General features: G+C 33.1%; 3 protein-coding genes across 3 annotated transcripts; 2 read left to right on the top strand and 1 right to left on the bottom strand.

Moving 5' to 3' along the window:
* The first annotated feature begins 22,340 nt into the window (after positions 1 to 22,340).
* Positions 22,341 to 27,884, top strand: LOC141684802 (uncharacterized protein At1g32220, chloroplastic). Its single transcript, XM_074489930.1, has 10 exons — positions 22,341 to 22,499; positions 23,741 to 23,858; positions 23,941 to 24,029; positions 24,444 to 24,499; positions 24,589 to 24,644; positions 25,837 to 25,930; positions 26,399 to 26,478; positions 27,068 to 27,110; positions 27,268 to 27,359; positions 27,522 to 27,884. Exons 1-10 carry the CDS (start codon positions 22,456 to 22,458, stop codon positions 27,699 to 27,701), a joined length of 852 nt encoding a protein of 283 aa, XP_074346031.1. The 5' UTR covers positions 22,341 to 22,455; the 3' UTR covers positions 27,702 to 27,884.
* A 2,193-nt stretch (positions 27,885 to 30,077) lies between these two features.
* LOC141683393 (ubiquitin carboxyl-terminal hydrolase 19) lies at positions 30,078 to 40,898 on the top strand. The gene is made up of 11 exons (XM_074488101.1): positions 30,078 to 30,451; positions 34,492 to 34,660; positions 34,766 to 34,854; positions 35,005 to 35,090; positions 35,215 to 35,377; positions 35,528 to 35,651; positions 36,634 to 36,791; positions 37,042 to 37,126; positions 37,439 to 37,651; positions 38,399 to 38,460; positions 39,144 to 40,898. Exons 1-11 carry the CDS (start codon positions 30,192 to 30,194, stop codon positions 40,444 to 40,446), a joined length of 2,712 nt encoding a protein of 903 aa, XP_074344202.1. The 5' UTR covers positions 30,078 to 30,191; the 3' UTR covers positions 40,447 to 40,898.
* Positions 40,899 to 41,638: 740 nt separating this feature from the next.
* LOC141686590 (squalene synthase 8-like) lies at positions 41,639 to 51,321 on the bottom strand. Its single transcript, XM_074491615.1, has 13 exons — positions 50,989 to 51,321; positions 49,969 to 50,011; positions 48,917 to 49,006; positions 48,736 to 48,814; positions 47,482 to 47,551; positions 47,047 to 47,190; positions 45,948 to 46,052; positions 45,690 to 45,839; positions 43,790 to 43,865; positions 43,310 to 43,398; positions 42,863 to 42,954; positions 42,492 to 42,539; positions 41,639 to 41,889 (listed from the first exon to the last, which is right to left on the bottom strand). The coding sequence occupies exons 1-12, from the start codon at positions 51,211 to 51,213 to the stop codon at positions 42,503 to 42,505; spliced, it is 1,200 nt and encodes a 399-aa protein (XP_074347716.1). The 5' UTR covers positions 51,214 to 51,321; the 3' UTR covers positions 41,639 to 41,889; positions 42,492 to 42,502.
* Positions 51,322 to 72,089: the final 20,768 nt, after the last annotated feature.

Genomic DNA, 72,089 nt, shown 5'->3' with positions numbered 1-72,089 from the left:
CTGTTTAAGATCGTTGGGATGATTTCCAACATTCATGTATACGTTAGATAGAAGAGAAACAAAGAAGTTTAACGTTCAGAAAACATCTCTTCTCTTTTGTAGAGTATAAAACGTTTTAACAGATAGAAGAAGATAGAGTTTGATAGAAAAACAAACTCCTATAAATTAGGAAATCAATTTGAATAACTTAAAACGATTTATACTTGAGCTTTATATATATATAATGCACGTATATTATATTAGATAAGTCCTTACAACTGATATAAAAAAAATTCCTATAATATCTCCATGAAATTCGACTTCCTTGTTGAATCTGGATTGTGCATCTTGGCTTACTGTTATTCTGAAAATTGTGATCATAGCTTGCTGAAATAGATCACTGTCTAATGACAGCTTGCTGTCATGATACTTATACAGAAATGGCATTAAGCTGTTATATCCTGCAAACATTCTCAAATAACAACATGATGGCTTGCTGTGTTGTAATCATCAAAACTAAGGAGTTACATATACTCCCTCCGGGTTCTTATATTGAGGGGCGGGGGATCGCCACGCAATTTAAAGCTCTCGTAAAGTATGATTTCCTAAATAATTTTAAATATTTTTTTCTTTTAAATAAAAATATCATGTATAAATTTTTATACATAAAAAGAAAATTAAAAAAAAATTATAAAATTATATCTTATAATATAAAGAAATGAGTAGGACGTAGGGTATATATGGTTATTTTTTTGCTGCAAACCGTATTTTTACAGAAATAATAAAACCGCATACAAAACTTAAAAATTAGCATTTTTTGGTAATTTATAAAAGTTGATTAAGTAAAGATAATCAGAGAAACTAGTGATCATATTCTTAGCTTTCTCGCAACTAAAGATGTCAATAATAGGGGTGGATTAGAAGTTAAATTAATAATAAGTAACAATAATTAAAATGTCATAATCTTAAGCCTCATCAGTTAGGTTAATTTGGGACAATATACGTACATATATGTTGACTATTAGTATTCCAGAAACGACAATACAGCCTCGTAACATAACAGGCCGGTCCTCTCGAAAAAATATTAAAATTTTATTTTAAAAAAATATATAATTTAAAAATGAGTTATATTTAAAAATATAACAGGCCGGTCCTCTCAAAAAACATTAAATTATATTAGAATTTTTTAAGAATAAAATTTCAAATATTAAATTTTTAATCTGAAGAAAAAAATTGAAAAAAAGTTATAATCATATTAAATGAGATTCTTAAAATGGGTGTTGATCACTTTATTTCAAATATTAATAACTTAATGAGACGAAGGAGTATAATTTTAATAATAATCAGATTACGAAAACAACCCCGTAAAACAAAAAGGTAAGAATATATTCGCTCATTGTTGACTTTTTTTTTAGATGATACTATAAGACATGAAAAGTATCGGTGACGTCCATGGATAAATAATTTATTTATGTCACGGAGGGACTGAGACTCGTGTTTCAATTTTTAACTGCATTTTGCAATAATTTGCTCAGTAAAACATAAATAATTTTTTTGTATATTTTGCTCGTGTTGTAATAGGTAATACGTTTATTTAATCGTTTACGTGTTCGCTCAGTTACTTAAACGTTCTCCGTAATACTTATTCATAATTGGTTTGCGAAGTAATTCATTTCGTATTTATTCCTTATATTTTTATTTATCCTACTTGAATATAAATCCGTAGGATTTTAATCTCGTAATTATATTGTGATTCCCGTAATCCTTGATAAGTCGTAAATATTGTCGTTTTTCAAAGTTCGTTTTCTTCGAAAACTAATAGCGTTTACACACACTCATTTGGTACGTATAGTCGTAATATCAACTCCGAAACTCATTTTCTCATGCACTATATAGTGTGGGGTCAAAAGTTTTTTCCGTCTGTCAGGGTTACTATTCATTAAACGTTTTGCAAGGTCTCAAAAATTCGAGTTATTACAGTCTTCACCTCTAACAAGGATTCCGTCCCGGAATCAATTAGAAAATAAGTGGGGATATCTATTCCTCGTTGCGTCTTCAAGTTCCCAAGTTGATTCCTCGTAATCATACTCATTTTTGCATATTATTCCCGCATTAGTGACACGGGGGAAAATGATGAATTACGCGCCGAATAACACGTAATATAGTTAAATTTCGATTAAGTAATATTCGATAAAATAATAACTTTATTTAATTAATAAATTTTGTCGTTACAGGCTTGAGCCAATCTTGTAAAGTAATATTTTCGCTAAAAGTATAAGATAATAAAAAATTAAAAAGTTATAAAGGACCCAAATAATATTTAAAGTAATAATAGCATATATATATATATGCATGTGTAATATATAATGTATATATAAGTTACAAAAATAATTTTTCTTTTAAATATGAATTTACAGTAGCTTGATTCTTATTTTCACCGATGTCAAAATTAACTTCATCCTTCACTTTACATAAAACATAAATAATTTTTTTGTAAATTTTGCTCGTGTTGTAATAGGTAATTATTCAATTTGTTGATTGCTTAAAATGATTCTTTAATTACACGGTTGGAATCACATTGCTATAGTCTAATTAATGACCAGTCGCTTCGTCAGTGTTCACCACTGACTCAATGATTTCTTAATTCGTATATGATGTCATAACCACATAATTCTCGCTTGAATAATTTAAGAGATTATCAACATGTCACATTCTTATATCTCTAAATTAGAGATAACCTTATTTAATCATTTCATATATTTAATTATTTTACCAAGTTGTTATTATAAGTAAACACAAAAATTTGTTAAAGTAAAAAAATATTATTTTTATTGATAAAATAATAAAATATTATTATATCGATAAAGTATAAATTCACTAAATTAATATTTTTTCCAGTTCCAAGGGTATTATTTTAATGAAGTTTAACTGTATCGTGCATTCATTAAAAAATGTACCCTCTCTGTTTCATTTTAATTATCTTTTGATTTTTCTGCACAAATCTCAAAATGCATTAAATCGGTTTTTCTAGTGTGTGCGAAAAGACACAAGTTAAAAATTCGTGTTTAATAAACTTTCCACCAATAAAATTTTGACAACTTATCAATCACGAATTCTTACCTTGTATCTTGAACACACATTAAAAAAATTGTATTAAATTTATTCACAAAAAATTAAAACAGACTTGTTATTGCGGGTAACGGACCCTGCTAACAAATCAAACTCGATGATCAACCTGAACTTAACATTAACAAGAGCAAATGAAAAAGGTAATTAGGTTTAGTGGGGGTATTGAAGATAGAAATGTAATATCACCCACATGTTGTCTCCCATTATATGCATCGATTTAACCCCTTGCTCCTGAGTTTTAGAAAGGAAGGAAAGTAAGTGAATAGTAAGTAAATTAGTTTCACTTCCCTTCGTAATCATGCTCCCAAGTTTTTAAAAGGAGTGAAAACAAGTGTTAATGAATGTAAATTTCACAATCTTTCACTCTAAAACTTTCACTCCAAAAATGGGATGAAAGTACTCTATCTTCTAAACACTTCCCTTCTTTCCATTAAAAAACTCGGGAGTAAGCCCTAAGCTTCTTTCGTTTTGTTCTCTTTGATTTTTCTGGCTCTTTTCGTAGTTTTAATTTGGTTATAAATAACGGTAAAAGCAAAACTAGCCTAGTAGCTAGACACGGGGTGGCCCATAGTTGGAAGTACATTTTGGATTATCAATCAAATTTGGATGCCAAATTTCAAAGAAAAGTCAAACTCCCTCCGTCCCTAAAAACGTTTCCTATTTGTCTTGAACACGTTTGTCAATACATACTTTTAATTGTTAATATATTTAAATTCGTATTAGTATTAAATATAAAAATTTCACTGTATTAAAGAAAGTTCGTTAAGAAAGGACCAGACAAGATAATTACCTAATCGGCTAATCATCGTGATTTGTTAAGCAAGTTTGATACACCACCTGCCCCACTTTTCAGGTTTCTTGTTTTCGAGATAAATGTTAAATAAAAGTTGATAGTAATACTTCTTTATTTCATTTAATTTTATACTACCTCCGTACCGTTAACTAATATACGTTCACTATTTGCACGCATTTCGAGCCTTCTATAAAGTATAGTTTCATAATGTTTTTTTAATCTTTTTTTCAATAAAAGTTTAAACATAAAACTTTTATTCAGGAAAAAAAAAATTAAAAAAATATTGTGGAGTTATGTTTTAAATGAGTATTAAAAAATATAGAATTCAATGGGACAGAGGGAATATATGTTTTTTTTTTATTTTTGATATTCATTTTAAGGTGAATAAATATTAAATTTTTATTTAGTAGAAAAAATTATAAAATAATTAATGTAACGATACTATAAAGTAGTATTAAAATGCGTGCCGAGTTTTTGTTCATATTGATGTTGTTAAACCCAGTGCGCACCCGAAGGGTAGCGGCCGCGGTTACCTACGATTAAAAAAAAAAAAAAAAAAGAAAGATAAGAGTAAGATGTTGTTAGTGGAGGACAATGGTGGTGGCATGAGTCCAGATATGTTGCGACAATGTATGTCGCTTGGATATTCTTTGAAGAGGACTAATCAGGACGAGATTTTGATGCAGATAAGCATGATATTCACATTCTCTGAGGAGCTATGCAGCTATTCTGTATTTGAGAGTTCCTCCTTGTTTTCGGATCATTCTTCGTGGGAGAGATGTTGATCATCATAACATAGTTAATGATATGATGTACAAGCAGGAACATATTTACAGACCGGCTCGAGTTACTGATTTGGTAAACGGACAATCTCAACCGGATTTGTAAAAGATGCTGAATCTCATATTGATGTTCAAGGGTTTTGTTTATATCACAAGAATCGCCTTATTAAACCCCTTTTTGAGGGTCTGGAATGCTGCTGGAAGTGGTGGTCGTGGCATCATAGGTGTTATCGAAGCTGATTTCGTAAAACCAGCTCATGATAAGCAGGGATTTGAGCACACTGATGCGTTCAATAAACGGATTTCTGTAATTCAGAAGAAATACTGGGCAGAAAAACGCGATCAATAGTGAATAAAGTGAAGAGAAGGCGGGTAAAGGACAAATTTAGCCTATTTTTACACAAAATTAACAAAAATAACCGGTTTTTGAAAAATTGACCAACTTTAGCCGATAGGATACCCAACTGTCAGTGGAGTATCCACTTTATACAAGATAACCAACTGGCAGTGGAGTATCCCATATATCAAATACCCAACTACCAGTGGGGTATCCTATATAAATCGGGATACCCAACTCACAGTGGAGTATTCAATCGGACACTTTTTTCAGAACGGCTATTTTTGTTAAATTTTTTAAAAAATCGGCTATTTTTGTTATTTTTTCTTCCAAGAGCTAGATGCAGGAGACAATAGGCAAAAAGCACCTGAGCCATTACCAAAAAGACGCGATTATAAGCAAGCACCGGTGTCTCAAGCAGCCAGCAGCAATGTTAACAATACGCAAGATCACTCCAATGCAGCAGAAGAAATAGAAAAGTTGAAAAAAGAGAATCTCGAACTTAAAGAGAAGCTAAAGGAGATTGAAGGACTGAAAGTGGCTGATCTTACGAGAGAGTTGCAGTACGTAAAGGACAGGAACAATGCAATGGAAACAAATTTAAAGCAAGCACAAGACAAGATAAGAGAGTCTGACAGAGAACAAGAGACTTTGATTGATCTTTTTGCAGAAGAAAGATGTCGTCCAGATCAAGAGGAGGAAGCTAAATGAAGCTTCTCAGACAGTTAAAGATTTAGTGAACAAGTTGAAACAGCATGAGAAGTTTACAGTTTAGAGTTTCATTATTTGGTTCATAAGCTGTAGGGGTGTGCACGATTCGGTTCGGTTCGGTTTTTACCATAAACCGTCACCAAACCGTGTATATCGGTTCGGTTCGATTTTTACTTATTAACCGTAACCGAACCATACTTAACGGTTTTTTTCGGTTCGGTTAACCGTTGTCGGTTTCGGTTTTTTTTCCGGTTTTTACCTAATAATGTATGTTTGTTTCTCTCATCAGTACTTTGCATCTTGCTAAAATTCCATATTAATCTAATTTTTTTTCAATAATTCTATTATTGTATGGATTTATATTTCGCATCAAAATCGCCCAGAATATCAATCATCATCAATATATCATCAATATATCAATATATAAAGGAGGATACACTCGAAGATTAGGTGACACTCTAATATCGTCTCAATGGATATTTCTAATTTTTCTAGAGTTTTAGAATTTTTAATAATAAAAAAAATATTATTTAACGTATTAGAATTAGAATAGGTGTTCGAGTTTATAGAGAAAAAGAATTTGAATTTATATGAAATGTTTATATTAGAAATAGAATATGAGTTTGAGTTTATAAAGAAAAAGAATTCGATATTGATTTTTTCTATTAAGAATTGGGTCCGTATTTAAACAAACTAATTAATCTCTCCATATGTTTAAGATTAAGATATATTGATTTTGTACTTCTATATACTGCACCTACTGCAACTCTGCAAGTTACCTGAGCTTAATTTTGTAGTATTAATTTTTTCTGTTCACGCTTTTCAGGCCACGCCAAAAGATCAGAGGATTTGAAAATATATCTTGATAATTTCTGCAACCTTTTAATCGAAATTAAACGAGATTTTAGCACGTTTGAGAAACAATTTGTTAAATTTTTGATGAATTTTACTAATACCGAATGTTTAATATTTCGTCTATAATAATATATTAGTTTAAAACCCGTGCGATGCACGGGCTGTGCATATTTTTTTTAATATTACATAAATTTAAAAAAATATTTGAATTCAATTCTTAATTTTATTCATTTAAAACTTTAAATAATATGATTTCATGATAATTATATAAGTAAACGTATATTTTCATAATTTTTTAGAACATTTAAACTTATTTAAAGTGATAACATTGGTAAGGGAGGAAATATTATTATAATAAAATTATTATTTATTGAAGGTAAAAATATAATGTCTCCATTATGTTGGTACTTTAAAAACTTTTATTTTAGCATGGTGATTACTTAATCGATTAACCATAAATCTATAAAAGATATTTGAAAAAGGCAATATTACTAATCGAACGATATAGTTTTATTGATAATTCTAAGTGTATTTAAAAAAAATTATGTTTTAAATAAAATTTAATTTTTTATTTCACGTGAATAGGATTCGAATTATACTTAGTCTAATATAAATTTGATTTATCTCGGATCACTGATTTAAATTAGGGATGAGGGCGGTGCGGTTTTTTTCTCAAACCGCAAACCAAACCGCACATGTGGTTTGCTCAAATTTTCAAACCGCAACCGCACCGCGTACCCTCGAAAACAACATAAACCACACCACGAAAATGTGGTGCGGTTCACTGCGGTTTATATTTTATAAGTTCAAAAAATTAAATAAATACAAAACTTAAATTTAATCAAATTTCCGAAAATAGTTTTAGTCAATCATTGTTAATATCTTTAATTTCGTATTTGTGTTAAATATAAAAAATTTCATTATTTTAAAGTACTCATAAATACGAATCCAATAAAATTACTCATGAATATGTTTAATCTTATAGATTATACATAAATTAATAATTAATCACTTATCATTAATAGTACAAAAAGTCAAAATGGACAAAACAATCAGGGACAGAGAGAGTAGTAATATAGAGTTATCAACCATCATATTGCAAATGTGAGTGCAATATTAATATATAATGGAAGCTGATACGTGCATATTCTAAATTTATATATGAGTTATATATGTATATTATTTATTATATTTTTAACATTCAACATCTCATTATTTATAGAGTGACGCCGAAAATGACAAAAACGCTACGATATTTAAACTCTCGGTCTCTTCTTACGTGGAGAGTGATACCGAAAATGATAGCAACAGTCATGTTATAATGAAAGTGGATATAACAATACTTATGTTATTCTAAAAAAAAACAACACTTATGTTACAATTTTACATCAAAAATAATTTTCATGTTACCGAATTCCATACTCTCAACCTCTTTTTACTTTGAAACTGATACCGTAATATATAAAACCCTTATACTCCCTCTGTTTTCTTTTATATGATATTTGACTTTTGTGCACACAGTTCTAAGTGTTTTGACCACATAGTTAAAATAATAATTTTTAAATTTTTTTTTGTAAATAAAAATATATAACTAAAATTTTAATTTAAAAAAAAAATTTAAATTATTATTTTAACTATGTGGTCAATGAACTTAGAAATGTGTGCACAAAAATCAAACGGCATATTAAAAAAACAAAGATAGTATGACATAACGTTCGAACTCTTAATCTCTTATTATGTCGAGAGTGATACCGAAAATGATAATAATGCCCGTATTACAATGTTAACGGATGTTGGGAATGCGTGTGAATTGTTGCGAAAGAAATACATAGAACAGAGTAGCTTACAAGAACAGAAACAATACAAAAGTTAATTAGTTGAGATATTCGGTAGATTAGAAGTTGGTATGTCATGCACATTTGAACTCACTAACCAAAAAATCAGTCACTTATACAGAACTAGAAGGATTTTAATTAACAAAGCTTAATGATGTTCATCCTTTTTAATCCTTTTAATCAGGATATTTGTAAAGGAGGCGTCTTAATCACATATTTCACTCAGTTTGGCATCCGGCAAGCAACTTTGCACAAGTGCTTGCTTACTCACTTTACATTATTTGGTACGAATTTACTAGTAATTGTTGTCCAAATCATAGTATATATCATGTCCATGTTACTTTATGGTAAGAGCGAGCATTTCCCGGTTCGGAACCGGGAACCGGGCCGATCAAAATTTGCGATTCCGGTTCGGTTCTTAACTAATTCGGATCCGGTTCGGTTCTTTTTTTTTTAGAAATTTCGGTTCTTGATTCGGTTCTTAACATACTACTCCCTCCGTTCCTCCCAATTTTTATCGTTTCTAAGAGAACGTCCGAAACGCATTTTAAGATGAAGAAAATGTATAGTTCTATAACTTTTTTAAAAAAAAATATTTTTTCTGAATAAAAGTTTAAACATTCTATTTTTATTCAGAAAAATAAAATTTTTAAAAAAAATTATAAAACTATACTTTTTATTCATCTTAAAATGTGTGCCGGAATCTTTCCCATAAACGATAATAATTGGGAGAGACGGAGGGAGTAGAACCGTAAGAACCGAACCGTATATAAATGAATAAATGCAAATATATATATATATTACGTATTATGTTTTCTTATTTATAATATTTTAATAAATTTTAAGAAAAATTTGATTTTTATTGTCTTACTCGTTTCTTTAAATATTTATGAAGTTTTGAATATTTTTATAAATATTTTTCTTCTTAAATATTAGAAAGTAATCGAATTCAAAATGATATTCCACTAATATAAATCTTCTTCTACTAAGTTACCGTTAATATATAATCAAAACTAGTAAAAATTTAAAAGGTTAGAATACAAAATAATATGCAAAATAAATAAATATGATATAAAAATATAAATTCGGTTCTTTCGGTTCAGAACCGAGCCGAACCGAATTTTACGGATCGGTTCCGGTTCGGTTCTTACATATAATCGGGTCCGGTTCGGTTCTTAAAATATTCATATTTCGGTTCTCGGTTCTTTCGGTTCCAGTTCGGTTCAGTTCGGTTCTGACCCGTTGCTCACCCCTAACTTCATGTAACTTTATTTTTTTTGAATTCTAATTTTTATCAATCATTTTGCCTTTAGTTGATATCAGAAATGCTTCAACAATATTCTTGAATGGCTCTTATTCAAATATTCTTGAATGCCTATTATTCAACTTTTTTATGAGAAATGTATTTAGAAACTTTTACTTTAATCTGAACGTATAAAGTTTTAAGACGTCAAGGTGTCAAGGCTTTCTAAATACCTACAATCAGTAGTATTAAATTATATATAATTTTGTTTGATTTTAAAACCGAAACCATAACTGAAAAAAGAAGGATTTGTCTAATGTGTGCTCATGAGCACATGCTAAGCACTAAAACTTATAAAGTTTGAAGTGTTTTGATTGGTTTATTTGTTGTAAATGCGGGGTATCCATCATCATTAAGAAGTATTGATCAATCAAAACAAACTAAATTTATAGTACTATAAGTTTGCGTTTAATGTATACCCATGAACACAGAGCAGAAAAACCGAAAAAAGAAATCACATCAACGGTATTCGGTTCGGATCAAAGTCCAAGACTCACGGATATACCGCTGCTACATCTCTTTCAAACATGGGATGGTAGAAATATTGAGGTTGGATCAAAGTCCAAGGCACAATATGACAACAATAATACAGGTTGCTGCATTTAAGAGCACCACATGAACAGTGCTATCCCCTGCCCCCTTCTCATCAGTTTTCCTAGTCAAGGCTGTTTACAAAAGTTCGAATTTATAATTACAATTTTACCTTAATTTTTTTCATTAATATTCAACATATGGAATAATTGCAATTTTTTTAAAAATTGTATGGATTCCGTAATTATGTTATAATTTATCGGCGAGTCCGGTTACGTGATATGTGATAGTTATAATCATTTTGTCGTAAGCGAAGATGTGAAAACTAAAAATTAATGTGAATGTAAGCTCACCTGTTCCATTTCGTATTTAAGACATTCCAAGATTATTATATATGAGCATGAGTTATAACAAGTTATAATATATGGTTACAGATTTTGAAAATGAGAACCCATGGGTTGATATACTTATTCGGGATCTATGGGAGATTTTTGAAAAACTAAATAATTTAGTAATAAATTATAGGTAATTTTGAAAAATCGTCTTTAACCATGTATACAGTTAATTACTAAAAAGTAACAACATCCGAATTTTCTATTGTTGAATACTTCTTCCATCCCTTTTTAACCGTCAAATTTTAATTTTTACGGGTCAAATAGATTATATTTTAATCGAAGATTAAAAGTTACTATTGTATTATTTAAAAAAAACTGAAAATTACATATTAAAATAGATCAAATGTTCTTCCTAGTGATATAATCTTTTAATTTTATTCAATTATAAATTATTAATAAAATTTTGTCAAACTTTAATCAGTTTAATTGTATAAAAGTCAAATGTAACAATTAAAAAAGAACGGAACTAGAAAACTTCCTTTCATGTCGATAGTATATTAATACTCAAACATAAATGTAATTATACGACAAGTAATTTAATGATTTTGATGAACTCCTGTATATCTGTGTGAACTAGGGGTGTACACGGTTCGGGTTAAATCGACCAACCAGATCCAAATCGACACTATTTCACCCGATCCAAACCAAAATTTTTTAAACCAAATATAATTGGATTGAAAACAGTGAACCCAATTTGAATGGGTTGGATTTGGGTTTCGATTTTTTTTAACCGAACCAGCCCAATCCGATTAGAAAATATATATATACATTAATATGTTACCTTAGCTGTCTATCCTAGTGATGGCGAAGCGTCGAAAGTTACACTAACACTGAGACTTTCTGCTATTATTATAGGCCCCTTTTAAGTAATGAACATGGTTAACAGGTTAAGCACAGTTAATAGTTTAAGTTTTTGTAGAATTCGCTTCAATTAAAGTCCCATCTACACAATATCTATATATATATACATTCGTGACTGTTTCTTTTATTCTAATCATTTTGCTTTTGGATTTCAAAACAAAAATAAATACAAACTGATACAAATTAAAAAGTTACTTGTTTATTATTGTTCCATAAAAATTAATTACTTGTTTTTTAACCGACAGTCCAACCCAAACCGATCTAAACCGAAGTACGTTAAATGGGTTGGATTATAAATTTATATTTTATGGATTGGTTTGAAAATTTATAAATCCGATTTAACTGATTTAAATTGTTAAAATCTCCGAATCCGACCAACCCGAACCGTGTACACCCCTCTCGTGAACCGTGAAGGACGGACATTAATGCATTTTCTTTATCGTATAGTAGTCAGGTAGTTGAATTCAAAAAGAGGAAAACAGTTGGTGTTAAACATTTAAGAGCGCAGTGCGGCCTCGTATTGCCGCAAAGCTAGGCTAATTGCTAAGATTATTAAATACGCCCATTGTCACGCACTTTGCTCAATAAAAAGCCTTTAAAGCCACTAAAATAACACCACCTGTCCATCTAGCAACCCAAGAAATAGAAAGCTGATCTCATCCCCATTTATTTTTCTTAAATCCCATCAAACCCAAATTAATGCCCATAACAGAATCTATGCTTCTTTTCACTATCTTTTTTTTTAATTAAATAATAATTATTATTATCTTTTTAATTAGGAAATAGTAGTAGAAATTATCTTCAGCACTTTATAAAGTGTCATCTAAATAGTTGCCCACTTGTGTGATTGCTAATGCTACCCTAGATAATACTTCCTCAGTCCTAGATAATATTTCGCACGTATTTTAAGGTGCATAAAAAATATAGTTATATAATTTATTTTTACAATTTTTTTCTGAATGAAAGTTAAATTTTTATTTTTATTCAGAAAAACAAAATTATAAAAAAAAAATTACAGAACTATACTTTATATGCATCTTAATATGCGTATAGGATACTCTATAAAAAATGTAAACAATTGAAATAAACGGAGGGAGTATAGAGTTATCAACCATCATATTGCAAATATGAGTGTAATACTAATATACAATAAAAGCTAGAAGCTGATACATGCATATTCTAAATTTATATATGAGTTATATATATATATATATTATTTATTATATTTTTTACGTTCAACATCTCATTATTTAAAGAGTGACGCCGAAAATGACAAAAACGCTTATGCTACGATATTTAAACTCTCAACCTCTTCTTACAGGGAGAGTGATACCGAAAATGATAACGACACTCATGTTATAATGAAAGTGGATATAACAAACACTTATGTTACAATTTTACATCAAAAATAATTTTCATGTTTTGAGACTGATTCGTAAAAAATAAAAATTTTATGACATAATATTCGAACTCTTAATCTCTGATTATGTTGAGAGTGATACCGAAAATGATAACAATGCCCGTATTACAATGTTAGCGTATGGTAGGAATGTGTGTGAATTGTTGCGAAAGAATTACATAGAACAGAGTAGCTTACAAGAACAGAAACAATACAAAAGTTAATTAGTTGAGATACTTTTATAGACTAGAAGTTGGTATGTCATGTAATGCACATTTGCACTCACTAACCAAAAAACCAGAAACATATACAGAACAAGAAGCATTCTAATTAACAAAGCTTAATGATGTTTATCCTTTTTAATCCTTTTTGGATATTTGTAAAGGAGGCGTCTTAATCACATATATCACTCAGTTTGGCATCCGGCAAGCAACTTTGCATAAGTGCTTGCTTACTCACTTTACATTATTTGTTGTCTCGTGCTCCCTCCGTTCCGGTAGATTTTTAATATTTGAAATGAAGAATTTGATGCGTATTTTAAAGTTTTTATCTAGTATGGTCCCATAACTTATTTTTAAGATTTTTTTTTTCGAATAAAAATTTAATATTTGAATTTTTATTCAGAAAAAAAAATATTTAAAACTAAGTTATGGAATTATATTAAATAATAATCTTAAAATACGTGTCGAATTTTCAATTTGAAATGTTAAGAACATACTGGGACAGAGAGAATATATAACATGAAAAAGGATTGTAAGTTGTAACACCACTTGTTAGTCATAGCTAAATCTCGATAAATGGATATGCAGTTAAATCTTGACAATCATATATTTTATAAAAACAAATACTTTTTAATTAAGATCAAAAATACATTATTCTTATAATATTAAGTCAAAATAAAAAAAATTAACGAGATTTTACCCCTTGCCGGAGTTTTAAAAAGAAGGGGAAGTGTAACGTAAATAAAGTGGTTTTAATTTCACTCCTTCATTTTTAAAAAGTAACGAAAACAATTGATAATGACGTAAGGCTTAATGTTTAAACTTATTTGAGGAGAAAAAAATATATAAGGCTAAATAGAGAAAACTCAGCTTTTATGATCTCAGCAACAATTTACATTTCCGGAACTCAAAACATGAACAAAATTGATCAAGAAGACAATACACACATGTATGTATATATTAATCTTCAAAACCCTTGTAAAAACTAGCTTTCTTGATTTCCGGTACGTTGCGTTTCTTGCTCCGGCAACTTTTCCGGCTCCGGCCCGTTTTCTTGCTCAATTTTCTCAACTTTCTCTACTAAAGAACATTTGTTGGTACAAATAGGAGTAGCCAAGAAAGTTGGTTTAACATCTCCGGCCATAATAACAACAATCTTGTCCTCAAACACCACCGGGAACTCTTTTCCCGACGAGTTCTCCGGCTTATGATCACCGGCCTCAAGATCTCTCTCATTCTCCTCTTGCATGCGGCCGGAGAGTTTCCAATAAGAGCATGCAAGAATAAGTAGGGCAAATACTATTAACCCTAGCATGGCGGCGAGGCCGCCGAATAGGTAAGGCACCGGAGAGTGCCACGGTGAACGTGTGATCACGGTGGCCGGAGGTGTGAATGTGGTTTTTGTTGTTGTTGTTGTCATTGTTGATGCTAGGTTTAAGGTTGTTTGTGTTCTTGTCATTTTTTAGTGTGTGTTGGGAAATGTGTAAGGTGAAGAGAGTTAAATGTGTGAAGATGGATTGGACTTGAGAAATGAAGTGAAGGGTGGTGTGTATTTATAGTGAAAAATGTGAAGGAGATTTTAATTTGTTTTTTAGAATGTTTGTGTATATATGGTACTACTTACTACTTGTCTTTATGTTGTTTGCATAGGTGCTATTATAGTATTATGGTTATAAAAATTGGTCATTTTGTCGATTAATCCCGATTTCCGATTTTTACAATCAAATATGTTATATTTAAATTTTTATAAACAAAAACTTCTTTTAAACAAATAAACAGATAGGAAAATTTTATTTTTAGAGCTAACTTTTTATTTTCAGAACAAAAGAATACTGAAATAATAAAATTGTCCCTCCTACATTCACAATAAAAAACCCTCAAAACTATAAATGTAAGTAGGGTTGTTATTCGGGTCGAGCGAGCCGAGTTTCGAGCCGGGCGTAATTCGAGCCGAGATTAATCGAGTCAAGTCGAGCCGAGCCGAGCCGGCTCGTTTAGTTAAACGAGCCTAAACCTCTGCCCGAACTCGACTCGTTAATTTCACGAGTCGAGTCGAGCCGGCTCGTTGAGCTAAACGAGCCGGTTTTAACGAGTCGGGCGAGCCGGCTCGTTTAATTTTACACTTAATTGAGCCTAAACCTCTATCCGGACTCGGCTCGTTTAATTTCACGAGTCGAGCTGAGCCGACTCGAGTAATTAAACGAGCCGGAACCTCTGCCCGAACTCGGTTCATTTAACTAAACAAGCCGAGTCGAGCCCCCTTAAACGAGTTCGAGCCGGGCAAGCTCGCGAGCCGCCCAACTCGAATTACAGCCCTAAATGTAAGGCTAAATTGATTTTTTTGCACATTTTTGTTTTGAAAATAAAAAACTCTGAAAATAACATTTCTCTATTTATTTTATCAAAGATTAAAGGTCTGTTAGTTTTAACTGAGCTATGTGAAATTGTGAATTGGTTGTCAAGATAAATAAGTTATTAATGAAACAATATCATTAAGTAAAAAGATTAAAATTTGATTATTTACGAATATACAAATGTTAAATTAATATGCATTGCAAGGGTTAATAGTAGCACATATATTTTAAAATTATGAAATATTTATTTATCAAGATTAAGATGTAGAAGTTAAAATATATGCATGATACATGTCTTTGTATCATTGTGTGTTTATCATTGGGTTAATTAAAGCTACAAAAAAAAGCACCTTGGGGATCCAAATGGGAGTGATTCTTGATGTTACATGGGGCCCATTCAATTAGTTGGGCTTCATGTTTAGTTTCTACCCAATGTTTTGCTCTAATTGTTTGTCAATCTCCTTTATTCTTTAGGTCTATACATACAATTTAGTTACTACTAGCGCGCCGTTGGATAACCTAAGTAGATAAAAATTTATCATCTATCGTCATCTATCGTCCGAGATCCTGGATTCGATTCTCGCGCATCTATCATCTCAGGTCCTGTATTCGATTTTCGCTTATCCCGAAAATTTACGAGAACAGATACTGATTTATAAGGTTATAAGCTACATTTGTAATAAAAAATAATTTTTAAGCCTCATTTTCGATATGATGTAACAATATTATAGTTTCACATATTAAAGATTTTGAAGTTCTTGGTTCTAAAGTATTGTACCATCCGTGACACGTACATGTTGCTAACGGTCATGATTACCCTTCGATAATAATTTTTGTGACACATACGTGTTATTTGTGTGTTATTTGTGGTCATCCTTGAATTATCAGTTTAACATGTCATGTAATTTGTAACTGCACATAGTTTGCTATATTTATACTCCCTCCGTACAACAATACGTTTCTCATTTTGACTTTTGTCACTGTTCACGTTAAGCGATTGACTATTAATTTACGATTAATCTATAAGATCAAACATAGTCATGAGTGATCTTGTTGTATTCGTGTTTACGAGGACGATAATACAATGAAGTTTTTATATTTAATACTAATACGAAATTAAAGATATTAACAATAAAAAATGTGCATTAGCAAACATGTCCGACACAAATGGGAAAAATATTTAGGGACAGACGAGTACAAGATAATTTGTAATGTTGCTAAATTTATACAAGATAACTTGTAATGTACACAGGAAAAGTACATTTAAATCATAAAACAATATACTCCTCTGTTCCTCCCATTTGTTTACACTTTCCTTTTTTGGGATGTCTCTTCCAATTATTTACGTTTCAAAACTTTCCAAAAATAGTAAGGTTTTTATAATTTTTAAAATAACTACATCCACTACTTCTCTCCACTATACCCACTTTATACATATAATATTAATCGGTCCCACTACTTTACCTACTTTTTTAACTTTCCTCAACTGTTTTATCATTTTTCTTAAACTCCGCGCTCCACCCAAATGTAAACATTTGGGAGGGACGCAGGCAGTATTCTATAACAAGGAGGAGTGGACTATTGCAAAATAGTGAAAAGAAACGGTGAAAGCTAAACATCACAAATTGCAATATTCCCCTGGATTAACTTGTCTCCACTCTCCACTAGCTATGATTAAATGAATATATGTAGGGAATGTTATAATGAATTGATGAGGTAACACAAGAATTTAATCCTCTTATTGATTCCAAAGATGGCCTATGTGTTGTAGACTCTATGTGAACTAAACACACACAGTGAAAGAGCACTAGTTTGTGTTAGTGTATGATGAGATGGGTGAACAAATCAAAGTGTACATTAATGAATACTTTGTTTTTGTAGAATATAATTTGTGGGTAAAGTGACAACAACTTAATGTGGGAAATTTCTCTATTAGCACTGAATCATTAGTCACTTTGTGATTTAACTTCATGGCAGCTTCTTGATCCAATTCCCAAATCGAATTTCACTTTACTTTCGTTTATTATTCCCGAAGGGGTATGTAATGATATTTCTCTGCTCGTTAATTCTTACTTACTCAGGTAATTTCGTTTGTTTCGCTATAACCCAACAATGTAATATCAATTTTTCGAAAGAAGGCTAATTCGGTTTTCGAATGGCTTTACTGCACTGTATGTAAGAATTTCGTCAAGGCTTCAAATGTTTATATTTTGTGATTATTTTTTTTTCTAATTGATAACACACGCAGACAATAGGGATCGAACTCCTAATCTTCCACAAGAGGGTACAAGAGCTCAACTAATGCAACAACACTTCGTTGTTGGTTGTTCCGTGATTTATATGATCCACTTATTTGCAACATACATGCTTATAGAAATGAAGTTTTTATCGATGAGATCGAAAATCTGAGGTTCTATGTATAATAGGTCATATTTTCAAATTTTTTCACTTATAATTTATACAGTTCTTGTGACTTAATTATATTAGAAAAATCGAGTTTTTGTGTAAACAAGTATATTTGTACCTCGATTAAGAAATAATCGTTAAAATAATTTTTTGTCCCGGTCCCAACATAACTGATACAGTGTATTTTTACTTCCGATAAAGTAATAAACTCGCTAAATTAATATATTTTTTCTCGATTCTAACTCTATTACTTTAAAGAGTTTTAACCGTAGTAAACCAAATTATTCAACTGGAATTTGAATCCCTTTTTCATGTATAGAAGCCATCATCATGTTCATGATTCTGGGAATTATAGCATCTTAATATTCAGGCGACTTAACTGATTTTACACCATATATTTTGTAAGATTTGAAATTGACATTACATTAATGAAATTCTTGTGTCAGATTTACAAGACTTGGGAACAGAATAGAATATTTCCAACTTACAGCTTTTTTCAAATTCTTCCACAACTATTTAACTTAGTAATAAAGTCAAAATATATATAGATGCCTTCATATTATTAATAATTTAACCGTTTTAAACAATATTTGTTGCGAAATCTACTCAACATTACATTTAACTTGAGGTTCTATTGTTACAATTATAACGTTGTAGTATAATATTGCAGTGTATTTAATCGGTGGACAGTTAAATGTACGGATTTAAGTAGGGGTCATGATGTTAATCCTTAGGATTGTTTGATTTACACGTAAATTGGATTAGACACCAAGTTATTAAAAAAAAGGTCGTGATCGGTACCACGTATATAAATCAAAAATTACAATATAAAAACCCGAATTTCATTCATAACTTATCGGATTATTTTGACATATATACTATATTATAACAATCGATTGTTCAAAGTTATTTACGTTTCACAAATTGTGTGGATATGGACATGATTTATAGCAAAAATCTTGAAATGTTGGGAGCCGATAGGCCATAAATGCTGCTTAAACTTGATTCTAGGATATAAATCCGAGAGAATTGCATTTTACACCCTTATATTTGGCCAAAAATCAATTTTTTATACCTATTTTCATAAATTGCAGTTTGCATCCCCTTACTTTGAAATTCGCTTCAATTTGCACCCTTTTATCAAATTTTGTCAAATTTTTTGCCCAAATTATTGTCTTCAACAACATATATAATCTATTATTGAAGAAAAAAGATAAAATATATTGTCGGAGACAGCAATTTGAGCTAAAAAATTAGACAAAAATGACGCATGTTTAAGCGGATTTCAAAGTAGGGGATGCAAACTGTAATTTATTAAAACATGTATATAAAATTGAGTTTTTGTCAAATATAAGGAGTGCAAAATGCAATTCTCTCTATAAATCTTGATAAAATGTGATTAACGAATCAAACTATTATATAATGGTCACTAGTTTATGTGGGTATCTTAGTACAGTAATTATGGATAATTGTCGCTCATTAACAGATCCCCATTAAAAAAATCACATGCACATAGTAGTACCATACTGCCATTATTTGTCCAAGTACATTTGCCACTACAATATTATGCACTTTTATATTTTATATATTTGGATTGCTGCTTTAATTTAATACCGTACAATTTCATAAGATGCATAATCGAATTTGAGCATAAATCAATGGTATTTGTTTTATTTAAAAAAAATTGTTCAAAAAGTAGTTCTTAAGAAAATCAATCAATATAATATAACTTTTTAGTTAAATATTATTAAATACCCCGTTTGTACCATTCAATTCTATACAGTTTCCTTTTTGGTACGTTTCTCTCAATTGTATACGTTCCAAAAATAGTAAAATTTTATAATACAAAACATAACTATATCCACTTACTACCACTAATTTCTTCTACTACACTCACTTTATACATTAAATATTAATCGGTCCCAACACTTTATTCACTTTTCTTACTTTTCTCTACTAAATTATATTTTTTAACCTATGTGCCAAACCACCCATGTATACCAATGAACGAGACGGGGGAGTATAAATATATACTCAAGGGTCTCTTTTTGGTATTGCAGTTTTTGCTGAAAAACAGGTAAATTATTATTTGGTAAAATTACACAAACAAAAAATTAAGTATTTGTGTTCAAAAACCCGTTTTTGTGAAAGTAGATTTACTCGTACTTTTGAAAAAAAAAACTTTTTATTTTTTACGGGAATGAACTGCCCTTTCACCATCAAATCTCATCAATAATATTATTTTTACATATAAACATGTTAAAAATTGTAACTAAACAATCATCTGATTTTTACGACATTTTTTTATCTACAGTTTTTCTCGACACGACAATTTTTAATTATAATCTCAAACACAACCTGAATATCACTTCAAGAAGTCGTCTACTTAACACTAAGACAAAAACACAATCCAAGTATTTTATGCTGTTGACATTTGTGATATTTGGTCACTTTATATGTGACCTTGGCTCATCAAGTACTTGAAATGTCATTAACATACAGTTAATTTGGGTGCTTAATGCGTAATCCACCAACACATTTGTTTAATCCCCCGTTTGTTAAAAAGAAGATCATATCTCATTACAAAGTGTTAAGATAATTATCATACAGCTTTAAGCTAGATTCTGTATTAAAAAAATACAAATGTATGCAAACAAAATATATCTGTGTTAGTGGATATGGCACTCTGTGTCTGTGTCGCCACATCTATCATTCAACTTGGCGTCCGACGTAATCTACTACTTCCTCCGTCACAAAATATTTTTCTCATTTTGACTTTTTCTACTGATGATGGTAAGTGATTAACTACTAATTTACGTCTAATCTATAAAATCAAATATAGTCATGAGTGATTTTGTTGGATTTGTATTTATGAATACTTTAATATAATGAAATTTTTATATTTAATACTAATACGAAACTAAATATATTAACTATCAAAAGTATGCATTGACAAACGTGTCCAACACAAATAGAAAACGTTTTTAGGGACGGAGGGAGTATCTAAATAGACCAACACCAATCTAGCTTGATGGTCCATCCGTTCCACTGAATTATTTATGTTACGGGGGATCGATACGTATTTTAAGTTTTTTATGTATAACTTGATTTTCTAAATAATTTTAAATATATATATTTTTAAAAAATATAATGTTTAAACTTTTATACAGGAGAAAAAATAATTTATAAAACTATATTTTATATTAATCTTAAAATACGTGTTAAGTATGAGAAAAAAAATACGTAAAGAATTCAATGGAGCGGGAATAATAATATATTAGGAGAAGTATGATGTTAGTTGTAACGTGAAAGGGATGCGTGAATGGAAATGAGGGGTATGAGAAGATAAATCAATTAAAAAAATAAATTAATATGACATTCATATTCTAGCACTGAAAGAGAGTGATTTTATTTACGTTTTTAAAGAGTGAAGTTTCCATTTCAAATTACGAAATTGCTAATCCAAATACATGCATAAAATTGATATTTTAGGAGTAATAGAGAGTGATTTTATTTATGTTTTTAATGAGTAAAATTTTCATTTCAAGTTACGAAATTGCTAATCCAAATACATGTACATGAAGTTAGGGTTCCGAATTTTATTTAACAAGACTCGTTAACCATGAAACCGGACAAAGAATAAGCATTATTTATTGTCAAAAGCATTTGCTTATTCTAAATTCGATTTTTGCTCATTTCGGAAAATTCTCAACCAAACTTATATTTAAAATTGATTTTATAATTTGACAAAAGAAAATAACTGATTTTAAAATAGAGTATAGAGACAAAAAGTAAGAAAAAATGTGCAAAATATAAATTTTTTAGCTCCAATTGCTATGGACGGCACGTTCCGTCCAAAATATCCAAAAAATACGTATTACATTCATGCGTGTTCAACTTTCAATTTTTTTATAAAGTATACGCATTCTACTCATGCATGTTCATATGTTCAGCTTTTGGTAAAAAGGAATACGCGTCCCTGTGATGTGTATTCAGTAAAAACCAAAATTAAACACGCATGTGTAATATGCGTGTTCTTGAGAAAAATTTAGAAAACCGAATATGCATGTCTCTAATGCATATTTCGTGGGTATTTTAAACGGAACGTACTGTTAATCAGTATTTTAGACATTTATCTAAAAATGGTGGGTATTTTAGTTTTTCACCCCAAAAAGTAACCCCTAATTAATAAATTAAACTTTAGATGTACAATGTTTTTTAAATCCAGAAATTATTCTAGCGGGTGCTGATTCACTTTTAGTCACTGGGCCGAAGCCAGGCCTTAAATTCAAGCAAACACAGTCCAGCAATAAAATATTTAATGGGCCTGATGAAGCCCACCATAACTGCAAATTCTTGACTTGCAATTGCAAAAGCGGCCCAGTTGCCAAGCTACAGCACAGCCACAAAAATAAATCAATACGTGTAATTTACACACACAAACACACACATCACTACGTGTCCTCTTCACACACTTTATATAATTTTCAATTAATTAAAAAAAACATAAACTAATAGAAAAAAATAACAATACTCTTCGTATCAATTCGTTTAGATCATCATCATGTCTCGTTTAATCACTTCTAGGGTTTCTCTCTCTAGACTCTGGTATCTTCTCACTTTCTCTCTAGATTTTGTTATTTATAATCATGTTGTGTTTGTTTTTGAATATTTGATTTGATTTGTGACTGTTTGTGATGTTTGTTGATTAGTAGAATGAATGTTATTATATGTACGATGATTTGAAATTACGAAACGTGAAATGCGCGATTAGATTCGGATTAATGCTCGTAAGTACGTACTCACGTAATTTAGGATGCAAGGGATTTTTAGTAGGGGTACATTTTTGTATTTACGGATTTTGATCGTGTATTTACAGTTATGCCATTGAAATGTATTGTGTACTTCTGGTGAGATATTTTACGTTTGTTTTTAGGAATTTTTTTAGTTGGAGAAAATAGAGATTTGGAATGGGAGATTTATTGTCGGAAATTAGTGCCGAAGGTTTAGTTAGGTGGAGTTATTTGTGGTTTAGTTTTAGAGTGAATTTATAGGAAGAACGTTGTGAGCTCTTAAACTATGAGAGGGATGAGAGAGAACATTGTGAGCTGCTAACGGTAGACTAATTTGAACTGAATTGTGTGCGGAGAGAGATATAGGCGGTTGTCTAACATTGCTCGACACAAACAACAATGATATGTTTTAGTGATATAATTAGATGGTCTTTGGGGACATATATTTTCTAGTTGCACGTTTTAGATGCTAGATTCATAGAGGCAAGGAAGTGTATTATGTGTCACGTTATTGTTTACAGCTATTAAGGACTCCGATAATGTGACGAGCCATCAACTACGTCATAAAGTCTTCATCTATCACCTATGGATATTGCTAGTAATATATAAGAAGCTTAAGCGTTGTTTACTTACAAGTGTTAGATATTGCTATTTTCTCTTAAACGTAATCAGATATAAAGGTGCAGGGGTTGAGTTATGTAGCTGATGTTGTGGACTTGATGAAACTGTGGTTTCTACAAAATTACAAATAGAACACTTTGCTGAAAAAAGACGTGCTTATCAAATTCAAAAGCTATATATTGGGGTTCTATCAAGTTAGCTTTATATAAAATGGAAGCCAATATTAGTTATTCATCAGAATTCTATTTGGATGTTTAAACTTTATTTAGCTGCATATCTCGCTGCCCTCTTCTTTTCTTAGATGCTAGATATTTAGGTATATCCTTTTCCCACTTTTTAGAGCTTGGTAGTTTTTTTCTTGTTTCTTTTCTTATTTGTTAGAAGATGTGTTTGGTGCCTTTTTGTTGACTGAGTTTTATCATTATATTGGAACAGTACAAGCTCTGTGTCCAGTAATGGTAGGTTTTTGTCCACAACAAGCAATAAGGTTGATGAACCTTTTAAGGTTGCGGAAGCAGAAACAGTAAATGTTCCGCCTCCACCATCAGAAAAGGTACTCGAGATTTCCATCTTTAATAATATTTGCTTTTGCATCCGATTGGGTCGTTTGTTATACTTTATCTTTGCCCAAGTAGTTACTCGTGCTTGGTGGGAATGGTTTTGTTGGCTCACACATTTGCAAAGAAGCTCTAGATCGTGGATTGTCCGTTCACAGCCTTAGCAGGTATTTCCGGGCTTAAATTTTGGACAATTCTATTATGGTTTTTTGCTATCATGTCATTTCAATAACTATATTCATCGCACAAAATTTATAAATTGCAAATGTGATGCTGTAAGGGTCACTGTAGACGAATCTTGCAAGATTAAAGTTCAACATGCTTTGCCTTTAAAGGGTGAAAAGCTTGCCAATAGTTATATCTGTTGATCCTTAGTGATATTGTGGACCTAAAATCCCAAACTGTAGAGGCTTATTTACAGTTAATGTATCTGAGTTGGGGGAAAAGATAAAATAATTTTCTGCTCTTATTTTGAAATGATAAATTCTCGCCAACCTAAACACCTGCAACATCATGTTAGGTATGTGTAATTATTTAGCTTAACTTTTGAGCACGCTCGTTAATTTCATTTCCCTATGTAGATCTGGTAAATCATCTGTACAAGAAGCATGGGCGAACAATGTGATCTGGCATCAAGGTAAAGGGCGTGGTACATCTTTTCTTTTTCTTTCATTATGTAACTACATATAGATGTTAATTTATTGTTTGTGTCCTTTTGTTTGGCAGGAGATCTGCTTTCAGTTGACTCATTGAAGGAAGCATTGAAAGGAGTAACTTCTGTTGTATGTAGTTACATTTTCCTTAATGTTTTATATTCAAGACGTTTTATATGAATAATTATTATTATTTATTATCAACCAATATTGGGTTGGAAACATAAGATTATGATCTCTTCAATCCATTTAATTTAATTATATACACCCATTTTGTGTTTGATCATATACTGCCTGCTTTTGCTTTGGATATGCTTCTGAACTCGTCCATGCAGTGAAGTGCTATTTGTGTTGTAATCTTAATATTATAAATCTTTCTTAGCAATTTGTTTTGGAATATCTTTCTGTTACGTCTATGTTTTGTTTCTGAGCATCCCTTTCAGTGGATATATTTCAGTCATCATTCTTTTTAAGGTACTAGTTATGTATTATCTAAGGGTTTTAGGGTACATTTATATATGATAATAAATGCTAAAATCGTTGATATTTGTATCTTTATCATCAGACTTTCATGTATAAACAGGGGCGTGTTAGCTAGTACTAGTAAGTGGGGACTAATACTATATATCTTGATAGTTAAGATTTGTATATGTGTTGTTGACAGAGTAGGGGGTTGAGATTAACAACTTAACGGATTAAGGCAACAAAATTTGGACTAGTTGCGGCATGTTTTGAAGGGTGTACTAATGACTAAATTGGATTTGCTCCTCTTAAGCTAAAACCTTTTGTGTAAATAGAGTTCTTAGTTGGGTGTGTTGATACATGATCATTTATTTTCTTTTTACTGTATTGGTTTTTCCTTTGCTGTTCGTAATACTGTTAAAAGTGTCTAGACTCTAGAGTGAAATTAATATTACTTTTGTTCCTAATATGGATGACAATTTGTCAATTTTGTAACTCTGAAACTATGTTTATCCTTGTGACTTGCTTTGCTGATGCTAAATATTGATTTATCGATGCAAGTTTCCTTTATTTTTAAGTAATTTTTATGTAGAAACAATTTAAATTACAATGAGATTTATGAAAGAAGATTGAACAATACACAGAAATAAAGTAGTAAGTACAAAGATCATGATTCATTTGAAACTAATACATATTTTTACTTATCAAGGCCCTACACTTGCTCTTAAGATTTTCGGGTAATTTTATTGTCAATCATTTGAGCCATCTAAAGAGATACATAATATAATATTTCACATTTTCTCTCTTTGATATGGATAGTGGTCACTGTTCGAAATATTAAGGGAAATAACTTTTGCAGATCTCATGTGTTGGTAGTTTTGGATCCAACTCATATATGTACAAGGTAAATGGAACTGCAAACATCAATGCAATTAGAGCTGCTGCAGACCAAGGTATGTTGATAGCTTGCATAATAGCCGTTATAGGCCATTGCCACTCTGGCTTCTTTTTAGTTATATGCATATATGGCATGCATACAAACTGGTACTCGTGGCCATGTACATGACCCAGGTTTCTTAGACGTGTATTTCAACTGAATGTGAACTTGCGTTGCTCTTTGTGTATTCTCTTTGATTTTGTTCGTTTTCAATTCATTAAAATCATAAATGTAGTTGCTTTATTTGTCAGTTTATCAAAATCAAATACACTAGTTCTACTTGCTTCTTGTCTTAAATGAATAGAAGAAAATTCTTTGTTTAATTTGTGTATGTATTAGTATGTTCATAAATTGCTCCCTGTATATCAATTAGACGGGAATTCCTTGTATATTAATTAGACGGGAATTACTTGTACGTTAAGGCTTAAGCAATTATTTATAGCCTTCTATGTTATAATAACTTGATAATTGTATTTGTATTCAGGAGTCAAAAGATTTGCGTATATCTCTGCTGCTGACTTTGGCTTAGTTAATTACTTGCTACAAGGTTATTATGAGGGAAAGGTATTACCCTGACCTTTAACTTTTTTGGATGCAATGTATTTATGATTATCTGGAAAAGAAATGCTATCTAATTGCTCGCCATCACAACATCAATATTTTTCCTCCCCCCTCCTCTTTGTTTTTGGAATCGCAAAGTTAGCAGTATAGCCTGATCATTTTTATAATATAAAATTGGAGAAAAAAGATTCCCCGTTCTTAAGGAGCTAGATTTCTACTCTCTGCTCAAGATGAGTATTTTATCTCAGTTCTGTTGAATGATAAAGAACTTCTCAGAAAATAGATAGTGAATCTGGGGTTTGGGGGAATTTATAAGTAGCTATGAGAAGTACATAAAAAGATTGAGAGACCCTCTACATGCAGGCACATGATGTACATTCCCTGCTTGCAAATTAAAGTGTATGAAGTTATTGACATTTATAATTTTTCTTTATAAGAGTTATATTTATCTTCTGATGTAATGCAAATTTGCTAGTTGAACTGCTGTAAAAATGTATTATGGTTTCTGCCATTCTAATGCCAAGAAAAAAAAAAGGAGTTGCAATTTCTTCTTATTCGTAACTAATTCATAGTGCTTTTATCTGCAATACAGAGAGCAGCTGAGACGGAATTGCTTACTAAATTTCCATACGGAGGTGGGTCTTCTACTCACATTATATTTGTCATATTTCCCTACCCAGTTCTTTATGTAACAGTCATTATTGAGCAAATGACCATCAGCTTTTACACCACAATCTGAGAATTACACATAACTCTTGTATTGAGATTCACAATTCATAAGCGCTTTTTCAGGAGTAATCTTGAGGCCTGGATTTATGTATGGAACTCGGCGTGTTGGAAGCATGAAGCTACCTCTTGGTGTAATTGGTTCTCCGCTGGAGATGGTAATTTTTTTTTTTTTGTGGAATCCATAACATCACCCAAAATTTTCCCATCATATTTTTATGCTATTGTTTCCTACAATTCTATACTTCCTATAATCCTGCAATCAGAGATCCCATACAGACTCCCATCGGTTTTAAACAGAAGTATCTGTGTTGGTACAGGTTCTACAGTATGCAAAGCCCTTGAATCAGGTACCTCTTATTGGACCTCTGCTTGTTCCTCCTATTAATGTTACAGCAGTGGCAAAGGTCGCAGTTAGAGCAGCAACTGATCCTGTTTTCCCTCCTGGCATCATTGATGTCCACGGATTACTGCGCTATGGCCAACAAAAGTCTATTTAAGTTGTTCTTGTAGTTGATTCTCGCGTTGGTAGTGAAAATTTCTCGTTTTAGTCCCCCTAATGATCAATATATGTTGAGGTGAGTAAATGAAATGATGTCCTGTTAACCGGAATATCAGTCTGGATGCTTTACGGAATAATTATCACAAATAAATAAGAGGCAGAGTAAAAGTGTCATGTTTTTTATGCTTTTTTGGTGACATCGGTGTACTTTGCACTCTGGATTTCTATGAAAGCAAACACGTTTGTTTTTTGTTTTTCCAAGTAAGAAGGTATACTAATGAATAGCAAAATGTAATCCTCTTTGTCCTTTTTCCTCTATTTATATTTATTTATACTTGTTTGTATCTTACTGTCGCTTGCCGGTAAGAAGCCAATAATTTGGTTCAGGGTATTATGTAAAACAAAACAACCGTTTTGTTTATGATTATACGCGTGATTTGAGTTCTAGATGATTTTTTTTAGAGTTGTCTGTAGATTAGTTTTTAATTAATGACTGATTTCTGTTCTGCAATTTTGGATTCTTCAAAGAGGTAAAATAATACCAAATCACGATCGCGTCTGATAAGCAAAGCCTTGTTTAATGGACTTTTCTTGTATTTGGCTGATTCTCAGAACAAGCAATGGGCATCGAGTCATTACGGGTCGAAATAGTAGGAAATACTATTTCTTATAAGCAAAATACTTGAAATGCCACTCAGTTAAACCTGAATCCGAATTGCGATTAGTGGTTCAATTGTAATTACAGAGTATTACTCCTACTAAATTTATAACGAATTTTCTATCACGTTCCCACAATAAGTGCGGAAATTTATAAGTTGATGACTTTTTGATTTGTTCTTTCTTTGGAATTGGAATATAATTCTTTTAATTTTTTAATTTGTTTTACATGGTATTACAATGAGGGGATTATAACCTTTTAAAAAATAACTTACAATAGTGGATAAAATAATACCTGCTCCTACCATTTATTATAGGGGATTATAATTTTATTCTCTATTCTAACAAAACAAAATGTGATAGGATTCTTTAAAGAATTATAATCCTTAGATAATCTTTTACTATTTTTTTACAAAATAAACCTGGGATTGAAAAATTTAAAGAATTATAATTATATCCCCAACTTAATACTATGAAACAAACATGACCTTAATGTTTATCACGTTTTATGCTGAAAGAATCCTGTTTGAAGTCCATTTCACGAAGAAAAGAGCTGTTCTCCTTTGTTTTAGGAGGCAGAGTCCTGGTTGGACCGTGATTATGCCAGTTGAGATACACTAATGCTTCTGCATTAACACCTCACCGTCCTGTACAGCCATCCAGGTGCCTTCAACACCTCACCAGCCAACGGCTAGCTAGCTGAGCCTAGTGATTAGCTACCGTTTTAACAAGAACCTTACACCTCAGTGCAGGTACCTCCAAAAACATAAATTTTTGGGCAAAAATCATACGAAAATATATCGTAGTACATGTTAATCAAGTCCAACCTCTTTATGGGCCTTAAATCTAACCCATGCAAGATTTTGGATACAACAATTATTATATCATAAACAAAAGATTAAAGCTTAGTGCAGTATAGGGAGTATTATTTAGTCACAGTTAACTAGCCAGGGATACTTTTCGGCCTTGCGTCGTTTGCAGTAAAGCTGGTACTAAACATTGCTCGCCTTAAATTGATTCGATATTGGCAATATCACAAAACTTTATTTTCGGCTTGATGTGGATTTGTATTTTACGTCTTTTCGTTTATAAATGTAGGTCGATATGATCCGATTGTGTAGTACACGACTTTACACATCTCATATTTATTTATTTATCAAACATATTTTCATGCTCGAATGAAGTTCTATGAAATTCCGAAGTTCATATATATTTTGCAATTAAAATATTATATAAAATATTGCAAAACATATAATTTTGTAATTTATGTAATATAAATATCATTATTTTAATAAAAATCTTCCGGATCACATATTTTATAAGTAGAACACAACGTGAACATATATGTTCCGCAAACTAATGTTTAGTCGAATAGTTTGTTTTGAAATTTTCTTCTCGTAAATTGTATATATTTTGCATATTTTTTTATTAAAATATATCATTTATACAAGAACATTCATAAAATAATGTGTTCTACAATATTTTACTCTTTAAATAATCCAAACTCAATTTTTTTGACATAATTTTGTCACAAATTGATCCTCCCACAACTTTTTCATTCCCAAAAATATCTTTTTTTTCCATCCACCCTATATTTCTCACAAAATACAAAAATATATATTTTCACAAAATACAAAAAATTATTTCTCACAAAAATATCTCCACACATCCACATGTCACTCAATCCCACCATACCCCACAATGGGCCGGGCTCACATTACAACTCCCCCAAACCAAAACCCCCAAATCAAATGATCCACAACACACTCCCCAAATCAAATAACAAACCCTAATTCCACCTCTCTCATGTATATATATACACAATCACTCGATGTTATTAGGACTCTTTTTATCTTTATTAAGGCTCTCTTTTTCTGATTTTAATTTATTTATTCTCCAATTCTTATTCACTCTTTGTTTTGCCCTAGCTTTGCTCTCGTTTGTTAAAAACACTGCTTCTAATTACTTTGTAATCGACGCTAATTTTGATTCGACGAAGATGTCGTCGCCGGTGGATGCTGTTCCGCCTTGCGTCGTTTGCAGTAAAGCTGCTACTAAGCATTGCTCCGCCTGTAAATTGGTTCGATATTGGTAATATTCCGTGTTTTTTCGAGATTTCGTGTTTATAACGTGCGTCGATATGATATGATTTTGTAGTTTATGACTTTTTCGATATTATATGATTTTGTAAATAAGTTTAATGTACGTTATATAAATTATACACGATTACTGATATGATCCGATTGTGTAGTCTGTGACTTTTTGATATGATATGACTTTTCGTATAGTATACACAGCTCGTGTTTATAATGTATGTTATCTAACCGTATAATACACAGCTTTACATGTTTATAATGTATGTTATAGAATTTATACACTATTACTGATATGATCTGATTGTGTGGATAATGACTTTTCGTATAGTACACACAGCTCGTGTTTTTAATGTACGTTATCCAACCGTACAGTACACAGCTTTAGGTGTTTATAGTGTAGGTTATATAGTTTATACACGATTATTGATATGATATAATATTGTATATAAGTTTGTAGTACCTGTATGATCCAACTGTGAAGTACATAACTTTATGTGTTTTTGATGTGCATTGGATAATTTATACACGGTTACTGATATGATCCGGCTGTATAATTTACAAGTTTTGAATTTATATTATATGAGTTTTTGTGTTTATTATGTACATTGATATGATCTGATTGTGTAGTCTATGACTTTTCGATATGATGTAATTTTGTAAATAAGTTTGTACTTGTTTACCAATATGATCCAACCGTGTAGTACATGACTTTAACTTGACTGTAATGTACGTGACAAAATTTATACACATTTGCTTATGTGATTTGACTGTACAGTATACAAGTTTTCGTCTTTATAATGTAAATATCTATAATGTCATATCTGTTTGCATGATATAATTTTCATCAACAAGTTTGTACGTGTTTACCGATATGATACAAGTTTTTGAGTTTATAATGACCGTGATATAATTTATGCACTTTAACCTAAGAAGCAGGGGTGCGGCACCCCATCGAAGAACTGCGCACTAAATACGTCGGGGGTGCGGGTGTGAGAAGGGTGCGGCTGGATACGCATGGGGTGCGCCACGCGGCGTGTCCCCGTATTTTGCATATCGGATTCGTTGGGGTGCGGGAAGGGCAGAGACTGTTATTTTTTTCGTTGACTTTTAATCAAAATAGAGCCTACGGGTTTTACTAACAGTCGACTGGGAACCCTAATTTGAAGTCTGAGAGCAATGAGAGCATGAATAGAGTAGAATGATTGAAGCGACCTAATCATTCCGGGCGTTTGCCGCCGATCTGAATTGGTTTTGGACTTTGGTGAAGTTTGTGTGTATTGTATGTATACATGTGACATGGGCTTGGTATGCTAAATTGACTGTTGAAAAGAAAGAAACAGATTAGGTCTGTTGGTTTAGTTAATAGGCTACTTAATTTATTTTTTTTACCTTCTTTAACTGTAATTGTTCATTAATTTACTTATTAATTATTATTTATACTACAATTTGTTAAGTGCTGCACATGTGCTAGTTTGTTAAATATTTTATGTAGGTGGACAGTAGCCAGCTAGCATCAAATTCACTGACCATTATTTTTTCATCTTTTAATTATTAAGAATACATTTGGCTATTCAGAATATTAAAATTGTTTATTTGACTGCATTGTTAATAAAAATGCAACTCCTAGATCATATATGTATATACATTGTTTGTAATATTTAAATTATATATAAAATATATTTTTTTAATATTTTAATATTTGCCGTATCCCCCCGCACCCGAATCCCCATATTTTTAAATTTGCCGAATTTCCGTATCCCCGCACCGCGCACCCGCACCGCCGTACCCGCACCCTTGCTTCCTAGACTTTAACTGATCTAATATAACTTGATTTAACTTTATCATATAAAAGTTTTTGTAACGTACATGATATAGTTTATACCTTATTACTGATATGAACACGATTGTTCATTCTTCAAGCTTATAATGTAAATGATACAGTTTTTGTAATGAACTTGCACAGTTACTGATATGAACCAATGTTTGTGGAATACAACCTTTTTGTATTTAAAATGTGCATGGTATAGTAATTTATAAACTGACATTTATGTGCATGGTAAAGTTATTTGCATATTTTTACCCGATTACTGGTATATTTTGTTCCTATGATCTGTAAATGTTAAGGTGTGTGACTTTGTAAAAGAATATGGTGCCATTTGGATCGTGGGATTCCAACCCGGTTAACAGGAATGAGATTGAGATTTCAATACAAAAATGTATTAGTACCTCATTCCTATTCCCATTAACCGGATTGTAATCCCAAAATCCAAATGGCCCCTATATGAGTAATGTTCTAATAACTAATAATTGTTTTCCTCATTCATATTATACAACAAATTGTTTATTTGCTCTGTATATACAGTTTTCCGGACAGTGAAAAATCATGAAAGATATTGTGATATAGGCATATAGATAAAGAATGATCAGAACAATCTTAAAGACCATAGCTGACAACTGACATAAGCGATTCTCAGTTATCCTTAATTATTACTCTTTGCAGTGTACTTTTTGGTGTGTTACTTGATGAGCACCATTAGGGTTTTGTTTAGATTAGATGCTACTTGTTTGGGTAGATATATGACATTTCTTTTGTGAAGAATGAGATGCTAGGATTGTAAGGGACATTGTTCCAATTTCATTTTTTCAGATGTCTTGTCACACTAATAAATGTTAGTGTACGCCAAGTGCTGAAAAATAGTCCATTATATTGAGGGTAAATCGAACTGAAACATGATAAAGATTCACTTATGAAGAGGTTAAGTGATTCATTATTTAACATCAAGTTTTATGTTTTTGGATGAGTTAAAAGTAAATTCTGACTTTTTGTTTCTTCTTTGATGGTTTTTATTAATTGCAGGTTCTCAGAAATAAATTCTTGTTAAAAATTGATTTTCTAGTTTTCATAGTGTATGTACTTTTTTTTCCTTTTATAGGACACAAGTCCTTTTGCTAACTTATAACCTATTGATTCCTAACTTAACTAACTATAATTGTAAATGTGCAATTTTTTCTGTGCTAAACTTGTTAGTTAATTTTTACAAATATTCTATTGATTCTGGTGCCTTGATGTGTAAAAAAATAGGAGATGAATTCATAAATATAACTAGTCAAACAGTAAAAGGAAATTAGTCTCATAGTGGAAAATAAGGCTAGAGATGCTACTTTCCTTGACAAGTTTTTTTCTTGGTGTATAAGGCAATTGATTCATATCGTACTTGCAATATTAGTGTATTGCTTTTGTCTTTTCCAAGTAGCAGAATTTAATATTATACTTCTTCCTTCGAAATAGCAGCAATCTGGGACAACTTTTTGGAAACACTTAGAAAGATCTAAGCTCTATATTGTAAGAAATTTAGTGTCTGGAAGAAAATTATGGCTAGCTAATAGCTATGGAGATGCAGAGATAAAAAGAGAGACTAATACTGTCATATTATAGTATGAACCCCACTGTGCAGATTTCATTGGATTTCTATTAATGTATACTCCGTACAGACTTTAAGCAGATTCCAAATATTGACAGAACACCTTATTAATACTAGTCTAACTACTAGATTGGCTATTCCATATAGTGTACTGAGTCCCATCATTTTTTATCACGATAGAAGTCTCTGAATTAAGTTAATTATCTTGTCAAACATCTTGGCAAGTCCGTCTTAATGAAGTCTTTATCCTCCCGAGTAGCTTAATGCACACTGTGATGCCTCTATTGAATCAAATGTTGGTAAATCGTCTTCGCTTTCATCTAGAATCTTTTTTCTTGAAGGATTTCAAAGAACCTTAGTTCAATACCCCATAATTAAGTACGTGTAACACTTCGTGTCATGCTTTAACACATACAAACTTGAAGTAACTATTAAAGTGTGTACCAATAAAGAGCTTCTATATTCACAACATGCTAATGTTTGTCTGAACATACTGGATGGTTTTGTGGTCATTTTTGATGCATGTAATTGAAATGTTTTTGGTCATTTTTCCTCACCTTTAGTAAAGCGGGACATTTTACCCTTTTTTTTAATTCCCATTTCTTTCTATTAGTTCTGCAGCTTGTCAAAAATCCCACTGGGACTCTGAGCACAGAAGAACATGCAAGAGTTTTCAGTTATCCGGCAAAGCAATTTTAAAGCCGTCTGGATCTGTGTCACAATTGAAAAAATCATCCATCGGCCGTCGACTATCCTATAAGAATCTCAATGATCCAAATCAGGTAAATATACTTTAAATGCCTTTTAAGAAATCCATCTAATATATTTTTTGGCCTTTTAAATTCTTTGACCAGAATATAATATGTTGTGCGCCAATGTTCTTCCAGGTTTTGTTCTCCTACGCTGAATTTGTGGAACTCTTTAACTGGGAAAAAACAGGCAACCGTCCTTGTGGGCTCTTGAATTGTGGAAACAGGTTTGTGCTAAAGAGTAAAGTTAAATATCAGCCACTACTTTCCTCAAGCTTTTTTTATGTTTATGTGTGCTGGCTTAGACTTCGTGTTCATTTCCCTCATTTATTTCCTGCCAGTTCTGAAAACTTTATCCTATTATGTGTCTTACACAGTTGCTTTGCCAATGTGGTTCTACAATGTCTTGCATGCACCCGGCCGCTAGTTGCTTACTTATTGGAGAAGGGGCATCAGAGAGAATGTAAATATGTTCCCCTAATCAATTTGAAGTCTTAGAAATGTTTAGCAATTTCTTCATTTTTTTAACAAATAATTGTTTTATTACTATCAAAATAAACTCAGTTATTTTTCCTTCTGTTCCTTAGGTTGGAGGAATGATTGGTGTTTTATGTGTGAACTTCAAAGCCATGTCACAAGAGCTACCCAAACTTCACAGCCATTCTCTCCACTTAATATTCTTGCAAGATTACCTAATATTGGTGGCAATTTTGGCTATGGAAAGCAAGAAGACGCTCATGAATTCATGAGGTAGGTCATTTCTTCTTCTTTTTTTGGATATGATAGACACTCACACACACACACACAGCTGAGGTAACAAATAAAAAATTTTAATTATTAAACTCCTACGTAGAGCAGTAGACAAAAGTAATAATCAAGCTCTACTTATTGTAACATTAGAATCGCCATAGACACAATGCAATCAGTGTGCCTTGATGAATTCGGCGGGGAAAAGGTGGTTCCTCCAAGGGCACAAGAGACGACTCTTATTCAACATATATTTGGTGGTCATCTTCAATCACAGGTAAATTCATTTACATAAAAGCATTAGCTTCTTTCTCAAATGACTGTATCAAAGAACCTTTTTTTTATCATACATAAACCTTTTTATTATACATAAAATAAAAAAGAAGGATGTAAAAATGATGTAATTTGTGTAGTGCCTGTTGTACATAATGATTCTCTTTGTAAGCACTGCAATACGCCAATTCCCTACATGCATGCTCTTTGGACACAAGTGACAAGACACTTGCAGTATATTGGGGGCATCAAGACAATCAATATTTAGTAGTTTTAATCTTATCTACCCTAGATGGTGTTTTTTACCCTGCTGCTAAGTTTTTAGGGTGTTAAGTAGAGGAATGAAAAGGGAAGTAAAAGAATTAGAATGAAATAAATTTCACTTGCTCCTGGGTTCAAATTAGTTCATAAACTATAGAGTGAACAAGTTAAAACTACTTCAATTCGCGTACTCCCGAGTTGGTACGAGAGCATATAACATTAGATTAGTTGGAGAGGTGCATCTCTATACGTGCTTTTAGTGGTGAACGACGAAGGCCTAATGAGGTTCCTATAGGCATTATAGTTTCCGTTCTTGAAACATATGCTTAGTTGGGTATTTGATTGAAAGTGGACAGGGCAGTTGCAATATGGGTGTGGATCGACAAATTTAACAATCCATGTGACTTGGGTAGAAGGAAGTTTTTTTCTTTGAATTTAGCATGCAAGTGATGTTGTTTTGTACGTGCAATGCATGCCGAAGTGTATGAAGTCTGAAATGGTCTCCCACTAGTGCACCTTCTGTTTCTCTCAAAATTTCAATACCAATTGTTCACATCTAGATTTATTATCCACTGATCTTCTCTCCACTTAATAAAGTTCTTTTGGGTCCCCAGACATGAAGCCTCTGATTTGCACAGCTACTTGTGATTTTATACACTATACATTTGTTTCTCTCTCATTAAGTGTATTTGTTTCTAAATTATATGTGTGTATATATTGCACAGGTGAAATGTACGAAGTGCAATAATGTTTCAAATCAGTTTGAGAATATGATGGATTTAACTGTTGAAATTCAAGGCGATGCAGCATCTTTAGAGGAGTGCTTGGATCAATTTACCATCATGGAGCACCTTCATGGAGACAATATGTATAAATGTGACAGGTAATGTACAGGGTAATTAATATTTAAGTCCTAAATACTTTCTTTAGAAGGGTATCTGTCGCCCAAATATTTAGATATCTAACATTTGATGTACTTGAACTTCATGTCGCTCTTTTATCTATGATTTTAAATTGAAACCAGATGTCACTTGTATAGTGCTATAGTTGTGCATACTAATCTACATTGACAGAAATTTTTTACTTACATTGAGGTGATTTTTAGTTAATATAGTTATAATTTTGGTGTATAGATGCGACGACTATGTCCTGGCATTGAAGCGGCTTACTATAAGACGAGCTCCAAATATTCTTACTATTGCCTTGAAAAGATTTCAGGTTTGTGCTGCATAATATTTTGAGTATGTGTTTATGTTGCCATAGATTTAATTAGCTGACCTAAGTTCATGTTAGGTCAAAAACCATACCTTAAAGAATTCTTGCATTCACTTATTCGGAATGTTTGTAAGAACAAATGGCTTGTAAAGTCACTAAAATGTTATTATTCACGGCGAATTTAAAAGTTTCCTGTGAGAAGTATTACAGTCTCTTAATTCTGTGTTTTACTCATTCTCTTTCACTCAAGTAATGTGCAATAACTTAGTTATGTTTAACTTTTCTTTTCTAACATCACTACTTGCATATTTGCAGAGCGGTAGATTTGGAAAACTTAATAAGAGGGTTAGTTTTCCTGAGACATTAGATCTTAGTCCTTACATGAGTGAAGCGGGCGATGATGGCGATGTCTATAAGTTATATGCTGTTGTTGTTCATGTGGACATGCTTAATGCATCATATTTCGGGCACTACATTTGTTATACAAAGGATTTTTCTGGAAACTGGTACAGGATCGATGACTGTAAGGTACTGGCTAATTTTCTTTACATATTCTTTTCCTTAAGTAGTCATGAAGTTCATTTTACACCCACTTATGCTGGTTTATGTTGACAGTAACACCAGTTATTATCGGTTTCTTTGATCTAAGATATGCATTTCTAAGCTTAGATGTCCTTGGGAAACCACAATGCCCTGTTAATTCATCTAAATCAGCTATGAAGATCAGTATCTGTAGTTCTATATTGGATTGATTATTATAGAATAAAAACTACGCATTGTCTCCTGTCATCATTTGTCTACCTCGTGGCCTTGAAAAGTTACGAGGTACATTTACATGTTTATGGGTTTACCTGAATGCATAATACATTGGGAAGTGACGAGCTAGAAAATACTTTTTTTTTCTTGGTTGAAGTTCATAAATTTACATGATCAGCCTTGACCCTCCTCGGCAGCCTGCAGAGAATCACCACTTATTATAGTCTGTAGATTGGAAATGCACCTGTCTCTATTGTACATCAAATACCTAAACTGCATAATCGTCACTGGATTCCTTTAGATATCAGGAATGAGGACTTGTTACTTTTAATATCCTGCATCTTTAAGGCAATTTTCAGTCCTAAAAATGTAATTGTCGATTTGGCAATTTGTGCACTCTATTGCACAAGTATCTGTTGACAGATTTAACAGTTACATGACCATCAATCCACACATGCATGCAGCTGCTTTTTGGATTGTGTGTACCACTGTTCTAAGTTGAGCTTATTTTCTGTTTAGGTTTATAGAGTTGAATTGGATGAGGTGCTTTCACAGGGAGCTTATATGCTCTTATACAGCAGGTAGTTCTCTCTCCTTTCCTAAATGCTTTTGGTAACAGTGCCAGTAACAAACAACTCCTCGCCATTTTTCTCTCACGTATTTATGATTTCTTCCATCTGTTCCTTAGAATTCTTTTTTTTTAAATACTTTAATGAATATAGTAATATGGTTAGGCAGGTAAAAAAAATCAATTCCAATGCATTTGTTTTAAATGTTTTGTGTTTGAAACTCAGTGAGCTGTTCGGTTTAAGTATGAAGAAGGTACCTGCTATAGACTTCATTATATTGTCTTTAGACGTAGTCAATGAGTTTCTAATTTGGAGCCTTTTTTAAGATTGTTTAAGAAATTTCAATGTGAATGAGTTTTTATAGAGGATTTTTTTGTTGTATCTAAGCTTCTTTTTCTAAATAAGTGTTGTTTAATGTTTAACTTGAAGCTCTATTATAACTGGGTGTGTATCTAATTGGCTCCTCTTTTGGGTTGACACTAGAAAAGCGATTTCCTAGAATTTTATTGTTTTTTTCTAATTTGGCATTTAGCAAATTTTTAAATGATGATCTTTTTAGCATAAGGAGACGGTGTATTTGAGCATTATGTTTATGTACATAAACTGCCTTTAGACAAAACGATAAAACTCTATGAAATTTATCTGAATACTTTACAAGTCAAAGTTTATTTGCATTTATTGCATTTACTCCGTAGGGATTGTGTCAGAACATCAAGCCTCAACCCCATGGAACATGGAAGTAAACATGAAGGGAAAAAGCTGGAATTGGCCGCAGAGGTTGTGTCCAGTGCAAAGCAAGCTGTTGAAGAATTCTCTGCAGTAGACTCCACTGATGTTCCTATTGTCTCTGTCCCCGTACCCTGTCTGTCGAATACCATCTCACAAGAAATGGATTCTGGATGTGAAGATGCAAAAGATGTAGAAATGGCAGATTCGGAGGCGAGTTCATCTGCGTTAACCGATCTTGAAATTCACGGCAGCAGATGCTATAATAATGCAGAGGAAAGTACTGATCTTGAAATTTCTGAAGGGCAAATTTCGGAGGTAAGCAGCTCCAATATAACTGAGCCAAATAATAATAATGAGCCAGAACTCGCTTTCCCAGTGTCTGAGGTTGAAGACAAGGATAGGGCTGTTCAAAGTGAAGGAATACCACATGCTGTTATAAACTCTGTAGATGAAAAAATTGAACCTTACTCTAATGGTGTCTGTGAGAATGGAATAGCAGGCAATTCTGATGCTTGTGCAACTTTAAACGCGGGTGAAGTTTTAAATGATTTACACCTATGTGGCAATGCAGAGAAGGTAAAAGAGACTGATATGCTACCATCTCAGAACACTGCTGTTGGAGCTGTCAAATGTAATGGGAGAAATTCTTTAGTATCAAAACCAAAGCCACTTTTTGCCAGTGGCTTTCTTGAAAAACGTCCTCCAAAAAAACAGTCCAAGGAAGAAGTAAAAGCCGCATCAAGTTCAAGAAAACAATTTGCAAACTTAGAAGATGGGGCAACTAGCAAATTCAGGGATTCTTATATCCCACCGATGAGAAGCTCTGGTTCTATCCACTTGCCTTGTGACAGCTCGGATATTGGAAAAACATGTTTGTCAGTTGAAGAGACTATCCCAGTCCGTGATAGCGTTGCTGTAAATTCAACTACAGCTGTAGTACTAAATAAAGCCCACTGTTTTAATTCAGACGGGGATCCTGAAAGGTTGGAGATCGAAAAGAGTTCACTGTCTTTATCTGTCACCAAAGATGTATCAGCAGGGGGTAAAGATGGACGAAAGCTTTCAGGACCAAAATCAAAGCCACTTTTTCGTCCTGGATTTCTCGGAAAGCATCCCAGGGAACAGTATTCTAAGCAAGAAGCAGTAGTTCCAGCTGAGATCGGTAATGCATCATTCAGTTCTGCTTGTAAGCTTAACGGTATATCTCATCAGAGTACGGGGGATAGTAATATGGGGGATAGTGAAGACGTATATTGGGAACAGAAGTAGCTCTGATATTTAAGAGAAACAAAGTAATTAATCACAATACCAGGATTAGTTTTTGAGAGTCCTAAACTCCAGTTTATGTACCATTGACAGTTGGCAGTAAGCTTAACCTCTACCTGCTATCAAGATGAATCCCTTGTCGGTCAGTACTTAACTGGTGAATTGATGAATTGCAGACCATTCAGACATATTTCATTGCTGAATGTTAAAGTTTGATTTTGACTTGACGTAACAATTAACCATTGATACTTGCTATTTGTTCGTTTCCACGTTCTCGTTGGAACATACATGAATCTGCAATGGATGCAGGAGCTAGCGGTGCAGTTTCAACGGGAGTTGTATATTTAGGATGAAAATTAGAATCATTATTATGCTAGCTATAACTATTTGTTACTAGTTATTTATTCGCCCAGACAAATGATTGGTGGAATTACCATTGGAAAATTGTTTTTAAACTGGCTTCACTACTTTAATTGTTTACCCTTTCAGCGTGTCATCTTTGGTACGAAGTTATATACGGGTGGTGGCCTTAAATGTCACATGGCCTTAAAAAATTTTAAAAAGTTAAATAATCAAAAAGAAGATTTTCTTTTTGTTTGGGCTTTACTCTGTTCAACCTATATGAATTATTCTAGCTCAACATTTAATTTTCTTTTTCTTGATTTGTTGAATTTAGGCGACTTGTCTACCCGAAACATTCATATTTTCCCCCTACTTTCAATTGAGACGAAGAACATTTTCGTCAGTGTCAAGAGTTTGTCAAAATTGACGTGGCAAAAAACTCTTAATTGCCTATCTATTTGAGCTGATAGGTTGTCATAAGTTGTCAGAGTTTCCGGCCAATCAAAGTTGCCGATTGCAAAAGGTATAAATATATATATATATATATATTTAGTTTAAGAGTTATATGCAATTTAATTTAAGGGAATAGATGAATAAATTTCAAAGGTTGCTATCGGAGTGGAAGGTTGCAAATTTGACATGAAATTGAGTAAAAATAAAAAAACTAATATAAATGATAATCGGGTTCATATGCCTCATAAGTCATATCTGTTTTAAAAAGTTTCGAAATGAGCAAGAATCAAATTTATAACCTAAAAGTTAAAACAATAAAAAATAATTTTTTAACACTTGACCCAATTATGAAAAATTTCACTGCAATCAGTATCAATAACGATGTGAAAAAACAAAACAGAAATTCATTTTTCGCGGATTAGCATCTCGAGATGCTTTGTCAAACAAAGTTTTACCCTAACAAATCATCTCATCGCATACATATTCATACATATTCAAGTACTACATATTACAAGTTTCCAACAAGTAATTTTTGTAAAAAGTAAAATGTAATTTTATTAAATGACAAGATCTTGTGAGAGTAACTGTTCCAAATGCACTTGTGGTAAAGGACTAAACAGGTTCCGAACACGCCTTCTGGAGGAAATACTCCTGCAAAGATGTTATTAGTTTACGAGTCAAGTTTTAATTATGATCAGTGTTCTAAAAATTCCCGATTAATTCCCGATTAATCCTTAAAAAATATTGGCCGATCTATTTTTTGAAATCCGATTAATATTTATAAATTATTTTGAATTATATATTTCATAATAAATAAGGTATATGTATTAATTTTTATTAAAATATTTAAATATATCCGATTTTTGTTCGGATTAATCCCTCCGATTAACCCCCATTTACCGATTAATCCCTAATCGGTATCTCAACCGATTACTACCAATTACCGATTTTTACAACCATGATTATGATACTAAAATAACCCCGTCTCTACGAGTCACTTTAAATAATGACAGGGAATTCCAAAATTTCCCCAAAAAAAATTTTCGAAATCAACTTTTATATCGCAGCAAAATTTTGACTTTAAGAAGATATTAAAAAAAATTGACAAGAAAATATATTAAAATTTATATCAAAATGTACTGCATTATGCACTTAATTTGCTTTCTTTGATTATTTTAGTAAAAGGGTCTCAACTCTCAACTTAATCAAGATTAGTGAATCATATTCTAGCAATTTTCTATGTATACACTTACCAAATGAAGAGCTACATGATATCTTGAATGCTCTCGAATATCACGTTCCTGCCAAATTTATCCGAAAAGTTCATACATTTAAGGATTATAGTCTTGATCTCAACAAACCTAGTAATAAAATTGTCGCAAACAAAAAAGGAAAAGGAGGGGAAGTGATGGGCATTTTTAAAAAAAGAAAAATGTCCATAAATATGTAATTACCGAGCTTACCTGACCACATAGTGTACTTTTAATGACATAATTATAATTTTTTAAATAAATAATGTAATTATTAATATACCCATACATTCACAATAAAAAATTCCGTGTACACACCTAAGCTAAATTAGGCGAGTACGTATTTAGGAGCATCAAGCTCTTTTAAAAATTACCTCTCTTTTAAGGTTTTAGAGTCCACACATATCTGCTTAATTGCTTCAAGCCTGCTCAAGGTTTCTGCAGCAAGGGGATCATCGTCGTTCACCTACAATATATTGTCGATTATATATAAGAACTTGATAATTTCGACAATTGCAGAATTCAAAACATTAGGTACAAATGAATACTTAAGTATGATTGGAGTGTGATCCATGCATAAACCACCTCCGACGTTAACTCTGTTATCATGTTAATGAACCAACTCATCTAAAATCTTTAGGTTTCGGAGGAAAGTTTCCTCCAACTAGATCTTTATGTTATATTAAAACTCTTGTAAATTGGAATCTATGTACCTTAAATTTTAACTATGCGGCCAAAACACATTGAAATGTGTGCAAAAGTCAAAGCGACAAAAAAAACAGAGGGAGTATTAAAACTCTTGTAAATTGGAATCTATGTACCTTGGATTTCATGAGACAAGAAACATCGTAAAAAGCGCCGTAGACATCTGCCATTGTCTTGGTCCGGTTAATTATCCTTGCTTTAACATCTGGAGAAGAAAAAACCAGAACATGAATATTTGAAGATCGAGCTGAGGGTCTTTAAAAGACATCAATTAAATATGTAATCGAGTACACAACAAGATGATATGAAGCATTTGATCATATGTAAAAGTCAATATGAGCAAAAACTTTCATCAAATTACTCTTTCTATTTTTTAACATATGACGTTTGACTTTTCAGTACACGCTTCTAAGTTATTTGATCGCATAATTAAAATTGTAAATTTTAAAATTTTCTTTTTGTGAATAAAAATACATAACTAAAATTTAATTTGCAAAAAAAAAAAAAAATTTCTAGCTATGCGGTTAAAAAACTTAAAAATACGTGCACAAAATTCAAACGATATATAAATAAAAATCAAGGGAGTATAATCTTACCGGCTCTTAATTTGAGATCCTTTCTGAAGACTTGAATGTTGTTGTAACATAAAGCCAGTTCTCCTATACTCATGATCTGTTTAAAAACAAAAATATAGGAGATGATGAAATGCGTAAATTAACAAACATTGCCTAAGATAAAAAAAATTCTCATATTAATACACGAGGGTATTATAGTAACTACATGAAATTATATATATTTACAAAAACACCCTTACTATTTTATACTAAAATATACTTGTATCTCAAGAAACTTTCCCGAGGTAATCTCAAGAACATTTTTCTTTATATATATAGATAAATCTCTTTTAATCTCGGGTAACGACCCTGAGGGCACTCTCATGAACATCAGAATGATTATGATACATCCAAGCTTATATATTAACGTTTTGGATTCAAATATCTAGAAAAATTAGAATACGCAAGTATGTAAGGGTTATTAATGCTTTATTTTTGCTTAGAAGATACCTTGAACTTGACATATGATACTATGTTCACACAAACTCTTTAAGAAAAAAGTTACACTCCCTCCGTCCCAACCATTTCTTTACACTTCCCTTTTTGGGATCTCTCTTCCAATTCTTTACATTTTAAAATTTTCCAAAAGTAGTAAAATTTTTATAATATAAAAAGTAAACTCATCCACTATTTACATCCACTATACCCACTTTATATATAAAATATTAATCGGTCCTATCACTTTACTCACTTTTTAAACTTTTCACCACTACTTTATCATTTTTATTACCCTCCGTGCCCAAACCAAATGTAAACAAATGGTTGTGACGGAGGGAGTACAAGTTAACCCACATGTAACTGAGTATATCTTGACTGTTACTCTAACAAACACTCATGAATTGTGAAATTATACATATTGGGTAAGGGTAATCTCAAGAAATAAATTAGATCAATACATATTAATATTATATAATATAGTAGAAGGGTTAATGTGTTTAACGGTAAATGAACCTACAACTTAGGAAAAAACGAACAAAATTTCACATTCTGCCCGAAAATGCGACATTTCATAAACATATAGTAGAAGGGTTAATGTGTTTGGCGGTACATGTGTGGCTAATATCAAATTTTAAGATTTAAGTTATAAATCAAACGTTATCTTTTATTTTAGCAGAACTTGCAAGTCAATAAACTAGATAATTTTCAAATGATGGAAAATCAAACCCAAAACTTACGGGAACTCGAACGAAGGAGAATCAAACCCGAGATCTAGGATCAACAATTCAACATATAGGTTATTCCCTGACCCTTGATTATGGCCACCTTAATTGATTGTAAATTAGTAAACAACAAATTCTTAACAAGGGAAGTACTTTCTTAACAATGGAAGTACTTGCTTTTCGAGTTTATTGTTTGGCCAAGATGTGATTTGATTATATACTTAAATTTGTCAATTGTGTGCATGGTCAAATGTTAATCACGAAAATTTATAAATCTGGCTCATTTTGATTGAAGTGGTTGTTGTAAATTTAGCGGTTTCATCATTATTAAGACATGTAAACAAATCAAAACAAGTTAAATTTATGAAAATTTTCCCCATATATACCTAGGGTGTGTTTGTTATTGTTGTTGCTAACAGCAACACCAGTTTTTTGCTTAAAATGTTCGGTAAATTTAAAAGCTGTTTTTCGGAAAAGTGCTTTTGGCCAGGCTGCTGTTAGAAAAAACTGTTTTTCAGCTTTTGCGGGAAGCAGATGTTGATTTCACCATCAAACCTTACTAAAAGCTTTATTAGTTTTAATTTTTTGCATCAAAATATATACATATCAAAACAGTTGTCTAATTTTTGCAAAAGCACTTTTTCTAAGAGCACAACAATTTTTAACAGCAACTCCGAACATAGCCTTAATACATATGGTTAGAGAGGAGTAAAAAGAAATACCTGTAAAAGTGCATAGATTCTGAAGACACCAGGATCTTGAATACCAGAAGTGAAGCCAAAGGAACCCTCTGCATGCGACAGTACATCTGTGACCATTTCATTCACCAATTGTACTGCCTTCACCGAGTTCACCTCATCATGTTGAAGGTCCTATGTAGATTCATACGAATCATATCATTAATCTTTTAGGTATAATCTCACCAAATTCAGGTGATTACGGATGCTAGCATTCAACTTTAAAAAGATAAATCACGTTACCTCAATTTTCTCAACATATTTACTCCATGTCTGTTCCGGCCAGTACATTTTTTTCTTGGGAACTTCAATGATATCTTCGTAATAGCCTTGAATGGTGTGCCTCTTCTGTAATTATAAAAAAAAAACGGTCTTTTTAATGTGTGCCCAAAGGCACACAATAAACACTAATTTTTTATGAGTTTGGTGCATTTTTATTGGTTGAGTTGTTGAAAATGACGGGGTCCATCAATATTTATGATTAGAAAACCAATCAAAATGCACCAAACTCATGCTAGTTAGTGTTTATTGTGTGCCCGAAAACCCGAAAAAAAAAATATTCCCTGATTTTTGTCATAACTATTCACTTTTAAAAAAATTGCACACATTAAAAATTCTAATATAGGTGATAGAAGTACATTAGCATACATATTTATTGCATTTGCTTACCGTATAGCATTAATTTTGAAAATAGAAATTCATGATATAATAATTGCATGTGTTGTAAACTTTATCTTGAAAATATAAATTAAACTTATATATTTAAATAGTGATATTAAAAATGTAAGTGAATAATTATTTAGAAACGGAGGGAGGTTAAAAATTCAACCACAAGCCTAATATGAGTTTGCTAACATTTCTCTTTCAAATTAAAATTTATGGGCATTGTATATATTTAACGGAATGTTATTTTCAGAGTCATTTTTATTTATTTATTTATTTTTCAGTGTTCTTAAAATAACATTTTCCTAAATTTATGTTAATTGCATCTTAAATATAATTACATCATTATTACCTTTTTTAGTAAATTTGTTGTTTTCGTTAAATTAAATTAACAAATAATATAATCACAAAAACTAATAAAAATTTGATACTCCGGACGTGTCATTGTGTCATTATACATGTTATTTTTTAAAGGAAAATGTTAGAGACCCCAAATTTTAACACCAAAAAATCCCCAAATCTAATGTGTTATATGAATATCTGACAACCTTCTTAATAATAATACGAGACCCCAAGTACATTTATATACACCCGCGAATTAAAATCAGTCATGTGTCAGCCTCGTCATATGAATTTAATTCTTCAAAATAAAATCTTTTTGCTTTGAGTCTGTAGATACCTGGTGCAGTGAAGCTATTGAATGAATAAGTGAATATTCAGGCAATGGTTCTCCAACCAAGGATTCGGCGAGTCTCATCGTCCCAGTAATCCACGTCGTATTTACGATATCAATGTATTCATCCCAGTCGTCCATTGTTTTTATCTGTTACTCAAAATTGCATACGATTAAACCCTCGATGAAATAATAATCGATAAACTAATAATTTCGCTAAAATAATATTTTTTTCCGGTGTCAATATAAAGGCCACAGTGTATTTTTATTTCCGGTAAATTAATAAACTCACTAAAATATTAATACTGTTTTTTTATCCCGACCCTATTACTTTTAAAAGGTTTAACCGTATTTACGAGTCCTGGATAATAGTCAGGCATGTTTACAAATAAAATGTGTTAAATTTTAAATTTCACATCGGACGAGATAATCAATGATTACCTCTATAGGCGTAAATTTTGCCATTCCTTCACCCATTTTCTTGGTGACATCTGCTATTATATCTTGAGAGCTATCCATAGAAAAAAATGAAATTGACATGTTAGTGTCACGTAACACCCCAGTCCCACATCGAGAAAATTTGAAAATTTTGTTTAGTTTATAAGACAAAGTACTACTACTATGTGCACCAACAAATCATGATCTTTTGGAGTCCTGTGGTAGGCTTGTCGTAACCCAAGTTGGCTGCACTCGGAACACTATGCTGGGTTGTCGTGTATCATTTACTGCCGGTGTTTTTTTTTAATAGTCGCTTAACTTTTCTGCAAACATTTTGAAGTGTTTTGGTCGAATAGTTAAATAATAGTTCTTAATTTTTTTTCTGAATAAAACTATTTAATTTAAACTTTTATTTACAAAAAAAAAATTGAAAAAATAATAATTTTTACTGTGTGGTCAAAATATCTTGAAATGTGTGCAAAAAATTAAGAGACAGTTAAAATAAAACATGTGGAATATAGCTTATCCATTTAGAAAGAAAGGGAAATTAGCAAGAAAAGATATTTTCCCGGAATGTATTTATCCAAAAAATATGTTCCGAAATTCAGTTATTATTCAAATTATAGAAAGTGCATTTTTTATAAGAAAAAAATTGTGTCATTTTCGGACAAACAATCCTTTAATCTGAAGACAAACACAGTCCATCAAATGTGTATCAGCTTATATACAAAGTTTACTTGATAATAGATATAGCCCATATATATGCTCCTTATTAGATCCACGTAAACCCCCTGGATCTATATTTTTAAAAATATTTATATTTTAAATTATTTTTTTTTAGAAAAATTGTATTATTAAGTTTTAATTTCACCCCACTCAAAAGAAATAATTGTAATACAATATTTAATTTTGACCACAATAATTTGGAAATGAAATGAAAATTCCCCAAAATTTTTTAAATCTTGTTGACAATTTTTTTTTTTTAATCGTCGGTACCAGCAGCCGCTACCCTTCGGGTGCGCACTGCCTAGGGGCTCACGTAATAGCTTGCAAAACATGTGAACCAAAGTAAACCACATTTAAGCGACAGACTCTAAGTTAGGAGACATAATCCTAAATTCTCATCCCGGAATTCAAGCCTGTAGATAAGTGGACCCCTCTTTAACCAACTTTGACATTGAAATTTATTTAACCTCGGTGACTCAAGTTCCTGGCTACGCCACTATCTCTGCTCGTCTCTTATATCTTATATGTTACCTGGTTTCCAGGTCCATGAATGCTGCATGATACTGGTGATGCCCTTGCATGAGTTCTCTGTCCATATCAGTATTACCACCTTCATGCCATTTATGCCCGATTTAGCACATTTCTTTCAATTCTTTGTCGGGTGTGCGTGTGTGCGCGCGCGTGTATTTTTCGCAGATAATTTAAAACTTACATATGAATTTCCAGTTTTTATCATGGATGAAATAATGAAAATTCCTCAAAACAGCCATTCTGACGTCAACTGGTAGCTTCATATCATCCTCTGCCAAACGGATCAAAACAGGTCAAAATTATTAAGAGTAACCCCTCATCTAAATTTTTTGAAATGTTTAAACAAAAATCTGATATTATGTTAAATAACGTCAAATAACTCTCAAATACTCCCTCAGTCCTAATTTATCTGTATTATTTGACTTTTTTGTGATCAAATTGACCAACTTTTGACAAAAAATTTCATATAGTGTACAATAAAAAAAATTATATCATTAGAAAGTAGAGCGGGCAATGAGGTCGTGTCGTGTACTTTCGTGTCATGTAATTTCGTGTTTCGTGTACGTAAACTTGAAACACATATCCCACCCGAAATGATTTCGTGTACCCATATGTGAAACCCATATTCGATTCGAATCGTGTCGTGTACTTTTCATGTATATTAAATAAAAAATTAATATAATATATGTATATATTATGTATAAAAAATATATTTTAATGTTAATTTAATGAAATATGGAGAGTGTATATATAAATATATATATTTTTACATAGCATTCTATAAAAACTTGTAAATATTTATATTATATAAATACATATATGCATGTGTTATATATATTAGTTTATAAATATATTTATCTTGTGTAATTTCGTGTACCTAAATTGAAACTCATATCTGATACTAAATCTATCGTGTAATTTCGTGTTCGTGTACATTCGTCTTTCATATATCAAAAATTAAAACTCATATCCATATTTTTTGTGTCGTGTACCAAATTGGCTGCTCTATTAGAAAGTACATATAATCTACTTTAATATATATATTTCAGTTTTTAAAAATAATGAAATATTAATATTTAATTTACGGTCAAAATATGGTCAATTTCACAGCAAAACAACATATAAATTTGGATAAATGGAGTATATAATTTTATGCTATTCAACAAAAATAAAGAGCACTGTATATGCATTTATTGTACTTTCAGTGAACAAAAGTGGGTAGAGAATACCAACCAATATTATCCAGACATCGGAGCATGAGAAACAAATTGCAAATCTGCGCAAATAATAATTATAGATGATTAGTTTTTCGAATTATAATTTACCAGTTTGCATAGAGTAAGGCTACGAAGTACATAAATTAAATTGTCCTGCAATGGATGTTAGAATTATAAAGGATCATAATGGGCTGCTAATTCGACATGGTATCAGAACTCTGGACGAGATTTCTACTTCGACTCCTTCATACTTCCTATAGTTTTACAATTACAGGACAGAGGGAGTATATAATTTCCGTAAATAATTTGATAGCATGAAATAAATTGATTCTTCCGAGTTCCGACAGTATGTGATTTAAGAAAAATTATCAAAAATACTAACTTTGTTTAGTTTTTTTGTTGTTTTACTATATTCCGAAAATATTTGTAAAAATACGGTGCAATAAAAATCAACCAAAATCAAGCAGATATATAATTAGTTAGAAATTCTAACTACTTAGAATCAAGTTTTTTTGGTTGCATAAAGTTTTTGAAACTCGTCGAATTTTGCATTTAGTTGAATCGAGTAGCAGAAAACCGTATTTTTGCAAAATAAATAAATTGAAAAATAATATTTTTTTGCAAATAAAAATGTATATTTGCAATTTTTTTAAAAAAATGACAGTATTTTTGTAAAAATATTTTTGGCCGTGGATATTTTTCAAAAATATTAAGTACAATTTTTTGGTCCGAACATGATTTTATACTTTTTAACACTCCCCCTCAATCATACGATATTTTTCGCTACGATTAACAAGATTAACAAGACAAATGCAACCAATAGTAATACCAATATTAACAAACAATATTTAAATTAAATAAATGAGGGTTATCAACAAACAATATATAAATTAAATAAATGAGGTGTGGGAGGATTCGAAAAAACCGGGCTCTAATACCATGTTACCGGTTCATCTAAAACTTTAAGTTGATAAAATAAAACCCGAACAGGATCTTATACTCTTTCAAAAAAAACCCTACGTCTAATTTAACGTACCGAATCGCGAAGTCGTGGCTGAGGCAATTGCAGAATAACATCAGCAAAACTCACAGACACTTTGGGTAGTATAGTGTGACAGAAATCCCAGTGATCATTTGAAATCGCCTTATTTGCAGGCTTGCTCAAAGCTTTCACGCCAGTCATTCCGCGTGTCACCGGAGAATAATATTTCAAATGCGCTGCTGGATAGTTGATCATTCCAGTTAGGCTCAGACTTTCCATCTTCTTGCTTCTTCTGATCTGTTTCTTTGTTAGCACTTTTGCTATACTTGATACTCTTTTTTCCTTGCTGAACAAGATGTATTTATATTGGTTCTCGTGCCTCTGGTTTGACAAGTCTTTGGTTTTTTCAGTTTTTTTACTTCTCGAAAGTACTCCGCATCGAATCGTATCTTTTTAGCCATAAAAGGATAATACTCCTATTTGATAACCCTTGGTCCCGAGTTTTAAAAGTGAAGGAAAGCAAGTATAGGGTAAGTAAAGTAGTTTCATTTCCCTCCAGAATCGTGCTCCCGAGTCTATAAAATGAGCGAAATCAAGCGTTAATTAATGCAAATTTGACAATCTTTCACTCCAAAAATGGGATGAAAGTACTTTAACTCCTAATCACTTCCTTCCTTTCCATTAAAAAACTCGGGAGCAAGCCAACCTCATGAGTCTATGACATGACCCTCTCTATTCATTGTTATATTTTCCGCACCTAAATTATTGACGTTTTTGTCACGATGTACACGAAATCAATTTAGAAAAATGTTATTTACGGATCAACTCATAACTGTTTGTGATATTAGATACACGAATAAGATACAAATTATGTATGCAAACAACACATTTAATTCTGAAATACTGAAAAAATATTTTAGAAATGACATTTTCAAAATTTATATTCCAATACTTAAAGTTTTTTTTTTTTATTATAGGTAACCCGCAGTTCCAATACTTAGAGTTTTCTTTCAGTAATCAATGATTGTATGGATAAATTATATCCAAAACATAATAAATATTGATCGGGCATATCTTTCATTCAAAAAGTGTTTATCATCTAACCGAATGTCATGCGTAGATGTTTCCGGAAATTTAGAAAATAAAATTTTAATGTTTGAAAAGATAATTCACAAAAATACCTTATTAAAACTTCCAATAGTAAAATTCAATGGGAAAAAAGCTCAAAAGAAAAAAGAACGCCCTCATCAAAGTACGTTATAAACATAGCTAATAAAACTAGTGTCTTCCGACAGTTGTAGAGATCGTTCATGTCATCAAAATTTGTAGCTAAATTATATCGTACTCCGAAATTTCAACTATATAATTGTGTTTTAAAATTTGAAACTCTTTCAATTATGAAGCAAGTGCACCATATCATTAAAATTTTAGCAAAATTATCTTGTACTATGAGTTAGTTAATTCTATATATTATTGGCAAAAATTCGAATGTGAAAGATTTAATTCGAGCTTGATTCAACTAGAATGGGAAAATGTGTAACTATTTATAATTTGTATGATAATATATTTTATGTGTAACTATGAATGAGTACATATCACAATTAGACCGACAAGATTCACGTGCTAGGTAATTTAAAACTTTACCTTGATAGAGTTTTTGGAGTATTAAAATTCAATTCTAAAATATCGTATAAAATCTCGAATATCTTTGGCATCTCCGACACTTTCCTGCACATTACAATAAAGAACGTCCGAACCCTCTAGGGTTACCTGTCTATAAAAAACAATTAAGTTAAATTATAGTAAGGGGTAATGACGTAATGTACAAATTAAGATATCATAAAAGTCTAAATCGCGTGTCAGATATTATCATTTATGTAATACAATGTTACAAAGATAATAGATCTATATTACCCAAAATGTTTATCCTATTTTAATTTTTTGTACTGTTTATGATAAGCTATTGACTACTAATTACATCTAATTTATAAGATCAAACATAGTTATAAGTGATTTTGTGCGATTCGTATTTATGAGTAATTTAATACAATGAAATTTTTACATTTAATACTAATACGAAATTAAATATTAAAACAAAATTTATCACAGTTACCCCGGGTCCTCTGTTAGTATTAGTATTAGTATTTAATTTATACTAATACTAATACGAAATTAAATAGTTTTTCGTATTAGTATTTAATTTATCAAAATTAAATACTAATACGAAATGAAATTAAATAGTTATAAGTGTCTGTTATCACAGTTATCCCGGGTCCTCTGTTCGATCATCGCTCACCCCGAAAATTTCTGATAAAGAGAAGGTTATAAGTCATTTTTATCAAAAAACAAAAAAAAACACCCCATACTCCCTCCGTCCCGTCCCAGCCATTTGTATACAAATAGTTGTTGGAAAATATGGGTATAAGTCCCATATTGGTAAGTCATATTTTTGAGCATTATGACTAAAAGATGTGTGAGATATGATGATATTCTCTTAATAATGGAAATTATTATTTTCCATTAGAATTTGGCTCAAATATTATGGCATAAATTAATTTGATTTTGTTTCAGATTAATTGATATGGTGTATGTCTTGATATATTTAATCTGATTCTGTTTCAGATTATTTATGGAATAGAGTAGCTTGCAAGTATTACACCGATTCCATAATTAATGATATTTAATTATGGAAAAGAGTAACGCACAAGTCTATCTACACCTATATAAACACCTCTAAGGCGTTAGGGTTAGAAACACCAAAAACATATTCGCCTCTAAACACAAATCTCTCTCTCTCGGTGATAGTTTTGTGCCCGTTCAAGCTCGCTGAAGGTGCTCGTTATCCGTAACGCCGCCGCTACCTCGTTTTATCCTGGGTGGATATCGACTCGCACATACGGTGAGAGGCGAAATAGCTTTAAGGAGACAGTTTCAACTGGACTCGAGGATCTCTCTTCTAGTTTATATCTTTTCTTCCTCCGTTTGATTTCGTTTACTCACGCACACACTTGTTTGATTATTTGTATTAATCGCAGATTGTTTTCACAATCTTAAAGCTATTTATTTTATATACATCTGTGACTGATACATCTGTATCTGCTTGTTTTGTTGAGTAACAGATCGATGAAGAACCAAACTGTGAACGATTCGATGAACATGACGGCTGATCCCAATGCACAGATCACTGGATCTGATGGGGTTCACCAGCAGCCGATTAACCCTAACGCACGGATCGTACGATCTGATGGGGGTCAAACGCCTGTTGGACATGTGCCTTCGGGACATGTGCCTTCGGGACATGTGCCTGTGGGACACACTGTCATTGGACAGTTTAGTGTTCCTCTTGGACAGATATCGGCAGGATTCACTCCTCCGATCATATCTGCGGTGCATACTGGTGTGCATACACCGGTAGTACAGACGCACGTACCATCTGTTCCACCCGTGGTGCCTGCTGCACCTGTTATGCCAACTGTGCCTGCTGCACATGCTGAAAAACCTGAGAAGTTCAACGGAACGAACTTCAAACGTTGGCAACAAAAGATGCACTTTTATCTGACCACGTTGCATATGGATCGCTTCCTTAAGGATGAACCACCGTTGCTCACTGCTGAGAGTAACATGCAGACTGTGTATGCTGCTGATGCTTGGAAGCACTCCGACTACATCTGTCGGAACTATGTGTTAAATTGTTTGTCTGACTCGTTGTATAACGTATATAGCGCGAAGCCAACAGCTAAGGTCTTATGAGAGTCACTTGACCATAAGTATAAAACCGAGGACGCTGGGGCAAAGAAGTGGATTGTTGGCCGCTTTCTTGATTATAAGATGGCAGACTCTAAGACTGTGGTCAGTCAGGTGCAGGAACTGCAGGTGATCATTCATGACATTCATGCTGAGGGAATGGTCATAAGTGAGTCTTTCCAAGTTGCTGCTGTTATTGAAAAGCTTCCACCTGGATGGAAAGATTTCAAGAACTACCTTAAGCACAAGCGAAAGGAGATGTCTATGGAGGATCTTATTGTTAGACTTCGTATTGAAGAAGACAACAGAGGGTCCGAGAAGAAAGTTAACGTTGCCACTGAGAAGGCAAACATGGTGGAGCATGCTCAAATCTCCAAGCCCAAGAAGGCTAATTCTGGTAAAGGGGCAAAGCTGGCACCCAAGGGAGAGATTTCGAAGTCGAAATTTCAAGGGAAGTGCTACAACTGTGATAAAGTTGGTCATAGATCTTCTGACTGCAAGAAGCCCAAGAAGCCCAACAAGAAGAAAGAAGCAAACATGGTAGAGAATATCTCCAAGGAGATGGGTGACATAGACCTTTATGCTACGGTCTCTGAAGTGAACCTGGTCGGTTCTAATCCACGTGAATGGTGGATTGATACTGGTGCTACTAGGCATGTTTGCTCAGACAAGACGGTTTTCTCTAGCCTCAAAGCTTCCGATGCTGGTGAGAAGCTCTACATGGGGAATTCAGCAACTTCTACCATTGAGGGTGAAGGCACGGTGATCCTGAAGATGACCTCTGGGAAGAATCTGACTTTGAAGAATGTACTTTATGTGCCTGATATTCGCAAGAACCTTGTGTCTGGTTCTCTGTTGAATAAGCATGGCTTTCGCATTGTAATAGAGTCAGATAAAGTTATTTTGTCTAAGAGTGGTATGTTTGTAGGCAAGGGTTATTTAACTGATGGGCTTTTTAAGCTCAATGTAATGTCCGTTAAGGACGATAATGAAATGAAGAATTCTTCTGCTTACTTGCTTGAGTCTCCTAATTTATGGCATGCTAGATTAGGACATGTAAATTATGACACTTTACGATGTTTAAGTACAAAAGAATACATACCTAAACTTACTATCGATCCAAAACATAAGTGTGAGACTTGTGTTGAGGCAAAATTAACGAGATCATCATTTAAACGTGTGGAAAGGAATACCAAAGTGCTAGACCTAATATATAGCGACATATGTGATTTAAAATTCGCTCCAACAAGAGGAGGAAACAAGTATTTTATTACATTCATTGATGATTGTACAAAATACTGCTATGTATATTTGTTGAAAAGCAAAGACGAAGCTATAGATAAATTTAAAATCTATAAGGAAGAAGTTGAGACACAACAAACTGAGAAAATCAAAACGATACGAAGTGATCGTGGAGGTGAATATGTTGAACCGTTTGGGGAATTCTGTTCACAGCATGGTATAATCCATGAGGTCACTGCACCATACTCCCCTCAGTCAAATGGTGTGGCTGAAAGGAAGAATCACACTCTGAAAGAGATGATGAATGCGATGTTGTTAAGCTCTGGGCTCCCACAATCGATGTGGGGAGAAGCCATCTTAAGCGCAAATAATATTTTAAATATTACGATGCGCAAGAATAAGGATGTAAGTCCTTATGAAATGTGGAAGAAAAAGAAACCAAGTTACCAACACCTGAAAGTGTGGGGGTGCCTTGCAAAGGTACTGATCCCTACACCGAAGAAGGTGAAGATAGGTCCTAAGACTGTGGATTGTGTCTTCATCGGATATCCTCCACACAGCACTGCATATCGGTTTCTTGTTCATGAATCCAAGATTCCTGATATTCAAAAGAATACCATTATGGAATCAAGGAATGCCTCATTTTTTGAGACGATGTTTCCCTGTAATCCAGGAAACCAACAACCTACGACGTCTAAACGATCTCATGAGTCTGTAGATGACGATAATGAGAGTGACGAAAGTGAAGACGAAAATGTGGGGGTAGTGAGAAGGAGCAAAAGACAACGAACGGAGAAATTCTATGGGTCTGATTTTATGACCTATTTGCTCGAAGAAGGTGACCCAAAAACTTATAAGGAGGCGGTTACCTCACCTGATGGGCCTATGTGGAAAGAGGCCATCAAGAATGAAGTTGATTCAATTATGTAAAATCATACTTGGGAATTAGTGGACTTGCCAACTGGTTGCAAACCATTAGGTAGCAAGTGGGTTTTCAAGAAGAAGTTGAAAACTGATGGCACTATTGATAAGTATAAGGCCAAACTTGTAATTAAAGGATACAAGCAACAAAAAGGCCTTGATTACTTTGATACATATTCTCCTGTAACGAGAATAACGTCCATAAGGATGATGTTTGCTATTGCTGCAATGCGTAATCTAACTGTACATCAAATGGATGTGAAAACAGCTTTCCTAAATGGAGACATAGATGAAGAAATCTATATGGAACAACCTGAAGGGTTTGTTATCCCAGGACAAGAAAGGAAAGTGTGTAGATTGGTGAAATCATTGTATGGTTTGAAACAAGCGCCTATGAAATGGCATGAAAAATTTGATGAGGTCGTGCTGGCCAATGGTTTCAAAATCAATGAATGTGATAGTTGTGCCTATTACAAGGATAACGAGAACAGCTATGTCAAGGAGAATGACAATGGCTATGTCATGATGACACTATATGTAGATGATCTACTTATTGCCGGAAGCAATGATAAAGTTATCAAATCTACAAAGGACATGTTGAAATCAAGGTTCGACATGAAAGATATGGGACTAGCAAATGTAATTCTGGGAATTCAAATTTCTAGAACATCAGAGGGTCTCGCATTAAGTCAACCACATTATGTTGACAAGATCCTTGAGAAATTTCTTAAGGATGACTTTGAGAAAGCTAGGACACCTGTGGATATGACTTTGCACCTATCCAAGAACAAAGGTGTAGCTGTTTCCCAATTGGAATACTCGAGGATAATTGGTAGTCTGATGTACCTCATGAGTTGTACAAGACCAGACATTGCATACTCAATTAGCAAGTTGAGTAGGTTTACGAGTAATCCGGGAGCTGATCACTGGAAAGCGATTATAAGGGTACTAAGGTACTTGAGGGGAACTCGAGACTATGGACTGCACTATGGCAGATACCCAGCAGTATTAGAAGGATATACTGACGCAAATTGGATATCTAGCAAGAAAGCACTTAAGTCTACGAGTGGCTATGTGTTTACATTAGCTGGAGCGGCAATATCATGGAAATCCTCAAAACAAACGGTGATAACTCATTCCACGATGGAAGCTGAGTTTGTGGCACTAGATAAATGCGCCGAAGAGGCTGAATATCTACGTCAGTTTCTGGAGGATATTCCAAGATGGCCAAAGCCTGTAACTGCAATAGGGATTCACTGTGATAGTCAATCCGCTATTGGCAGAGCACAGAGCACGATGTATAATGGAAAGTCTCGTCATATACGACGACGACACAGTTCCATTAGACAATTGATCTCAACCGGAATTATCACTATTGACTATATACCGTCAAAGGATAATATCGCGGATCCACTAACCAAAGGGTTATCAAGAGAAGTGGTTGAGAAATCATCGAGAGGGATGGGCCTTAAGCCTATTGCTTAACGGCATCATGGTGGACACCCAACCATTGCTGACTGGAGATCCCAAGAACTTGGTTCAATGGGACAACTAAATCATGATGACGAAATCACTGTGGGGGTAACCCCTGGCCTGTTCCTATGATGAGGAAACAGTGAGACCCGTAAGGTACGAGGTTAAGCTTTGAGCCTTTAATGATCTTTGATGAATACATGGAGCTTAGGAGTGAACGCATGGAATTCAGTTGAGTAAACGCGGGTTACTCTATAAGATAAAGATCACCTATATGGGAGAGAAGTGGGGCCGCTTCAAAGGAGAATTGCGAGGCACAATTCTTTAGAAACTTCTGCAGAACCAGGACGATGTTCCATGGCCAAAATGGACATACTCATGAGAGCTGAACGAGTCAGAAACGATATAGTGATAAGTATATCATCGTTTACATAAACGGTCGAACAGTTCAAGGACAAGCACGTCTACTGTCTACCAGTAAAGTCGGTATGCTTACTCGAGCGAAGGTTCAAGGAGCATTCTCTACCTATCGTATGCTATATCTGATCGAAGAAACTATCACCAAGTCAAACTCCGTGTCTGTCTGTCTGTCTGTCTGGTGTGTGCTACTAAGATCACCAATCTCACCCATGTGGGGGATTGTTGGAAAATATGGGTATAAGTCCCATATTGGTAAGTCATATTTTTGAGCATTATGACTAAAAGATGTGTGAGATATGATGATATTCTCTTAATAATGGAAATTATTATTTTTCATTAGAATTTGGCTCAAATATTATGGCATAAATTAATTTGATTTTGTTTCAGATTAATTGATATGGTGTATGTCTTGATATATTTAATCTGATTCTGTTTCAGATTATTTATGGAATAGAGTAGCTTGCAAGTATTACACCGATTCCATAATTAATGATATTTAATTATGGAAAAGAGTAGCGCACAAGTCTATCTACACCTATATAAACACCTCTAAGGCGTTAGGGTTAGAAACACCAAAAACATATTCGCCTCTAAACACAAATCTCTCTCTCTCGGTGATAGTTTCGTGCCCGTTCAAGCTCGCTGAAGGTGCTCGTTATCCGTAACGCCGCCGCTACCTCGTTTTATCCTGGGAGGCTATCGACTCGCACATACGGTGAGAGGTGAAATAGCTTTAAGGAGACAGTTTCAACTGAACTCGAGGATCTCTCTTCTAGTTTATATCTTTTCTTCCTCCGTTTGATTTCGTTTACTCACGCACACACTTGTTTGATTATTTGTATTAATCGCAGATTGTTTTCACAATAGTTTGGGCACGGAGGACAAGAAACATGATAAAAAAAATGTTTTTTTTGTTAAGATAGTGAGATGAGAGAGAGAGAGAAAAAAAATGTAATTTAATGAAAAAAAGTATAAAGTTGGTTAAAGTGGTGGGACCATTCAATATTTAATGAATAAAGTGAGTATAGTGGGAGAAAGTGGTGGGTGTGGTTGATTTTTATATTATAATTTTTTTACTATTTTTGGTAAGTTTGAAATATATAGAATTGAATGAGACATTCAAAAAAGAAAAATGTATAAAAATGAATGAGACATAGAGAGTATTAATTAGTTGAAGTCAACTCTCCTGAAAGAGAATCTTGATCAGTCTGGCTGCCTTTCTTTGCTTAAAAATATTGGTTGCCCTTCGAAATTTTAACAACCAAATCATGCTTACTTCTTTTAACAATAATATTAAATCAGTATTTGTATTTGATAGAAATCAAATTGATCTATTCAATTAATAATTAAATGGTACTAGTCCATTGACTATTTTATCTGCTACTTCTGAAATGATTTTACTCGTCGATCATTTCACGTGGTATTCGCTTACTTTTATAGAAAAAAATGGATATTTCTGAGAATATTCTCGAAAAAAATTCACAAAATTTGTGTCAAAGAAAATTAAAATTTAATAAATCTTAGTGTTTGTGTCATATACAGAACACTATTATGTTTGTTTATAATATTTGAATTATTAATGTTGATATTCTATCAATTATTTTTTTTATAATTTATTATGTCTTAATTTTCTACGATATAATCGTTAGATTAATAATTATCCTTGATATATGATATGCATTTTCAAATACCCGTGATTTTGTGAACTAATAATCATATTTCATTAATCATAAATATATTGTACTAACGTCGAAAATACAAGCACAAATAAATGTAAATAGTGTTGTAAAGACCAATGTGATTTAATATATATATATATATATATATATATATATTGTGTCACAAGTAATTTTCACAGTAAAAATGAGGTAATGGTTCTTAGACTTGAAATAATTTATATTTATATACGAGAATTAATATATATTTTAATTAATTTAAAGGTTATTTTTAACCGGATAATGATAAAAGTGTATTTCAGATAATGATTAAATTATTTTGCTCTTATAGCGGTATACACAGTTTGACAAGTCCTTTTAGGTGGTACATACTTCGAATAAAATAAACTACCACTTAGGGTAAGAGCCTGTACAAGCAATTTTATTACAATATACATAATATATTATGATATCTAGTGTAGGTAAATATGATGACATCAAAAAAACTAGAGATATGAATTTGTTTTATTATTGATGCATTCGGAAGAAACAAATGGTACATCTGCAAAAATCATTCATGAACATTCAAAAAAAGAGATGCAGCAAGATGAGGTTAAAGGCTTTATGTCGATGTTCTACACAAAACCCATTACTGATATCAGGGGAGATTACGGATCGGTTCGACTCGGTTTTAGCATGAAATCTGAACCGCAACCATATATCAGTCTGATATGTATTGATAACTTGAGTGACATGTGATAAGCATCTTAAAAATGAGTATATTAACTTACGTTTAACTAATTACCCTTCTAATAAATAGGTATATTATGTCATACTTACAACTTGGTCCTCTTTACCCCTGAGGACCGCTTGACCAATATAAAATACCACTTTGTCAGGAAACCGGCCGAGTTTGAGAATAACATTTACTACGGTCGGGTTAGATATGAGAAACATGAACATGGTCATCCGGGGGTTTATGACCAGGGGGCTCTAGAGGAAGCTTTTTTCTACGTTTCCGATTAGCCGGGACCACTACCAGCTAAAGGACTTTTATGCAGAGGCTGATCCGGCTGACATGGATATAGCGATCCGGGCCGCGTTCTAGCTAACTCCTGATATTGTTTGGAGGTGGCCGGAACCTCACGAGAGGATTTACCACCGCCCCTCGGATGGGTTCATCCCGGTATGGCTAGAGCATCTACGGTCCGGGTGGAGTTCCCGTTGCCACATTTTTGTTAAACACCTCTGTAAATATGTTTATAAGATTTCCCCGATGTAAATCACCCCGAATGGTATTAAGTCTATGACCGGGTTCATAGCCTGTTGTAATAAGTCCGGACTCCTGCCCACCTTCAAACTCTTCCACCAAATTTTTTATCTTTCCAAGTCAAGCCAGAAACCCTTCTATGAGCTTAGGTTCCGGGCATCAGAGTGTGGTTATGGCCCGGGGGTGGCCAAACCAGTTATGCACTAGACCTCATTGAAGCATTGGAACGGGGAACTTATAATGTTGAAAGGGTTCGATTTGGCCTTCCTGCCTTACTTCACCCTGGGAGATGTTCAAACGAAGTTCAATCCCGCGATCTTAGAAGGAGAGGCTGTGACCCAGATTAAGAAATTATGCGGTTGCCTCGGATTTCAGCCAACTCGGGATACCTTCATGAATCATAAGCTTCTTTTCCAACTCGGCTGTAAGTTTCACGTTGATCCGAATTCCTTCCTCTCTTTTACTTGAATTTAGGCTATAGGATCCGGATGAGTTGCTTTGGTGTGGTCCGGACTGCCCATTACACTTGGTGATCCGGATTAGCCCTTTTACTTATATCTAGTGCTTTGCGTCTGGGTCCGAGTTGCCCAACCTTTTCGGTAACCGGGTAGGGTTGTTTGCTTGTTTTTTAATTAATATTTATCTGCTTCCTGATCCGGATTACTGGCTGACTTATGGGACCCGGGTCTCTTTACTTTTTAGTTTTGGTTGCTTAATCTGGACCATTTAATATCTTTATTTTGACTTGGTTCTTTTTCCCTCTTCTGCAGGTTTGCCGCATTACAACCCTTCACTTAGGGCAATAATGTCTTCTTCCGCATATGCCGTTGCTTTTAACTCCTTGGGCCTGGCTTATAAGACCACTAAGGGAGCTCCCAGACCCGGGTCCGGATCTGCAGATGCTGAGGGGGAGCCGAATCTTCTGCCCCCTAGAATGTGGTTGATCCTGAAAGAGATATGTCCTAAGTCCAATCACGTATGAGGATTTAGGAATAACTTTTATGTAATCTGTTTTGATTTCATTGATATTAATAAAATACTTGTTTTGTTTTTATTACGGGCTCTATTATTTTAGTGTTTAAATAAGATATACCATAGTTTAGAGTAAAGCTTTTTATGGATTATGATGAGATCATAACAGTGAGACCTAAAAGATGATAACTCTAAACTTAAATAGTTTCTGGTCATAGGATTACTAACTGGTAATTAATAATCCGCAAAGATTGGTACATACTATGCTTGCTCCCTTCAGGAGGATGTTTGTTCTCATAGGCATTTGTGTGGTGACACTATAGCTAGTATATAGGTGCTTATTAAGGAATAAGTTCACTGAACATGACTCGATAAGTTGAACAACTAATGGAGATTACTCACGTGTCAATAGTTATTCACTGAGTGATAGTTGTACAAGTGTCCTTAGACTTGAGATCGTTAAAGGTATCTTATATATAATGAACTGTGCTTTGGTTTAGTCCTTAGTCTCAAGGACATCCATGAGGTCTATTATGGGCATAGGGATTTGTGTATAGAGATAGTTAACGTCAATAGAGGATCTACCCCTTCCAGTATAGGAAGAGAATATCCTATGTTATTCTTAGTATGCGAGTTCTGGAATCTCTGGCCAGAGTGTATGAAATTAGAAAGGAGTTTCTAATTTGCATTAATATGAACTTTGCATTATGAATACGAAATCATATGATTAAATTTGATAGGCTTGATACGAGATCCATGCCTTGTATTTATTCGGGATATTATAAGGGTAGAAGGAATTCATTGTACGGTACCTAGTCACTGACAGGTTCTTGATATTCTAAGTAGTGAATTCATATTATCCGGATAGTCGCGATATGTTGAGAAGCATCACTCACGATGTAGAATAAATATAATTAATCAGTTAATTATATTTAGTGAATTTTAGTATTCATGTAAATAATTAATAAAAGTTTATTATTATTTATTTCTACTACCGACATAATATTGAACCTACAGGGTCACACCATAAAAGAATATTTTTTTTGATGAAATAATGAGAGAGAGAATTATTTTCTAAATAGTTAAGAAAAAGAAATAATGATTAAAATAGTTTTAATTATTATTAAAGCATTTTATGAAGATAAAATGTGGGGGTTAATATATATAAAGATATATTATAAAACCCTAGGAGAGCCCTATAAATAGAATGATATGGATGGCTCATTCAATAGACACACGATTTTGGTTTTGTGAAAACCCTAGCCTCCATCTTCTTCCTCTCTCTCTCTCTCAAAACTCCATTTTATAAAAGCTCAGTTTTATAAAAAGGTTCATCGAAGAGGATCGTTCTTGGTGGATACCAGTAGAGTGCTTCACACATTGAGGAGCAACTGCTAGCATTCCATTTTTATAAAGTTTCAATTCACAAGGTATGGTTACGATTCCTCAGTTTTTCCTTTTATATGTTTTTCTATATGTGCGGTATATGGTTTTTACGGAATAAATGTTATTTCACGCTTTCGCTCATCCGTAAATTCCTTCATTGGCATCAGAGCTAGGTTCTGCATATAGAGATTCATATAAAAAATTTCAGATTTTTTTATGCATGTATGGATTTATTATGATTTTTGCAAGTTTATTTGGATTTAATTATGAATTAATTTGAAATAATTTTTGCATGAGATTTTGACTACTGATCTGGGTTCTACAAGTGTTGTAGATTGTCTAGGTATTTTTTTCATAATTTTGTGATGTGTAGATTATTTGTTATGAATTTTTTTTAAAAAATTGTTTTAATTAAAATTCATGGAATAATTATGCATGTGAATAAATATGATTAAAATTTGCACAAGGACCCATGGTTGATCTGGTATTTTTCTGCTACTCCCTGATTTAAGAAATCATATTATTTTGATTTTTATTAATTTATTAATTAAATGTTAATTAATTTATTAATAATAAAATTAAAATAATAAATTAATAAAGAGTTATTAAGGAATGGAGTAAAAGAAAAAGGGGGTTACCTTTTTTGTTTGTAACGGCTGGAAACGACAGGAGAAGAAGAAACAATAAAAAAAAAACCTGATGTCGGCTGCTGCAGGCGCGTGCAGCGCACGCGAGGTTGGGGGTGTGTTGCGCATTCCGTGAATGCGTTACACACTATTGCGCATTTACGGAATGCGTTACACACGTAAATGGCTCAACAGTGTTGTAACGCATTACGTGAAAGCGTTATAGACCTTGTAACGCATTACTGTAATGCGTTACAGCCCATCTGTCTTTTTAAAATTTGATTTTTGGGAGTTTCGTAATTCCGTTTTGGGCGTGCAATATATCGTTGGATTCGTTTTTCCGAGACGGATTTAATGAAGTGGTCAAATATTTTTTATATAAAAGTTTTGAACTATTTATATTCCTGAAAGTGTTTTAAAGCATGTTTTAATTGTTTTAATTGCTTTTAAATGCTATAATAAATCCATACATCATTATATCAATGTGTGACATGATATTACTTGCATGCTTACTTGTTTATTTATTTTTATATATGAGATATATGCATGTGTTACCATGCGATGATAGATTTAGGTGAACTTAAATCAATATAAGGCGTGCTCTAGAAAATCTAGAATAGGAATCGTTTCTTGCCTTGACAATAATATTATGAATACAATCATGAGATTCTTGTGTTTATGAAACACGTAATTAAATATGAATTTTAAATTTTGAGAGAAAGGATGATTCTGTCAACAACAGATTTTTATCTGTAAGAAAGGGTTATTAAGTGACGCCTATTGACAATGCTCCACCCGATCTGGAAATCATCTGATTATCGATTATTGATTTGAAATATTTAATTTAAAAGGAAGAATATCTTTATAATATGATTATGATTGTAACGCAATATAATCCCTCTAAAATTAAATAATATCAAGTAGTAATTGGCCAATGACACAACGGGCTTGTGTCGGTCATAGCCTTCCAACATGATAGAAAGTGGTTCTTATTTTTAAATCATTGTCATTTCGTGCTACAGCCGAGGGCTTTGATTTCGAAATAAGAAATACTTTTCTATTACATAGAGATGTGTACATTGAATTAGAATCTAAAGGTCGTTACGTGCTACAGCCGTGGGCCGTTGGAGACTGATTCAATTGTACGAAATATTGGGTTAGACTTGACTTAGAATATCGAGTTTGTCGTGCTACAGCCGTGACTCAATTATTCAAGAGGCTAAAATTATATTAGGGAATAACATAAGATGTAATTGACAAGAGTTGTCTGCCTATTGAACATCACATGACGTTTCGTACTACAACCGAGGTTGTGTAATGGAATGTAGGATCCCTATTCCCACTAGCATTATGAATGCCTAATTTTCACTTGGGGGTGTATAAATTAGATAAACTAGTGGGAGCCACTTATGAATAAAGACCCAATTTATATAGTGTTTTGAAATAAAATTGAATATTTGCTAAGTGTTGGTATGTGTTTATCATTTACAAATTTACTACATTCGTTATGTCTTCTGCACTATCACTCCGGAGTATACTAGATGCTCACAAGTTGACTGGTCCTAATTTTGCTGACTGGCTTCGAAACTTGAGAATTGTTCTCAGGGTGGAGAAGCTGGAATATGTGCTTGACTCACCTAAGCCTATTAAACCTGCTAACGATGCACATAATGATGAACATGTTGTGTATCGTAAGTGGATAGATGATGCAAATGTTGCTCAATGCATCATGCTAGCTTCTATGAACATTGAGCTACAGAAGCAACATGAGCATATGGATGCTCACACTATCCTAATGCATCTACAAGAGTTGTATGATGTGGCAGGGAGGACAGCTCGCTATGAGATATCGTAGGAGCTGTTCGGTTGTAGGATGTCTGAGGGATCATCCGTGAATGACCATGTACTTAAGATGATCAATTTGATTGAACGTCTTGGATAACTTGGTTTTGCCATGGATGGGGAGCTGAGCCAAGACTTGGTCTTGCAATCACTTTCGGGTTCGTTTTCGCAGTTTGTTGTGAACTTTCACATGAATAAGCTGGATGTCAGCCTGGCTGAACTCCACAACATGTTGAAGATCGCGGAATCGAATTTCCCCTCTAAGAAGAGCTCTGTTCTTCTAATTGGTGAAGGTTCCAATCCTAAGAAAAGAAAGAGGAACCCTTCCAAGAAGAAGAAAGTAGGTGAAGAAAAGCCGGTTCCACCAAAAGCTGAAGACCCCAAGAGCAAAGTTGTTTGCTTTCACTGTAACAAGGTGGGGCACTGGAAGAGGAACTGCAAGGTTTACCTTGCAGATTTGAAGAAGAAGAAGGGGAGTGAGACTACCGCTTCTGATTCAGGTATGTTCATGATAGAAATAAATATGTCATTAAGTCAAATTTCTACTTGGGTATTAGATACCGCCTGTGGTTCTTACATCTGCAATTCGTTGCAGGGACTAAGGAGAAGTAGGACTCTTGAGGAAGAGGAGGTGATTCTACTGATGCGAAATGGAGCAAGAGTTGCTGCTGAAGATGTAGGATCATTTCATTTACATATGCCTACGGGCAAGACTATTATTTGAAATAATTGTTATTTTGTTTCCTCGATTGTAAGGAATATTATTTCTATTCCTATGTTGGATTTGGATGGTTTTTCATTTTATTATTAAGAATAATGAATGTTCTATCCTTAGAGATAATATTCTTTATTGACGTGGTATTTTAAATAATGGTCTGTATGTATGTGGCATAATTTACTTCAGATTGAACAAACTAATAAAAGAAAAGGGATGATGAAAATCTCACTTTCTTTTGGCACTGCAGACTTGGTCATATTAGTGAAAATAGACTGCGGACATTGCATAAGGAAGGGTTACTTGACCCCTTTTGATTTTGAATCATATCCTACATGCGAGTCTTGTCTATTGGGTAAAATGACCAAATCTCCATTTAGTGGACATGGAGAGAGGGCTGCAGATTTGCTAGGATTGGTACACACAGATGTATGAGGACCAATGTCTACGCAAGCCATGGGTGGATTTTCATACTTCATTACTTTCATAGATGATAGATCTAGATTCGGATATATGTTTGATGAAACACAAGTCCGATGCCTTTGAAAAGTTCAAAGAGTATAAGTATGAAGTGGAGAAACAAACCAAAAATGGTATTATAACTCTTCGATCAGATCGAGGTGGTGAATACTTGAATGGAGAGTTTCTGGATTATCTCAAAGAAAAGGGTATAGTCTCCCAGTGGACTCCTCCAGATTGGTATCTGAAAGGAAAAATCGAACTTTGTTAGACATTGTTCGGTCCATGATGAGCTATGCGAATCTTCCAGTATTCTTATAGGGTTATGCCTTGGAAACCTCAACATATTTACTGAATAAGGTGCCTTCCAAATCTGTCCCAAAAACTCCATATGAGATATGGAAAGAAAGGAAACCGAGTCTTAAACACGTTAAGATTTGGGGATGTCCAGCTTATGTCAAGAAAGTTGACCCAGATAAGCTGGAATCTCGATCCGTAAAATGTAGTTTTGTGGGATATCCTAAAGAGACTTTAGAGTATTACTTTTACACCGATCATAGGGTGTTTGTCTCCAGACATGCTACTTTCTTGGAAAAGCAGTTTATCCTTGAAGGAAACAGTGGGAGCAAAATTGAACTTGATGAAGTTCAAGAAGCATAAACTACTACGAATCAAATGGAAACACCTGTTCAGACTGAACAACCTTCTGTGGAATAGCCCATTCGTAGGTCAGGGAGAGTGTCTCGCCAACCTGAGAGGTATTATGGCCTTGTCATTGAGAATGACAATGAGTTGTCAATCATTGATGATGACGACCCTATGACCTATAATGAGGCTATGAGTAGTGTTGACTCAGAGAAATGGCAAAGTGCCATGAAATCCGAAATGGAATCTATGTATACGGTATACAAAAGAAAGATTATAGCAGATGGCCAGGTGGAGACCTTTAAAGCCAGGCTTGTGGCAAAAGGATTCAAACAAAGGCAATGGATTGACTTTGATGAAACCTTTTACCTGTAGCCCTGTTAAAATCAGTTCGGATTTTGCTTGCGGTTGCTGCTTACTACGACTATGAGATCTGGCAAATGGCCAGATGGTTTTCTTTCCAAGGGAAATGAAAACCTAGTGTGTAAGCTGTTGCGAACCATATGTGGTTTAAAGCAAGCTTCTCGTAGATGGAACATCCGTTTTGATGAGACAATCAAAGAGTTTGGTTTTATCAAAAACGTAGATGAACCATGTATCTACAAAAGGGTTAGTGGGAGCACGGTAACATTTCTTGTATTGTATTGAAAGAGAGTTGACACACATAACAACATAGCAGACCCACTCACAAAGCCACTTTCTGAAAGTCACTTTGATCGTCATAAAGACAAGATGGGTATTAGATACCAGAGTGATTGGCTTTAGTACAAGTGGGAGATTGAAAGAGATATGTCCTAAGTCTAATCACGTATGAGGATTTAGGAATAACTTTTATGTAATCTGTTTTGATTTCATTGATATTAATAAAAGACTTGTTTTGTTTTTATTACGGGCTCTATCTATTTAAGTGTTTAAATAAGATATACCATAGTTTAGAGTAAAGCTTTTTATGGATTATGATGAGATCATAATAGTGAGACCTAAAAGATGATAACTCTAAACTTAAATAGTTCCTGGTCATAGGACTACTAACTGGTAATTAATAATCCGCAAAGATTGGTACATACTATGCTTGCTCCCTTCAGGAGGATGTCTGTTCTCATAGGCATTTGTGTGGTTACACTATAGCTAGTATGTAGGTGCTTATTAGGGAATAAGTTCACTGAACATGACTCGATAAGTTGAACAACTAATGGAGATTACTCATGTGTCAATAGTTATTCACTGAGTGATAGTTGTACAAGTGTCCTTAAACTTGAGATCGTTAAAGGTATCTTATATATAATGAACTGTGTTTTGGTTTAGTCCTTAGTCTCAAAGACATCCATTAGGTCTATTCTGGGCATAGGGATTTGTGTATAAAGATAGTTAACGTCGATAGAGGATCTACCCCTACCAGTATAGGAAGAGAATATCTTATGTTATTCTTAGTATGCGAGTTCTGGAATCTCTGGCCAGAGTGTATGAAATTAGAAAGGAGTTTCTAATTTGCATTAATATGAACTTTGCATTATGAATAAGAAATCATATGATTAAATTTGATAGGCTTGACACGAGATCCATGCCTTGTATTTATTCGGGATATTATAAGGGTAGAAGGAATTCATTGTACGGTAACTAGTCACTGACAGGTTCTTGATATTCTAAGTAGTGAATTCATATTATCCGGATAGTCGCGATATGTTGAGAAGTATCACTCACGATGTAGAATAAATATAATTAATCAGTTAATTATATTTAGTGAATTTTAGTATTCATGTAAATAATTAATAAAAGTTTATTATTATTTATTTCTACTACCGGCATAATATTGAACCTACATGGTCACACCATAAAAGAATATTTTCTTTGATGAAATAATGAGAGAGAGAATTATTTTCTAAATAGTTAAGAAAAAGAAATAATGATTAAAATATTTTTAATTATTATTAAAGCATTTTATGAAGATAAAATGTGGGGGTTAATATATATAAAGATATATTATAAAACCCTAGGAGAGCCCTATAAATAGAATGAGATGGATGGCTCATTCAATAGACACACAATTTTGGTTTTGTGAAAACCCTAGCCTCCATCTTCTTTCTCTCTCTCTCTCTCTCTCAAAACTCCATTTTATAAAAGCTCAGTTTTATAAAAAGGTTCATCGAAGAGGATCGTTCTTGGTGGATACCGGTAGAGTGCTTCACACATTGAGGAGCAACTGCTAGTATTCCATTTTTATAAAGTTTCGATTCACAAGGTATGGTTACGATTCCTCAGTTTTTCCTTTTATATATTTTTCTATATGTGCGGTATATGGTTTTTACGGAATAAATTTTATTTCACGCTTCCGCTCATCCGTAAATTCCTTCAGATCCGACCAATGTGCCTTTGCCTGATGACCCGGATGTCCAGGAGATTTCCAGGGATGAGGCCCCTCCTTCTAAGAAGAGAAAATCGGCCCCGGGCAAGCCTCCCCGGGGTAAAGCTGTTATCTCGAACCGGGTTATCTGTGATTCGGAAGGAAAGGGTCCGGGTGGGGACCCGGTGAAGATTGGAACCAAATCCATGGTAGACCTGGCCAGATTCATGTCAAGCATCCCCTCGGAGGAGGATTGGGACGAAGTGGAGGGTTCCAGCATGGCAGCAGCTTTTAAGAGGGTGACCGAGAAATGGGGTCAGGTGAGTTTCGGGTTGTTTTTATTGTTTTACATTCGGATTGTGACCCCCTACTTGGTTTCTTATCTTCTTCTTTTTCTTCTTCCCAGATTGGGAGTGCCATATCCATCTGCTCGGATATAGCCTTCACAGAGGTCCGGGAGGCTGATAACAGGACAAGAGCTGAAAGGATCCGGGCCGACAACCTCAAAGATGAACTTGACGAAGCTCGGGAAGGATTCCGGACCGTGGAGTCCGGGTTGAAGAACCAGCTCGAGGAAGAAAAGGCCCGGGCTGATGGCCTTGCTGAAGAAGTAGAGAAGCTGAAAGCCGACCTGGCTGCTAAGGAGAATTTAAACAAGGAAGCTATAATTGCTTAGTTCAAGGCCAACGATATTTATGACCTTGAGGTTGCCCAAGCCGGGGTGCCCGATATTCGCAGGTCCTGGATTGTTGCTGAACGACACATCAAAACCGATCCCCTAGCTTCCTGGGACAGCTTTATCCAAGAATTCCTGGCGGCCAAGACAGATGTTGAACAGGGTAAGGGGGAACCGAAACCTTATAACGGTCCTAGTCCCAGTTTCCTTTAGATCTGTTGCAACTTTGTTAAGCTTTTCGGGCCTTGCCCATGTAATTCTCGTCTCTTAGGAATTCTGATTTCCGTATTTGAATTTGAACTATTTGTAATATTTGGATTTGTTCCGGATTGATGGCAATCCGGATTCTGCTTTAAATTTCAATTCATTTGCCTTGTACTTTCCTTCCATTTTAGAATATGTTTGCTTTTCTTCTGGTCCACGTAGGATACTCCATCCGGTAGTTTTTGCTTTCATGAGCAATCTGGATCCTGACTTTTAATCCGGGATGTGGATATGTTCCCCAACCCGGATTGGGTTTATAGCCGGGTGGTTCCAGTTATGAAGCTTTATCAGGGTTAATTTTGTTTTTCATATTGTACATCAATCCGGGTATGATACCATAACCGGATTAATAGTTGCTTTTGCTTCTTTTTGTACTTAGAAAATCATCCAAGTATATAATGGTTGCTTTTGACCCGGATTTGGATTCTTGTCCGGGTTTGTTTCTGTAACACCCCCAAATCCAAGGTCGTGAATTCGGGTTGTTACGATCACTTATTAATTAAA

Source organism: Apium graveolens, chromosome 9 (assembly GCF_009905375.1).
Source record: "Apium graveolens cultivar Ventura chromosome 9, ASM990537v1, whole genome shotgun sequence".
Lineage (NCBI taxonomy): Eukaryota > Viridiplantae > Streptophyta > Magnoliopsida > Apiales > Apiaceae > Apium > Apium graveolens.
This window is presented reverse-complemented; position numbering and strand designations above follow the sequence as displayed.

Excerpts from the sequence above, each read along its gene's own strand:
- LOC141684802 (XM_074489930.1), top strand. The coding sequence starts at position 22,456 with ATGTCTCGTTTAATCACTTCTAGGGTTTCTCTCTCTAGACTCTG. Across the intron at positions 22,500-23,740 it reads GTTTCTCTCTCTAGACTCTG|TACAAGCTCTGTGTCCAGTA; the intron begins GTATCTTCTCAC and ends ATATTGGAACAG. Across the intron at positions 24,645-25,836 it reads TGAAAGGAGTAACTTCTGTT|ATCTCATGTGTTGGTAGTTT; the intron begins GTATGTAGTTAC and ends TAACTTTTGCAG.
- LOC141683393 (XM_074488101.1), top strand. The coding sequence starts at position 30,192 with ATGTTATTAGGACTCTTTTTATCTTTATTAAGGCTCTCTTTTTCTGAT. Across the intron at positions 35,652-36,633 it reads GTGGTCATCTTCAATCACAG|GTGAAATGTACGAAGTGCAA; the intron begins GTAAATTCATTT and ends TATATTGCACAG. Across the intron at positions 36,792-37,041 it reads AATATGTATAAATGTGACAG|ATGCGACGACTATGTCCTGG; the intron begins GTAATGTACAGG and ends TTTGGTGTATAG.
- LOC141686590 (XM_074491615.1), bottom strand. The coding sequence starts at position 51,213 with ATGGAAAGTCTGAGCCTAACTGGAATGATCAACTATCCAGCAGCGCAT. Across the intron at positions 47,552-48,735 it reads TTCATGGACCTGGAAACCAG|CTCTCAAGATATAATAGCAG; the intron begins GTAACATATAAG and ends TTCTATGGATAG. Across the intron at positions 42,540-42,862 it reads TCTAAAACCTTAAAAGAGAG|GAACGTGATATTCGAGAGCA; the intron begins GTAATTTTTAAA and ends TAAATTTGGCAG.